Source organism: Protopterus annectens, chromosome 8.part0 (assembly GCF_019279795.1).
Source record: "Protopterus annectens isolate FY-2018-M chromosome 8.part0, PAN1.0, whole genome shotgun sequence".
Classification (NCBI taxonomy): Eukaryota; Metazoa; Chordata; order Ceratodontiformes; family Protopteridae; genus Protopterus; species Protopterus annectens.
Genome location: NC_056741.1, coordinates 1,522,753,116 through 1,522,825,204, shown reverse-complemented (window position 1 = coordinate 1,522,825,204; position 72,089 = coordinate 1,522,753,116).

Genomic DNA, 72,089 nt, shown 5'->3' with positions numbered 1-72,089 from the left:
ATGGGAATCACCAGATAATATTTAGCATACATAGGAATGGAGGGGCTCATGGCAGAACAAGGGGCTAGGCATACTGAATTAGGGATTCTGGTTCATGTTCTGCATTCACACTTAAAATGAACCATAGTTAGTCAAATACTATCTGACAGAGCAGATTTTAATCTGGAAACAAGACCCACCATGGTAAAATATCCTAAATGAATATTGCTAAATACAGGATCACAAAACCTAAAGGTATGTTAGAAAACAAATCTTGAGGACTGACCATTTATAAAAGAGGTATGGTAAATCTTGACTCAGTTTGAATCAACTTAGCTATATACAATTATACCTCGATTAGAGAGTCCTGGAGAGAAGGAATCAGGGCAGAGTGGCTGTGGTTAGTGTTTATCAATGCCTGGTAATGATAAAAGGTATGTTGAATACAACCCGTCATACAGTGTGACAGCATGTGATGGATCAGATGCCCTACTTAGAATAAAAGGTAATATTATTATGCTCTTTACGTTTTCAGTAATGGGAATACTATCTAAGATTATACCTGTTTTAACTCTACTCTGGTTTAATGTTTCACATTTCTTCTGATGCTGTGGTTAAGAGAGTAATCCCCACAAATCATCTTCTAAATCCTTGCTTAGAAAAAGCTTGTTTCCACCACAAAGAGGTGTATCACTTTAAGATGGTTCATATTAAGTGTCAAAGCTTAAGTAACAGAACACCATAGCTCACTCCACCCCTCCCTTCACATGCAAATTGAGCCTGTCAAAACAACTTAGACAAATCAGACAGGAAATGATATATCCATGATCTGTTAGAATATGAACCTATGACTGTAGTCATTTAACAATATGGGGGGGGGGGGGCTACTAGATATTCCTATGCTGTGGCTTGCAATCTGTTTGTGTTATATAGCAAACGTACATCTGTAACATGTCAACCTTTATTGTTAACATGTTCACTACCGTCCTTAGTTAAGAAGGATCCATATCTGTTGCATAATTCAAATTTTGCTTCTTTTCCTTCTTTGTTCAGCAGACTAAACAATGCGTGAGAAGGTCACTGAAAAACCAATCAGTAAAAACAAAATGAAAACTCCAGCAAAGATAGAACTTCCACTGAGTGACCTCCAAAATCTCTTGTTGTTTGTCTTTATTGGCCTGAAATTGTCCATTAAAATGACAAAACAAGTCATGGGCATTCAGAATCACCCATTAGCTGAAACACATGATGTTCATAAGGATCATTTGCATTTATCCCATGTGCCCCTGATACAAGAGGTTTGGGAGGTCACTCAGTGGAAGTTCTATCTTTGCTGAAATTTTCTTTGTTCATCAGGTAAAGAGGGATGCCACTGTTCCTACAATTTAGAAAAATACTTGGTGACATTAAAATTCATGCATCAGAAAGTGCAAGACATATACCCTAGCCACTACTGAAAGAGACTCTTCAGATTTAGATGTTACCTTTTAATGTGTTGCAGAAATATAGTTATGTAAACGCCAAGGTTCATCTAGGAGTCTGAAATCATTTATGGGTTTCATACATTTTTATAGTACCTGCAAATGGTATGAATACCTCAGAGCACAATGCATTATTTTCAGTACTACGTTAACTCTGCAATTCTCTTCTTTGTCTTCTTCAGGTTTGTATTCTTTGTAATCCTCAGTAGACCTCTTTACATCATGCCCTGAGCTTTAGAAATCAGACTTTTGACAAGACTGATCAGTCATTCCAGATCCCCAGCGGTACAGTATCTAAAGCACTCTTGATAAGCCACTTTTGTAAAACCCCAGGAATTCCTTGTTGGTAGGAAATAGCCCTCCTATGGGAATTGATGCCATTTTAGCTGTTGACCAGGGTGAATGATTATTATGATGTTTCAAACAGTGATATCTGAACCTCCACTCCAAACAACAAACATGAGTCAGAGGATTGAGTGTAAGGCAGTACACCTGTCATATTTTCTGACCGTTTTCCAGAAGAGCAAGCATATTATTGCATCACCCTTATACAACTCTACAGCTCTGATGACCAATATTGCAAGTCAACATCAGATAGGAGATGTTAGAATATTATGGCGGATCTTTGCCCTGCAAAAACATTGGCTTTGGATGTGTTTAGACTTGTTGACATTTTGTGTTCTACTACCCACAGCCCTGATATTTATGTATACAAACTCTGAGGTCAAACAACAGCAGCAAAAGGGTAGTCATTGGTATTACTTCAATTTTGTCAATATTTGTCTGTTTAGATAATTGTAAGTTTAGATATTTTTTAACTTTAGATCTTTTGTCCTATTAAGTGTTTAGTTATTAGTGTGTTTAGATTATTTTAAGTATATATATGTGTATATATATATATATATATATATATATATATATATATATATATATATATATATAATTGCATATTGTTATTAATATTGTTACTATAGGATGTTAGGATCATGCTGTAGTGCAGTAAGGGAATTTGCCCTTAATCAATCATTCACTATTGCGCCATCTCAAAGTTAATATATGCAATTAGTATGGGGTGTAGGATTACAGGTGGACTGCTCTGCTTGCAAAAAATGTTTTACTTTTTTGCAGTTTTGGTCACTTTATATTTACTCTAAATGATTGTTCGCTCTTGTGAACTTTTGATATTTGAGGTGCTCATATAATCAAGCTAATCAAGATGCTATATGTTCAAGAAACTGATGTCAATCAATTCACCTTGAGAGCAAAGTGAAGATCAATACTTGAATCTTACCATTCAGTCAACAGAATATAACTACTTGATTATTATCACAAAAACCTAATCGTAAATCTCTGCAGTATATGAGACTTTAGATGTTATATATGCTACCAACTACAAGAGGGAGAGAGGGAACGAGTAGGAGCGCAGTGTTTACAAATCTGAAAGTTGTAATAAACTCAGTGATGCTATACAGTTCAATGTCACACACTAAACAACTGCTGCTGTAAATGTACCACAAAATAAAAAGAAAAAGTGAAAAGGAAACAGTAGGAGAGCGAAGTATTTTATAGATTTCAAAGCTGCAACACACACACACACACACACACACACACACACACACACACACACACACACACACACACACACGCACACACGCACACACGCACACACACACACACACACATGCACGCATGCATGCACAAACGCACACACACGCACACACACTCATACATGCACACACAGGCACACACACACGCACATACAGGCACACACTCACATGTATGCATGCAAGCACATGCACACACGCACACACACATGCACACATAGACACACACACACACACACACACACACACACACACACACACACACACACACACACACACACACACACATACACACACACACACACACACACACACACACACACACACATACACACACACATGCACACACACACACACACACACAGACATACACACACACATGCATGCACGCAAGCACACACACATGTACGCACACACACACATACACCCACATTTGCCTCTAATACCACAGTTAGAACCACAGTTTATCTTGGTTCTTGTAACAGCCTCAAAAGCTGCACCACCCCTTGCACTTGTGGCAGTGCAGAGGGTTTGAGGAGTGGTAGCAAAACATGTATTACAGTGTTTAAAGCTGAATTACCCTGCCATCAACATTTTGTGGTAGCTGCTGTTTAAGGTATAACATGACTTATTGAGTATTAGTGGTAAAAGGTGCTTAAGAACTCTTCGATAAGCACGTCTCTTACTTCAATAAGATGCTTAACACAAGGGATTATGATCAGGTCTCTGATCAAAACTGGGTTGTTCTGTGTTTAAGACATAGATGTTGAGAAATTGCCTTCAAGAGTTAAATTTAAGAAGTGACTCAACATCCATGCTGAGAGCACATACTAACCTGGGTTATGATCAAAGAGATCTGATGAAAAATTTTTCAGAGCATGAAGCTTTACCTGTTCCTGTGTACTACAAAATCTGTAGGAAAAAAAAAATGGTTGTTTGGCTTCTTGTTTTACAGTTTTGAAACTTGTAAAATATTCACTAATCTCACAAGGTGCATTTTAAATCTCACAATGCACACACTTGAAGCACTCCTCAGTATGGAGAACGTTGACATCTGTGCAATAACTTAAACCTGGTTCAAGGCTCCACAGAGCACCCCAGCACTACTGGGCTACAACTCATACCACACATTTCAGCCACAGAACATGGACAGAAACACAAAAGGAGGGGGTGCATCCATATTCATCAAGGATACCTACACCTCCAGGTTAGTGGTGCAGCATGATACCTCTGAGATCATCCATGTGCAACTAACATCAGGCAAATCTGCAATGCAAATTGTGGCCTGCTACAGATCACCCTCCATGACCCACGACCACCACTCCGCCTTTCTGGAGACACTGGAAAATGTGAAGGTCTTACCGAACACCCTGATATTGGGCGATTTCAATTACCCTACTGTTAACTGGGAAAACTACTCAAGTACAAACTCTCAGGTCCAGCGCTTTCTGGAATTTATCAGCTCAAATGCCCTGGGTCAGCTGGTAAACTCCCCTACCAGAGGTGAAAACATACTGGACCTGGTTATCACCAACATGGGTGACAGGTGTTCTGCACCAGAGGTGAACCCATCACTCGTTAGATAAGACTATAAACTAATCACTCTGGATGTCCACACCACACCACCACCCCCAACCAAGGAAAGCACAGTGAAAAGCTTTTCTATAGCAAACTTCACCTTACTTAAGACAGAGGTGGTAAGTTTCACAGCCCCCATGCTAAAGGATAGCAGTGTCCAAGATGCAGGAACCTTTACAAATGCACTCTATGAGCACCTACTAGGATGCATGGATCGTGCCATCCCTAATAAAACCAAGACTCACTCCCCTAAGAGAAGGAAACCAGTCTGGTGGAACCCTGCCGTAAACAGGCTATACAATAGAAGGAGGAAACTAGATCAGAAAAAAAGCAAATCCCAAGAAGGAAAGACATCCCTGATCAGTATCAGTAAGAAACTAAGGTCCCTCATAAAATCATCCAAGGCTAACTTCGGAAGAAAAATAGCCAAGGATTCAAATGATAACCACAAAGCCTTCTTTAGCCATGTCAAGAATCTAAGTGGCAACTTGCAGATATGCTCTGAGCTTGTGCAAAATAGCACAAAATATACTGAACCTACTGATATTGCCAACATCCTGGCAGATAGATGCAGTGCAAACCTCACCCACCACTCAGCCCCAAAAGGGCCCACAACAATACCAAAAAAGTGTAGTGTCCCGGAAATCACAGACACACAGGTGAAAACAGCCCTTTCAAAAGCCAAAAGCATAGCGTCAATGGGGCCAGATGGTGCCCCAGGCTGTGTCTTGCATGAACTACAGAACGAGCTAACCCCCCACCTAAACATACTGCTCAACCTCAGCCTCTCCACAGGCTACATGCTCATAGAATGGCACACAGCAATGCTTATTCCGCTCCACAAAGGAGGGGCCACAACTGACCCTGGTAACTATCGCCCCATAAGCCTGACTAGCCTGGTCTGCAAGGCTATGGAGCACATCATCATGGAACTCATTAACAAAGACATTGGGAACCTCCAAACACTTGACCTGACTCAGTTCGGCTTTAAGGGCAGATCATGCCTACTAAACCTGGTTGACTTTTTCAAGACAGATCAAGGCCATAGATGAGGGGATTGTGGTTCACACAGCCTATCTTGACCTCGCCAAGGATTTTCACACCATGCCCCACTTAGGAATTATAAAAAAAACTTCCAGCCTGATTATAAACCCCTACATCATGAGATGGGTTGCCAACTGGCTTACAGACAGAACTCACACGGTAAAAATAGTGGGCTCCAGGTCCAACTCTAAACCAGTCACAAGTGATGTCCCACAAGGCTGGGTCCTGGGAACCCTAGTGTTCAGCATGTACTTCTCAGAAGTACAGGCAAACACAGGAGGACTATGGCTAACCAAGTTTGCAGATGACTGCAAACAGGGAGCCATAACTGACTCTCCGTCTGACACGGACATTCTCCAAAAGGGCCTTACTGAGACAGACACCTGGTGTCAAAGTCATGGTCTCAAGCTAAATGCCAAAAAATGCATAGTCATCCCGTTTGGAAAAAACAAAACACCCATGAATTACCACATAGGTGGTAGCCCCCTTGATACAGAAGAGGTAATAAGAGATATGGGGACCCAGGTAGATAGTAGTCTCTCCTTTGACAATCATATTGCCAAAGTAGTTAGGAAATCCTTCTATGTAGCCCATTTTATTACTAAAGGGTTTGCATCTAGAAATAAAGAGGTTATAGTGCCCCTCTACTTGTCACTCATCAGACCCATCATAGAGTACAATGCCCCATTTGGGATGTACCTCACAAGACACTTCCAACTGCTGGAAAGACCACAAAAGTACCTCACAAAGAGGATTACTGGCCTCAAACATATGTCCTATGCAGCCCGACTGGAAAAACTCCGGCTGTACTCAGTGGCATATTGCTTACTCAGAGGTGATCTCTGCCTGACTTACAAAGCCATGTCCAACTCAGAACTGATGGACATGCTCCACCTAAAGAAATCCAAGTCACTGCGAGCCACTCGCTCTAGTGAGTTAAACCTCACCACAACAATAAATAGAACATGCTGTAGGGATAGATTCCTGTCACAGAGACTCCCCATGCTTTGGAACAAAAGTCCTGACTACATTAGGCAGAGCCCCTCACTAACACTCTTCAAGAGAAACCTTGACGAGTGGATGGGTAACAGAAAATACACCCCTGGGATCACTTCATTGGCTCTTCTTGACAGAGGCTCAGTTAATTAATCAATAGGGCGGCGAAAGCTGACACACTCTGGCTAGGCTTATAAATGCCCTCGGGCAGATAGCCTTGTACCTACCTATGAACCTATGAACCTAAGGATTGCTGCCACCACAAAAACATGGCAGGAAGCTGTTGAATACTTCATTCAGACTTTTAAAAAAATGTGTTTAATAGCTTCCTTCTGCTCTTCTTTTGTGGCCAGTGAACTTGGTTAATGCGCTTACATTAGACTAGGGCTTAGCAGTGGTGAGGGTGCTTAAAAATATCTTGTTAAGCACCTTTCTGATATCAGAAAGCTGGTTAACGTACTAGCCAGTTACCCAGTTTTGGAGGGTAATCATTGCTCTCCATGCATGACAATGCTTTCTCTCTTCTGATTTTGTACTGTAATCAAAGTTCTTCATGCAGTACATATCTACATATAAAAGTCTTTATATTCGCTAATTATATTTTTACCACAGAGATGAATTGGTCTAAAGATCCTTTTCTGCAAAAATCTCACTGAGGAGGAAGTACCTTACATGAATATGCCTATTACATTTGCAGTTTATTAAATATTAAGTACATGCTAAGGAAAATGCATCTAGTAAAGAATCACTGCAGTCTAGTAAGGAAAGGGCCTACTGTATAATATATCAGAGTGATAAGTTTCATTAGATTTTAAAGGTCTAACACAAGTACATTTATTTATATTGTTTATTTGCTTGGATTGTTTGTTTATTTACTTGAAAATCCCTTTTCAGTCATGACACACATTAAATAAACATGTTAATGACAGTGTACAATAACATAAAATGACACCTAGATAAATTTCTAGTGAAAGCTTTCATTTGGAGGTACTATATTTAATTTTTTTTTCTCAAATATCTTTTATTTTAATTTCAGAAATAAAATGTACATTGTTTAGTTGAAAGCAATAACATGATTGTGTTATTAAAGAGTATCACACTAGTCACTATCTTCTTTATTATTATTATTGTTAAAACATAAAGGACAAAAAAGGGAAATAAGAAAAAAGGAATAATCTATCTATACCTATATACATATATACAAATTACAGTGCTACTGCTTCCTACCACAGAAAACGTATTTGGGTCAATAAAAGGCCTTTTCTGCTAGCATCTTATAAAAATCAGAGACACAAAGTTAGCAGAACCAACTCTTATGGGTGCATCAGAAAGACTACCCTGTATTACTGGATCTACAATAAAAAAAATAAATTTACTGTGTTCTTTATTCTTTACTTAATCTCCCAAAATGAGATCAAATAAAAGTTTCTAGTAATTCTGGTAATATCTTTGTTTGTTAATGTTACCCGTATACAATTTGTGTGAGGTTATATATTTGAGGGCTAAATTTTTAAATTCTTTCCAAGTTAACTTGATCCGATCCAACCAGTTTTTCGGTTATGTATAATTTAATTAATAAATAAATTGTAATAAGCACATGAAATTTCAGCTTAGATAGCTTGAGGTCAGTAATGTGAAGGATTGCCAGTTCCCAGGATAATGCTGATTTATGGTACCCCATTTTCTCTAGACGTACTCTTAAAGAGCACCAAAGCTTGTGTGTGTGTTACAGAACCACAAAATGTGTATTAAATCTGCTTGTGGGAAGGAGCAACATGTGCATGCTGGAGATACATTCGGGTTACATTTGTTTAGTGTAATGAGGTGAAATAAGCGTTGTTGTTGATAATTATTTGCATATAGATTTGTTTTTTGAAAGGAGTTAGCTTGATAGTAGAATGTATTGCGTTATGTTTCTAATCTACCCTTAAAATCATTCCTTGCTGGTCCCAATACCTGGAAAACAATAACAGATTTTGACATTTAAGGGCTCTAATTAATCTGTAGGAATATGAGAGCATACCATTACCATTAGTTAAACATTTAATGATGTCTGCAGTCTTTAATATGTTCTCTTCAGTATTTGGGGTATCTGTGATTATTGTGGGTAAGAGTTCCCTAATCTGACGCAGGATAATGGTATATTTGTAGCCTAGCTTTAACTCATTCCTCAGTTCCTGTATTGATTTTTCTTTATGCTTTTGTATATCTCACACTGTAAGTTCCTTAATAAGGGGATATCGTGTCAGATTAAACATTTTGCTGGTAAGTCTGATGTCAGCATTCATATGTAAGCGTTGGAAAGCATAAAGGGTTTTGTCTAGTGCGAGTGATTTTATTAGGTCTTGCAAAATCTTTATTTTTTTGTTTCAGGATGCTATTTAACTTAAGGTTTCTTACACTTAATGAAGACAAGAAAGGGAGAGCTAATGGATTAATATTAATTCTAGTTATATGGTTGTGCCATAGTTTTATCCATGAGGGGGCTCGGAGGTCCTTTTCCGGGTTGTGTTTTGAGATAGAGAGGATTCTGTTTGCACATATGATATAGTAATAAAGTTAAAAGTCCAGCAGACTTATTCCACCTTTATCTTTAGGGTAAATTAGCTTTTGATAACTAATCCTAACTGATTTGGGGAACCAAATGAATTTAGCTAAATTTCTGTCAATTTTTTTGAAAGAAACAATTTGGGATGGAGAGGTTTGAAGCATTAAATTGATATAAGAGTCTTGGGAGGATGTTCATCCTAATTATAGCTGTTTTGGATATTAGTGATAGATTCAGTTGCTGCCACCTATACAGATCTTGTAAAGTGTTTGTCCATGTCTTCATGAGATTGTTTTGATACATTGATAAATAGCAATATTCATACTGGATTCCTAGGTATCTAAAAGAGTATTCTATTTTGAAAGGAGATTCTGAGAAGAGGTATTCCTTATGATGTCTAAGATTAATGGGAAAGATAAGTGACTTCTTTATATTGATTTTATAGTTAGATAGTTCTGCATATTTTTCGATTGTTCTGGTTATTTTCTTTAGGTCTGAGCTGAGACGTTCAAAATAGATATTTAAATCATCAGCGTATGAAGATAATGCTATCTTAGTATTCATAACCTTGGGGACAGAGTGGAAGGTGGCTTGGGAAAGATATAAAAATAAAGGCTCTAAATAGAGGATGAAAGGTAAGGAGATAGGGGGCAACCTTGTCTGGTTCCTTTTGATAGCTTGATAGACTGTGAGAGTGTTTTCTTGATGTATAGATAAGTGTAAGAACTGTTATATAATGCTTTAATTAGGTTAATAAAAACTGTAGGAATGGTGAAGTGTGACATGGTCATGAATAAAAATTTCCAACAGACTCTGTTGAAAGCTTTACTAGCATCCAGAATTAAGCCATATCTCACATTCCTATCATCTTTTGTAAGGCATATCATGGTGTCTATTGTTAAGGTGTTGTCACTCGTCTGTCTGTTTGTCTTGAAGCCAGCTTGCTCCGGGGATATTATATGTGGCAAAACTGGCAATACACTTTTTAGGCTTTCAGCTAAGATCATGGATAAAATTTTTATATCCAGATTAATTAGAGATATTGGCCTCTAGTTATGTGGGTCAGATCTATCAAGGTTGCACTTCAGAATGAGTTTTCTTTTAGAAGTATTTAGGTAATAATCAGCTAGGCCATTTAATTTAATATAGTTATATACTTTTAGAAGGATGGGAGATAGCTTATGTTTAAATGTTTTATAAAATTCTGGAGTATACCCATCTGGCCCCATTGACTTGCCAGACTTTAGTCTTCCTATTGCCATTGTAATTTCTTGCTGTTTGCGAGGTACTTTGAGAAATTCTATGTGTTCTTCTTTCAATTTGGGGAACTCAATCTTCTTAAAGAAATTATCTAACTCCTCATTTGAGGGTTGTGGGGATTCTAGGCCATAGAGCTCTGAGTAGATATTTTGAAATACATCTATTATTTGCTTGCCTGATTTGTAGATCTTAGTTTGGTATTGAAGAAGCAAGATTCTAGCTGTTTCCTGTTTATTTGCGATTATCCTAGCCAGGGCTTTAGAGGGAAGTTGTGCCCATTCTGATTATTTAGTCAGACATTTTAGCTTATATAAGGAGTAATTATGTTGGTGGAGTTCAAAAAGTTGTCTTTGTAAATTACTTATTCCCTTCTCAGTATCAGTGCTAGGCATGAGTTGGTGCTTGTTTTTGAGCTCATTCAATTCCACCACAAACTTTTGTTCTTTTTCTTTTGCTGTTTTTTTAAAATATACCACCTTTTGAATAAGTACCCCTCTCAGCTTTGCCTTACATGCAGCCCATTGTACATCATATGGAATGCTTGTACTGTCCAGTCCATTATATCTCCTGAACCACTTCTGGTTTAGCTAGTAAGTTATTTAATGACCAATTCCAGCCATTTTTACCTTTCGTCTGATTACTACTTATAGGGTGGAATTTCAATGTGATTTTTGCGTGGTCTGATAAATATCTGGGTTCGGAGAAGTATTTAATATCTTCATCTATTAAAGATTCCGAAATGAGGAAAACGTCTAACCTTGACCATATGTTATGGCATTTCAAGTTATATGTGTAAATATTGTTTTTCTCCTGTCCTACACTGAATGAGATAGGGTCTAACAGGTTTAAGTCAGTCATGAGTTCCTGAAGGCCTAATGATGCTCGTATATTCTGTGAGGGGTGGTTACTGGTATGATCAATACCTGGGTCAATGACTGCATTCCAATCTCCCCCAGTACGTACTCATGTTTGGGGTATTTGACTAGTATGCTATATATTTCCAGAATAAAGTCATGTTGTCTAGTACATGATCCGTACACATTAAGAACTAATGCTGGCTTCCCTCTTGATGGGTTGGGGGTTGTAATGTAACACCATCTGCCCTTTATATCAGAGTTGCATTCTAGGATTGACTTTTGAAATGCATTTTTAATTATCATAGCAACACCCTTAGAGTTGGAGCTATCTCCGGCAGCTATTATGTCCTTTATCCATTTCTTGTTTGTAGCTCCCTTCCAGTCTTCCCTAAACATATGTGTCTCTTGTATAAAACATATATTGGCATCTGATTTGAATATAAGATGCATCAGCAGGTTTCTCTTATTTTTATTCTGAAGACCCCTCACATTCCAGGAATCTATGATCCACATAGCTAGGGTTTAAAGTTTCTAATATTTATTGTTGATGTTGTGTTAGACTGTATATTATGAAAAAATATTCTGTCCATTTCACTTCATTGTGATGTGAGAAAAAAATATAATATGGAAGCAGTAACACTTTGCTCTTTTATTGCTCCCCTTGTGCCTACCCACCTATCCCCATATACTGAAAGAGCTTTACATAACCTAATTATCAGGAAAAACTTTAGTGCAATTTGGATTATTTGAATTATTATAACAAACAGATACCTTATTATTAACAAACTACATTTAAGCACTAGCAAATTACTACAGATACAACGTATATACAATATAAGACTGACTCCTAGAATAGTTATCCCTTTGCCCTAAACTAACAATCCACTACACTCCTGAGAGTCTTCTTCTTCTTCATTTGGCTGCTCCCGTTAGGGGTCGCCACAGCAGATCAACTTTTTCCATTTCTTCCTGTCCTCTGCATCTTGCTCTGTCACACCAACCACCTGCATGTCCTCTCTCACCACATCCATAAACCTTACCTTAGGCCTTCCTCTTTTCCTGTTACCTGGCAGCTTCATCCTTAGCATCTTTTTTCCCAAGATACTCTGCATCCCTCCTCAGCACATGCCCAAACCAACATAATCTTGCCTCTCTGGCTTTGTCTCCAAACCTTCCAACCTGGGCTGACCCTCTAATATAAAGCAAAGAGAAACGGACTTGCTCGATGAAAGTAGAATGGCACAAAACCCACAAAATGAGTCTCAAACTGAATAAGTGCTCGACAAAGATTTAATATAACAATCCACAAAGCAAAAATAAGACAATATAAAATAAGTGCTTTCGTTTGGCTCCTGCCAAACTTTTTCAAAACAGCTACACATCACTTCCTGCTGTTTAAATAAATTAAGTCGGTGATGTAAGCAATTAAATTCATTCAAAAAATTAAAGAAACAATGTGCCTTAAAAACTTTGCACTTTAAAAACAGTACCTACGAAGCAATGCTTTGACAAACAGCACAAATGCCATCTGTACAAACAATACACTCAAAACTGTGCTTAAGAAATACTTGTAAGGTTGTCAAAAATTTTTGTAAAAGTATATTTGAAGAATATACTTGAATGTATGAAGGATATATAAAGCGTACATCCAAAGAAACAACGTATAATCAACGCGTATGAATACGCTCGCAAATCCAAGCCCTTATTCAAAAAAATCCAAATGTATAGAATGTGTGCAACAAATCTAATAAATGCATTTACGTGGAAATAAAACGTCACTTAATATCAACCTACGATAAAATAATAATGTAATTGCAATGTAAAGAAAATTATATAGTAATGTACAGTGTATAATGAAATTTCAATATAACTAGTATGTAATGGTTGTAATATTTAAAGTGTGTTTTATATATATGTAAAATTGTTTTGTGTATAAAAAAAAGTTGAATTAACTTCTCAACAATAATAATAATAATAACAATTTTGCGCTTGTGTTAAAAATGCTCAACCCATATTCATGATGTTTGAAACAGCATCTGAGATGGTCGTACAGTGAAAACAATACTTGTTAGTTCATTCCATGAATGGTATTCATAGTATTGATTATAAAGTATGTATATATTTGTAAATACATGAAATACCAACAGTCATGTATGTGTTTTCTTAGTTAACCTACAACTTCTCTAAAAATAGTGACCAAATTTGTTAAGAATAGTACAATAATGGATGATAAATAATTAATTAAATAATTAATTTAGTTAATATTCCTTAAAAATTTAAATATAAAACATATAAATACACATGAATATTCACATTTAATAAAATCAAGTATTAAATGTAAAGTGCTTAATGTACGGTAATAAATAGTTAAATAATTAATTAATTAATTAATTAATTAAATAAATAAATAAATATTATATTAAATAACAATAAGAAAAATGTTTTACTCACTAATGATTTTAATTTTAAAATACTACCTATAGATAAACAATTATTCAACCCTGGACAATTGTTTGCATTCAATCTTAATTGCCATTCAAGCTCACGTCTTTCTAATAATAATTGCCAAGCACCACCTCTAATATCTACCTTCAGGACATCCAATACAACAAATCTGAAATTGTGCGATGTATTTGTACTAATGTGTTTAGCTAAGGCATTTAATTAATTTCCATCTCTTATAGCCCTTATGTGTCCTCTATGGGGTCTCCGTGTGGAGGCCTTTATGCAAACATAGTAATGTACATATGGGAGAAGATGTATGTTTTTAACTCAACATTTTTTAAATTTTGTAAAATTTACCTACGTTTTTTGGACGACATATTTATTTTGTGGGATGGTAACAGTGATAAATTAGATGAATTTTTAAACTACATCAACTCAACAACCACTTTTTTTAAATTTACAGCTACCACTAATTCCACCTCCATATCTTACTTAGATGTTTTATTGGAAAAGGACATTACAAAAGGAGAGTTCAAATCTAAAATATATAGAAAAGAAACATATAGCAATAGCTTTTTGCATTTTAATAGCTGCCACCCTTACACTCAGAAGAGAGCTGTTTTAAAAGGCCAATTTGTTAGGGCCTCTAGAATGATTAGTAAAAGCGATGATTTTATGGTTGAATGTTTGAATATGTGTGATATGTTTAAAAACAGAGGTTATCCTGACAAATTAATATATAAAATTATGAATGAAGTAGTGTATAAAAGAGATAATTTACATTTTATACCCTTATTAAACCAGGTAGAAAAAACTACATTTAACACATCGAGTTTAAATGTAGTAAACTTGGACAATGACATTAACAATCATACTACAATGATTCAAACCAACACTGAAACACCAAATAACACAGGAAAGTTATCATTTACTAAGAGTTTTATTACAACGTTCAATTCTGATAGTGTTTCTATAAACAACATTTTAAGGAAGAATTGGCAGCTTATTAAGGCGGATACAACATTACATTTTCTTTTTGCTAACACTCCATCTATAGTGTACAAAAAAGGTATGAACTTGAAAAAACATTTGGAAAATTCCTATAAAACAAAACACGGAAAAACCTTTAGATGTGGTTGATGCAAATATTGTAATTACGTATTTGAAATGAATGAACTGATGATAAACAACATCAAGATTTATTTAAAGGACAAAGCTTGCTGCAACACAAAAAAAGTTGTTTATTGTGCCTTATGTAACGATTGTACCTCATTTTACATAGGTAAAACAGAAAGGAAATTTAAAGAACGTGTACGTGAACACATAAGGGCTATAAGAGATGGAAATTAATTAAATGCCTTAGGTAAACACATTAGTACAAATACATCGCACAATTTCAGATTTGTTGTATTGGATGTCCTGAAGGTAGATATTAGAGGTGGTGCTTGGCAATTATTATTAGAAAGACGTGAGCTTGAATGGCAATTAAGATTGAATGCAAATAATTGTCCAGGGTTGAATAATTGTTTATCGGTAGTATTTTAAAATTAAAATCATTAGTGAGGTAAAATATTTTTCTTATTGTTATTTAATATAATATTTAATTAATTAATTAATTAATTAATTATTTAACTATTTATTACCGTACATTAAGCACTTTACATTTAATACTTGATTTTATTAAATGTGAATATTCATATGTATTTATATGTTTTATATTTAAATTTTTAAGGAATATTAACTAAATTAATTATTTAATTAATTATTTATCATCCATTATTGTACTATTCTTAACAAATTTGGTCACTATTTTTAGAGAAGTTGTTGTAGGGTAACTAAGAAAACATGTACATGACTGTTGGTATTTCATGTATTTACAAATATATACATACTTTATAATCAATACTATGAATATCATTCATGGAATGAACTAACAATTATTGTTTTCACTGTACGACCATCTCAGATGCTGTTTCAAACATCATGAATATGGGTTGAGCATTTTTAACACAAGCGCAAAATTGTTATTATTATTATTGTTGGGAAGTTAATTCAACTTTTTTTTTATACACAAAACAATTTTACATATATATGTAAAACACTTTAAATATTACAACCATTACATACTAGTTATATTGAAATTTCATTATGCACTGTACATTACTATATAATTTTCTTTACATTGCAATTACATTATTATTTTATCGTAGGTTGATATTAAGTGACGTTTTATTTCCACGTAAATACATTTAGTAGATTTGTTGCACCCATTCTATACATTTGGATTTTTTTGAATAAGGGCTTGGATTTGCGAGCGTATTCATACGCGTTGATTATACGCTGCTTCTTTGGATGTACGCTTTATATATCCTTCATACATTCAAGTATATTCTTCAAATATACTTTTACAAAAATTTTTGACAACCTTACAAGTATTTCTTAAGCACAGTTTTGAGTGTATTGTTTGTACAGATGGCGTTTGTGCTGTTTGTCAAAGCATTGCTTCGTAGGTACTGTTTTTAAAGTGTCAAAGTTTTTAAGGCACATTGTTTCTTTAATTTTTTGAATGAATTTAATTGCTTACATCACCGACTTAATTTATTTAAACAGCAGGAAGTGAAGTTTGGCAGGAGCCAAACGAAAGCGCTTATTTTATATTGTCTTATTTTTGCTTTGTGGATTGTTATATTAAATCTTTGTCGAGCACTTATTCAGTTTGATACTCGTTTTGTGGGTTTTGTGCCATTCTACTTTCGTCGAGCAAGTCCATTTCTCTTTACTTTACGTTTGGTTTGCTTTCACTCTTATTGTCTGACCCTCTAATATACTTATTCCTAATATGGCCCATCCTTGTCACACCCAGTGCAAATCTTAACATCTTCAACTCTGCCACGTCAAGCTCTGACTCCTGCTTTTTGTCAATGCCACTGTCTCCAACCCATATAACATAGCTGGTCTCACTACCCTCTTGTAGACCTTCCCTTTCACTCTTACTGATACTTGCCAATCACAAATCACTCCTGACACTCTTCTCCACTCACTCCATCCTGCCTGTACTTTCTTCTTCACCTCTCTTCCACACTCACCATTACTCTGAACTGTTGATCCCAAGTAATTAAACTCATTCAGCTTCGCCACCTCTACTCCCTGCATCCTCACCATTCCTCTGTCCTCCCTCTCATTCACACACATATATTCTGTCTTAGTCCTGCTGACCTTCATACCTCCACCTCTCCAGGATCTCCTCCACCTGTTCCCTACTCTCACTACAGATCACAATGTCATCTGCAAACATCATAGTCCACAGGGACTCCTGTCTGATCTCGTCTGTCAACCTGTCCATCATCATTGCAAATAAGAAAGGGCTCAGAGCTGATACTTGATGTAATGCAACATCCACCTTAAACACATCCGTCACTCCCACCGCAGACCTCACCATTGTCACACTACCCTTGTACATATCCTGTACCACTTTTACATACTTCTCTGACACTCCCGACTTCCTCATATAATACTACAACTCCTCTCTAGGCACCCTGTCATATGCTTTCTCTAAATCCACAAAGACACAATGCAACTCCTTCTGACCTTCTCTGTACTTCTCCATCAACTACACTCCTGAGAGTAAGTTTTAATAACATAACAGCATTATATAATGTAAAAAGAAAAACAATAATTTTCACCTGTATTTACTAGAGAACTCTAATATGATCCTGCCTGATTTACTACTTATGCACATATTTGCTTGTACATATTTATATAAAAAGCAGAGAGTACAAATAGAACCTAAGAAGAAAAAAATGGCTAAACTGGAAGAAAACATTACAGCCAATACAGTCTAAAGGATGCGTTTGTAATGTTTAACATATGGCAAACTATGTCATTTAGCAAGAAAGAAAAAAAAAGGAAAAAACAGATCCATTTGTTTTTAGAAAGCACTGTGTACACAGTTTTATTTTGCAGTTGTTTCACTCAAACAGTCAAGAGTCATCATTCTTCAGAAATATATATATATATATATATATATATATATATATATATATATATATATACATACCTACAGAATAATTGCGTGTGTAGCTTGCTGCCACCCCAGACCAGTATTATATATCTGTTTATAAAACAAACACTTCAATGGAGGATTATGTCTAGCTTGGATTACCTTGCCCATTGGTAATAGCTCACTGACATTTTTTCCATGCAGGTTCCTGACTTAAAACTAAAACATATATCTCCATCTTCTTCGTACCTTACAGAGACTGGAACCACTGCAGTTCCAACCAAGCCTGCAACACCACAATTCACAAGAGCTGGTATTTCCCAGAAGCACACAACAGTGGTTTTACTATAGACTGAGTGGCTTATGTGAGGAGAGGAAATCCTGGTTGCTTGGGCAGAAGTTGGTGCATCCCAAAACTTGTCTACCCTTCAGCAAAAAAAACTGATTTAGATGTTCCGGGGGGACTCATTTCCTGTTTTTTGGGCACTTATGGTTGAGTATCTATGAAAATAAAGCCTTTATAAAGTTTGAAAAGATAGAATGAAAAAGAAGTACAGAGACTATCTCAGACTTTAACAACTGCTGATTCTAGTCTTGGAATAGCCTTTATGAGGAGGAGGACTTAATCATCTTGTTTGGAATTAAATCACTGCTCCAGGGCATTGCTAAAACATTTGACAAGGGCAACTTTTGCATCTTTAGGTGAGTCAACTGAGTATTTAACTTCTTTGTTATGAAAAATTAGGGTGTTAGGGTATTTCATTTGAAATTATATTTTACTCTTTATGCGTTCAGCACAATATGGTGAGAGCTTTTGGCACCTTTCCTTGATAGCAATCGGTAGGTCTTGTGGCGATCGTAATTCTTTCCACATAATCTGGTTTTGATTTCTGGCTTCCAACAGCAGCCTTTGTACATCTTGGTATTTTAAAATTTTGACATATATCTGTTTAGGGAGGTCATCATTTTGTTTTCTGTGTAGCATCCAATGGGCTTTCTCAATGGTAATTCTACCTGTATTTGTATCAGCATGGAGAATATGTTCACAGATCTGCATTATTGTTTTAATTAATTGACTGTGTTCATAGGACTTGGGTACACCGCTGACTATTACATTGTTACGTCTGCTCCTTGCTTCTAAGTCAGTGAGTTTCTGCTGGATCTCTAGTAAGGTAGAGTCTTTGGCTTTAAGTTCTTCCTTTAACAATGTTATTTGGTGTTCGTTAGCTTTAGTTTTTTTCCCTCAGCGCTGTCTATATGTTCTATCTCGTTTATTTTGCTGCCAAAGCTGGATAGTTATTCAGCAAAAACTTTCACTGCTAGTTGGAGAAGCAATAGAGCCTTTTTGAGTTCTTCCATGTGGAAACTTGGATCCAGCTTCTGTTTGGTGTTGGACTTGGCTGTATCTTGCTGCTTATTTATCCTTTGTCTTTTGGTAGTCACTTCCTTTCCTGGGGATGCTGTAGCAGATAATTTAGTCTTATTAGTTTGGATTTCCATATTTTTGTTTTCCTTTGAAATTGTTTTCAGTTTATAGGTGCCTGTAGCAGTTTGGAGCTGATGATCTTATACTTTAAGGCCCAGGTTTTACACGTGGTGGGAGTTCTCTTAAGTACCCAGTGGATTTATTTCAAATATTTTCACAGTTTCACACAGAATTTGCCATTCTCAGTTATCCAAACAGTACGGAGATCATCTGCTTTCAGGGATTCCTTTTAGAGGTTGTATTTGAAAGGCTATTTGTTCTGTTTTGCTGTAGAAAGGTAGGAACCTTGTGGAGAGGGTGTTTATAGGATGCCCACCATCTTGGAATCGGATGTACTATATTTAATGAATGAGAATGTGTATGTGTAAGGCACATAGATGCATAACAGCTGTAAAAGTGAGTTTTGGCATTTGTTTTTTTTTTTTTTAAAGCAAAGTTTATTTTCTAAACAGTCTGCACTTTCACTTCTAAAGGATGCCACTTAAATTTTGACACCCCTCTCCAAAACACATCTTGCAAACAAATGCCTACACTTTGCAGTACACAGCTAGATCATTTATAAACTGTAACTCCAAGAAAACTACTGCTTCAACAGTTATATTACCTAAGTTTCTTTTTCATCATTGCAATCTCAGCAGCACTCCAACAACATTAGTAAATTGGATGAATGTTTACTTCATAAAATCCTCAAATTTTCTTTTAATCTTCCAAACCTCCCTCACTATTATTCAGCTCTTAATATGCATCAATGGCCAGAACATTTAAATAAACTCAGATATGATTATTTTACGGATGCACACATGCAACTGCCCCTCACTACAAACAATGCTATCCCAGAGGACTCCTTACTGTACTCTCCTCTGCTCTGCTCTGCCTCAGCAAAAGTAAAGCTTTTAAAAATCAATCATTCTAGTGATAGCACATATGTCATCCATGTAGGGAAGCTGTACAATGAACCCTCTACTCCCCACAAAACTGCTGTGATATAAAAAGCATCAGATTCATGTTGATTTGTATCCCTTCCTGCACTTCTGCAAATATAGCATCATTCAGTGTTTGACTATCACTTTCAGTGAGCCACCCCATAGTGCATCCTTATATTCCTATTAAAATATAACCTGAATAGAATTGTGGCCTACTACATTCTTATTAAATTCTATCACGTCTGTCTCTCCTACTGTATTCTCGCCACCTTCTTATAGTTGTGTTCATATCATTTACTTCTCTCACTCACTTATGCCATCATTAACTGACCCTTCTCTTTATTTCTGTCCCACAATTTATGAAGTGTTACAATCTTCCCATGTCATATCACTTTTACTCTGTGCTAACCAGATTAATTCCACTAGGCCAGTGGCCTCATTACAGAGAAGGCCCAAGGTGGTATTCTCATACTAACTAGGGGAAATGTGGCAAGGAGACTAGGAAACTTCACTTACTCTTTTCAGTAAGTGCTGCAAGATCTTTTATATCCACCTGAGCTACCATAAACTCAAGCAGATTGGACTGCTAATGTCGCACCCATTTCCTGTTTCCTTTACATATATATCCCTTCCTGAAGTCTTACCTTCTTCTCCATTCCCCTTCCATATTTTGTTTACACTACTTTTCTACTTGCCTCCATAGTATTTAATGCCTCTATCTGAGTCACCAAAGACACCATCTTTTGTCTGCAAACCCTAGTAGCCCACCCATTTGCTTCTATCTCCTTCACAAACTTTGTAAACAGAAGTTTCACCACTACAGTGTAGCCTCTATGTACTTAAACACGTACATAACTGAACACCACTGTAATATTATTTATTTATTTTTAATTACAGAATGGCAAGGGGTCAAATTCCTGAATGCAGCAATCTGGCTGGTTGAATCATATTTCTTAAAGCTATAAAATATTATAACACGTATTTATAAGTTCCATTCAGAAAGCTGGATTTCACAAACAAGGATTCCTTTGAATGCTTTGAGGGAAAGAAACCCATCACTAGTACAACAAAACATATTTAGGAACACTTTAGGGCATTTCTGTGACACAAAATGCTATCATGGAACGTCAATATACAAGTGGTTCCATTGAATATGAATGAACTATGTTCATTTCTTTATGAAAACATGACCACTCACAGAATTAAAGATGGAAGTGAAGTGCACACAGTCTGTAATTTTCTGCCAGTGGTGTGGCACCGAGGGATAAATCCTTAATTTATAGCCCATGTGACTTTGGTTGAATTAGCAGTGCAAGAGTCTGAGGTGATGGTTGAAGAGAATGGGTCAGTCACTCTGTAAGGGGAGAAAGGAGGGGTGCATATACAGACCAGACAAGGCATTACAATTTTCCTTAGTGAAGAATGGATAAACCACTCTGTAAAGTGCTTTGTGAGTATGAGTGAGGTAGCATGCTGACATCAGCTCCTTCCTGAAGTGAGGGACAAATTTGCATATTCTACATATTTCACACCCACCCACTGGGTGTTACTAAGCTGCACATGGGGTGGGAACAAGATAGTGAAAAACTCTCCCAGTAGCTGTATGACTCAGACCTGGGATGCCTTGATCTCCTCAACAGTGCGTGCCCTACTTCAGGGTCAGTCTGGTGGTGGCCAGTAGGGAGATATTGGCTTTGTGATTAAGGAAATGAATCAGCATCCACAGATGGTCAGCAGAGGGAAACAAAAAAGAGGAAGACAGAAAACTACAATCTGTAATTTTCTGATGGCTTATATATGTTTAAACTCAGAAGAGAATATCATCTCACTGTAACTGTATGCCTCAAATGAAATGAGCTCTAGTGATACAATGCATTTGTTTAAAAATAGGCTATTTATTGTTTTAAATAAATGGTTATATAATTTAAATACATATTTTCTGAGTTTGGGGAAAGCAGGTTTAATTCATGGCAACATGATTTATTCTACCTGAGCATCCCACTTAATTAGCAACAAATCCTGCCTTCCTCATACTTAAAGGACAAGTATTACAGTGTATAAAATACATTTGTTTGATGACAAAGGGAAATGTTAAGCCCCTTTACTCTGTCTTTTTTATGCATTTAGTATTCCACCACTTTTCCTTTCCTTTCCTTTCCCTTCCTTTCCTTTCATTTCATTTCCCTTCCTTTCCCTTCCTTTCCTTTCCTTTCCTTTCATTTCCATTCCCTTCCTTTCCTTTCCTTTCCCTTCCTTTCCTTTACTTTCCTGTCCTTTTCTTTCCTTTCCTTTGCTTTCCCTTCCTTTCCTTTCCTTTCATTTCATTTCCCTTCCTTTCCCTTCCTTTCCTTTCCTTTCCTTTCCTTTCATTTCATTTCCCTTCCTTTCCCTTCCTTTCCTTTCCTTTCATTTCCTTTCCTTTCCTTTCCCTTCCTTTCCTTTACTTTCCTGTCCTTTTCTTTCCTTTCCTTTCCCTTCCTTTCCTGTCCTTTTCTTTCCTTTCCCTTCCTTTCCTGTACTTTTCTTTCCTTTCCTTTCCTTTCCATACTGGCAGTCTATTCGATGGCTCCACAACCATCTCTTGAAAAAGTACTTCCAAGGATTCAAGGACTAGCTGATATCTACAATCTCCAGCCTATAATCCTTCCTTTAGTTCCGTCTCTGTCCTTTCTGTTTAGGATTGGACCTTTATATCTTACTGATATGATCCAAGGCATCCATATCATGTTCTCTCATTGTTGTCTGGCCTCTGTGCGAAGAACTTCAGCTTCTCTCTTGTCTGGTCATATACATTGCACTTAATGACATGCTCCCTTCTGTTGATTTTCTTTTAGACTCTTTCTAGCAGCTGGATATTACTCTTACATGGTTTCCAGCACTCTAGAAAGTACTCAAAGCTGAACCTGGCCATGGCACTCTTTGCAGAAGCATTACTTCTTTCTTTCTGAAATCTGTACACTCAGGACTCCCACCTCTGTGTACTTTTGATGGCACAGTCCAAGTGTGATCAACAGTCCAAGATTACTTTGCTGTTTGCCACCATTTCTATTCTACCAGCTGATGCTTCATACCAGGATACATGTATCACAGTTTCAAATGCTTTGCTTTACCTACACTGAACCTCAAATGCCCATTTTCAACTCACTTGGATAGCATTTCACATTCTTCCTTGTACTGTTCCCCAGCACTACTTCCCCCCCGTGTTATCACTGAAGACGTTGCCCTGTTTTTTTTTTTTTTTCCTAAGATATATCTGAAACTAATACAGTGAAAAGTACAGGATGCAGGACTGAGAAATACAGTAATTCACAACTCACCTCACTATAACTGTCTGTATCCTACCATTTAACTATACTGTAACCCAATTGTCTAGCTGCACTCTATGATCAGAGGTGTGACTAGCTATTCTGATGACTGGGGACATTCCCTGATTGACCCACTCCCCACTAAAATCTTGTTGCGGCTTAAAGAGCAAAAACAAGGCGATTGTTACAGTTTATGCCTGTCACAAACAGAACACTAAAGTGCTTCAGCTCAGATTGCAAATGCAATACCTTCATTTAAATGATGTTATTGCACTGAATACCAAGCAGCTTCTGCCAGTTGCTCCCCCATTGCTTTGCCTGAGGTAACTGCACCCTAGCTGTGCTTCTGCTTTTGACCTTACCCCCAAACTGTCCAGGCTTCCTAACAACTTCCTATGCAGAAATTAATGAAAGGCTTTAATGAAATCTAGGTATACTGCAACTACTTTTAATCTCTTGTCAAATTCTCCTCTAACTCAGTCATGAGACTGGATTGAGTTAGTCAGATAGCTTCTTAACAGTATGAATCTATGTTGGCGGATGCTCAGCAGATTGTAATTACTGACTAATAAACTTTTTATTTTTTTTTACTTTTAGAAGTCTGGAAATATTTTAAACCTGTAGAAGATATGCTGTTATGACTTTCGTATCAAAATGCTAGCTAACATACCTTTCAACTTCTCAGTGCAAGAAATCTGAGCAAAGCCTGACATAATGGGGTGACAAAGGTCCAAAAATAGGGATAAATTTTAAATATCGCTCATATAAATTTAGATAGTTGCTAGAATAACAGGATTTGTGTTGGCATGCATTTTCTGAAGGATATAAAGTCTTAAACTCAAACATACATCATTATTTAGTAACTTCAATCCTCAGACCATACCAGTGATTTGCCAGAAAACCACACATTTTACGAGGAGCAGTCCAAAAATATGAGACAAACTCTGAACATTCTGCAAAACTTTGGACAGTTGAGAGGTATGCTTAAATAACTGTAGGAATTTGATTACTGCAAGCGTTTTCCCTGTGCCTCTGCTGCATACAGGTGTCCAGATGACATCCCTCACTAACAAAACACATTAACCTACTGGTGGATGAAGTTTCAGATCATGAGGATCAGTTATCTGAAGCTCATTTCCCAGAGGTTCCAGTTGGCTCAACAGGAAATCATTGTTAGGATTATATGCTGATGGTGATGTCTCAATGGGGTAAATTCTCTCTTCTTCAAGCTGGTGCAACAGTGGAGTTGGAATATCTAAGTTGTGGGGGAAAAAAAAAACACTTAAAATCTGTTTATTTTGGTAGGCATTTTCCTGGGAATAGTGTTTGAGGATTTCAATACTAGGAAGGTTCAACTTCAATAACTTCTTGTGGAAACAAAAAAACAGTAAATAAAAATATATAAACATATCTGGCAAAAGGGTTTATATTAGAACACCGACGTTTAAAAACTTTGAGTGTTTTAATATCGAACCCTATTAATCAAAAATTTAAAACATCGAACATACAGAACAGCAAATTTTTTCCCCAATTTTTTTCCTAGGGAAAAAATCTGCTGTTCCAAAACACATACACACAACACAAGCACACCAAACAAACAACAATCCACACACATACACCTAAACTCTTACACCTAACTCTACACTAAACTATACATACACCACTAACTATCCACTTACCTTAACCCAAACCATAACCCTAAGGTCCGTCACTGTCTCACAATCACCTCACCCGCACCCTAACCCTAACTCACCTACCCCATCCTAACCCTCACATCCACACAATCACACACTTACCTGAACCCGACCTGTAACTTTCCACCACAGGCTGAAAATACCGAAGCAACAGAAACAGACAACCAAATTATTTCCTTAGGAAAAAATTTGGTTTTCTGTTTCTTTGATATTTTCAGCGTTCGCTGAAAACAGGTCGATATTAGAACACTCAAAGTTTTAAAACTTCTGTGTTCTAATATGGACCCTGGCAAAATATGCTTTAGGGATGTACAGGAAAAATATACTTTGATACCAGATATCAATGCCAACATAAGAAATGTAAAAACAAAACAAAATGTATACCATGGAAATTGATGATGTAATTTAGTCAAGGATATAAAATTCCCAAGGTGTTGCTAAAAATGGGTCTACTTTGGATCAATCCACTGCCAAGGTAAATAAAATAGATATGTAAAATAAATAAAATAAAATAATATGCAGAAAAACATTCTGTAGTTATGGGTTTGATTCCCTCAGTGTTCACCTGCATACATGATAAGGTGAAGGAAGTCATTCATGTCATGCTGGACCCCAACCCAAAACATAAGGCATGCAAAGGGCAAAAAAAAAAAAAACAACATATTTTTATATCTGTATTATAGTGTAAAGTGATTTGCTCAAGTGCTTAAATTGTGAAAACATATGCATACCCAAGCTATCCTTTATGAGGTGTTTTCACCATTGTCATATGATGCAAGATCAGCAAAGCTGATGATGCATAGTGGACCCAGTTACAAGCACAATGTCATAAAAATGAATTAAGCAAGGATGTTACTAGTGATATATCATTACTGGCTCAGGAATGTGCACTCATTATTTTCTAAAGCTTAGTAAACATTGGGCGTGGTTTCACGTTTTGGTGGTTAAGTCACTTTAGCCATGGTACTCACTGCTCACACTAAATTCATGTATGCGCCTCTTGAAAGGAATACACAAGTACAAGTCTGTCAACTCTCTTTCTTAGATGAGCCCTGTTCTGCTGCCAAAAGACTAGGGACAAAAAAATTATTTTAATGAGGGTTCCACCTCTGTGTGTGTAGAAGAAAGTCTTTTATCACGGAATGGTATAAACACTGCGCAGCCTGTTTATATTTATTAACCAGTTAAATGAAGGGATTTATTTATTAACTAATATATGAGATGTTCCTTCTCATCTTGTACCATTATCCTGCCATAACCTGGGCCACAGGTGTGACAGTAAGTGTAATATGTATATCTGTCTCTCTTTGTATATCTGTCTATCTATCTATCTATCTATCTATCTATCTATCTATCTATCTATCTATCTATCTATCTATCTATCTATCTATCTATCTATCTATCCATCTATCTATCTATCTATCTATCTATCTATCTATCTATCTATCTATCTATTTGTCTGTCTATCCACTTATCTATCTATCTATCTATCTATCTATCTATCTATCTATCTATCTATCTATCTATCTATCTATCTATCTATCTATATATTTATCTATCTATCTATCTATGTGTCTGTCTATCCACTTATCTATCTATCTATCTATCTATCTATCTATCTATCTATCTATCTATCTATCTATCTATCTATCTATCTATCTGTGTGTGGTTGGAGAGAGAGAGACAGAGACAGAGAGACAGTGAGAGGGGGGGGGGGGTAGAGAGAGAGAGAGAGAGAGAGAGAGAGAGAAACAGACAGGCTGAATGTTTTCTGTGACCAGTTATATATTTTATTTTGGGAAAGAAACCAGAGAACCAAGATAAAAAACAGGCATTGAACAAACAACATATGAAGTCTACACAGTTAGTGACCAGACATATAGGTTGAACCACAGTTCTGGACCTTTAAAGCATAAGCCTTAATCATTAAGCATATTTTGTGAATGGCCAAGACAGAAACCTTAAGATGAACAGCAATTTGCCAATAATAAATGTCATGAAAAGCAGATTACAAGCAAGCATTAGCGAAATTAAACTATAAATGAATAAAGTATTAGAATAATTAACAAATGACAGCAGCCTGACCTGTTTCCACCATAAGTCAAATAATTAGTGTGTAGAAGGGCACAACCCAAGGTCAGACAGCAGCTGACTTTGCCTAGTAAATGTAAGAAGTTTATTACAAACTACGTTATAGTTAAAGTATCTTTGAAAATGCATGCTATTGCAAAGCTGTGGTATACAGAGCAGTGAATCAGCTTGATATATCAAGCAAGGTACTTAAGGCAAGTGAAAAAAAATCATGAGCGTGACTCTTCTAGATAAATCGGTACTAAAGGGCGTTAAAACTATATCATTGATGAAATCCATGGAGCCCTGTGTAGGTGTAACACTCATCTGCCTTAGGTGGTAGAAGAATCAAACATCAGTTAATAAACATGTTTGGTTAACCTTCATGTGGGAGAGTGGGAATCTACCCCATAATGGAAACCCTTCAGTAATGGAGCACGGGACCATAGACCCTCACAAATGGGGAGGGGGAGAGGGCATACAGTCATATTATGTGTATCCTTCAATGAAATCCTGGTGAAAAAAAAACATAGAAACAGATGAAGAATACGCTTCAGAAGTACAGTAAAAAAGAAGTACTGGTACGTCACTCTGAGTAAGGAAAACTGTCACATGAATTTGTACATTTTCCTAATATGGTAGTCAGAAGGCGATTAAATGCTCATAAATGAAATGAGCCATTCCTATGATGCTGGCTTGTAATGATTATAGCAAGTCTGCCCACACAAAAAATTCAGAGTAAAGATATAATATGATATTGTTGTTAGGCCAGTGTTATGAAATAAGCTGTTAGTCCAGCACTAATGTTATTGTATTCCATGTGTCTATTCAGCTGTTTATCATTCCTTTTGGAAGGATCTAGTCTGTTCGATCCTAGATTACATATTAATGCAGAATGGATATAAGTTATAAAAACATTCAGTAAATCTGGCTACAAAGCTAATCTATTTTAAGAAAAAGGGTAAAATGCCAAATGACATGATAGCACCAATTAAATGCAAAAGAGATTAAATGCATCTGATTTATGAAGGTGCTGGTGGGTATATAAAGTTCGATTTCACTACAAATGTCACATGGAAGAATACATCTATAGATAATTCAGAGCCAAAGATACAAAATAAGTACTTTTATTTTGAGAAAAAACATTAAAGGGGTAGCATCCAGAAATAAAGTTCAGATTTTGAAAATAAATAGTGAAAGTGCTGGCAATTTGTCCTGTTGTAAAGCACATGTAAAAAGACTAACTGTAGTATCCTATACATGTACTGCTAACCTTACCAAGATGAACTTGTATCATGTATGTTACACATTCAGTATTTTACTATTTATGGCAGTGCTGAAGTGTCTGTAGATTGCTGAATAAATACACTTACAGAAAACTCCAACAGAAAGCAAACTAAAACGTTTCAGTGAATATTTTAGGGACTAAATGAATCATTGCATAGTTTAAGAGTCCTACTTTTTCCTGTAAAGGAGTTCCCTTTTGTTTCTTACTTGGAAGGCTTGGGAAAGCACTCATCTATTTTCTTTGTTTTTATCTTTCTTTCAGATTCTAAGTCTTTACCTGAAAAGTAACATTTACATTTGCCCGTTCTGTAATACTTTTAAAGTATGCATTTGCTGATGTGCATATAAATGTATATTTCAGTTAATTAAAATTCTGTTAATTAAAAGTCACTGGGCCAGATTTGTACATTTAATAAATATTGCATACTGCTGACTTCAAATATATGCCATGTATAAATGTGGCCAGCTGATTTATGTGTTGAAGAAGATTTGTGACTGTATCCCAAGGCACAGAATAACAAAAAAATCACATCTGAAGCTTCACAGGCCATACATAACTCAGTGACACAAGATTACACACAAGATTACACAATATTACTCTGTGGTATGTGGAAATAGTGGTGTAGTGGATAAGCAACTGTATGATATGCACTGTGATGTAAAGCAAACTGTTTATATACTGGGTCACACACTGTGTGCATAACAACAGCAGCCTATTGAGACAGACAAAAGCATGTTATGCAATGGAGTATTATCCATAGAGTGATCACACTAACGTCTTAAGTGGGGCAGTATAGCATTTTGCAAAAGGGCAAATAGGGCAGGCCACTGGCTACATAGAATATCCACCACAGAAGGGCAGATATACCTACATACTGCCCGAAAGCTAATGTGCCATTGCCTCACATATAAACAGTTACTGGCCATTTGGGCATCTGGTATGGCAGCACTGCTTATACAAATTTCAATGCATCCAAAAGGTAAAACAGATAACCATACTCATTTCACTAAGTTGACAGACACCAGTGCAGAAAGTTACACCCAGCAGTAGAACATATGCAAATGAGTAAGTAAAATTTAAGTTGTGTCTGACTTTTTAGAGGCTTCTCACAATAAAACAATAAACACTCAAAAATAGGGCATTTTCAAATAAATTAGGAGGGCAAAGTCAGCAGGATTCTACATATACTGCAATAGCTTCTCAAACACACATTAATAATAGTAGCTATGTGTAATAACTGTGCATCTAAAATCTGAGAACTTACTACAACAAAATATAGTATTACAGTGTGAGCTTCAGGGATCTATAAAGGGCTATTCTACATGTGAAGAATACAGATGTACAAGTTGTAAGACTGTGGTAATCAATATAACACAGAAACCTGTATGGCTCAGATGCAGGCAGCATAGTATTTATGGCCAATAACATGCACTTGGATATTTAACATGTAAGAGAACATATGAACATCCAGTAGTGGTTGACATGTGGTGCAGAATGGTACCATGACAGAAATGCTCATTAAACTCATCCATGAAGCAGTATGCAATGAGCCAACCACATGTCTAGTACACGAGGATCATCTGTGGACGATATTACGGGGCTGGACAGAGCAGAACATTCATGTATTGTGAAAATGAAACAGGACATGGTGATAGTTACAATAGAAAGAAAGTAAAATCAGTTTCACAGCTTAACACAAAAACCGACAGGAGAGCGGTGACTTATACATTGAGGTTACAGTTTTTACACATCAGGAAGACATATGTATTAGACCTGGATAAGGGCTCTTCAGTCACCTCAATGAACCAAGATACCTATGCTGCTTATTTGGACCTACTTGAGTCAATCAAATTACAACCACTCTAGTCATGGTGATTTTAACTATCCTTCTATTGGCTGGGAAACATATACAAGTACCAACATGCTTGCACCAAGGTTCCTACACTTTGTTTACACTAATGCCCTGGAACAAATAGTATGCAACCCTACAAGGGGTTCAAATATTCTCGACCTGGTCCTCACCAACAAGGGTGACCATTGCACCACCACAGGTATAGAACCCATACTGGTTACATCTTATCACAAATCAGTCACATTTGAAGTTGCTATAACATTTGAACCCCTCTTAGGTGAAATCAGGCAAAATAATTTTACCAAAGGAAATTATGCCCTCCTAAGGGATGGCATAAATAATTTCCAAGTTCCTGTTCCCACAGATGGCAATGGCAACTATACTAAGGTATAAGCAAGTGACCTGCACACTTACACAAATGTATTGACACAGCTGTACCTGATAGGATCAAAACAAGATCCTGAAGAAAAAACAAGAAAAACAAGCCTCCCTGGTGGACATCTACCATTAATAAGCTATACATAGAAGCTGCTGTCTAAGAATAAAAAGAGAGGTTCCCAGCACTGAAAGAACACCCCCCCCTCTGCTTGAACAACAAATAAGACAACTTGTAAAATCCTCGAAGAGCAACTTCGAAAAAAATTAGCAACCATAGCTAAGGATAATCATAAGGCATTCTTCAGCTATATCTGTAACCTAAAAAGTATGACCCAGATGTGTTCTGAACTTGCTGTAGATGGCATCACAGACACTGATCCTGTGAAAAGAGCTAATGTATTAGCCAACAGGTTTGGCAAAAGTTTCACCCCCTGTCCCTCCAAACATTCCACAAAGCATTCCCTTTAAATTTCTCTCACCTTGCATCTCCAAACAGCTAGTCATTAATGCTCTCTCCAAGGCAAAAAACACAGCTTCCACAGGGCCGGATGGCATCTCAAATTTCATTTTAAATGGTTTAAAACATAATTTAGCAACTCCATTGGGTACTCTCTTCAACCACAGCCTGAGTACTGCTTTTGTCCCTGCTGAATCAATGGAAAACATCAACTGTCATCCCCCTTTAGAAAGATGCTACAGCAACCGACCCTTGGTACTACAGACCTGTAAGCTTAACAAGCCTTATCTGTGAGGCCATGGAACAAATCATCACGGACCTTATAAATAAGGATATAGGTGATCTCTAAACCCTTGATCGAACACAAGTTGGTTTTGTCAAAGGCAGGTTGTGCCTATTAAACTTGGTGGACTTCTTTGAAAATGTACCAGAGCCACAGACAAAGGCAAACCTGTGCATACAGCCTATGTTCATTTAGCCAAGGCCTTCAACACAATCCCACATTCAGAAATCATTGATAAGCTCTCCCAGTTGAATAGCAACCATTATGTCATCAGATGGGTTGCTAACTGGCTCACTGACAGAACACACTCAGTCAAAGTTGAGGACTTTACCTCAACCAGCAGACCTGTCACCAATGGGGTTTCGCAGGGGTCAGTGCTAGGCCCCCTATTGTTTGGAATGTACTTCTCAGAAGTTCAGGCCAAAACAGAGGAGCTGTGGCTGACTAAGATTGCTGACAAATGCAAATTAGATACAATAATTGAACCCCCAAATGATGTCAATATACAGCAAAAGGAACTTACACAAACCAGTGATTGGTGCCAAAGCCATAGACTCAAACTCACTGCTAAAAGTGCATTATCATCAATTCAGTAAAATTCAGTAAAAACAGTATTCCTGCAGACTATCATATAAATAATACCCTAAGTAACAACTTAGTAGTGAGAGACATGGGAATGCAAGTTGACTGTAGCCTAAAATTTCACCACCATGTGTCTACTGTGGTAAGGAAGGCATTCTATATCACTCACCTAATTAGCAAAGGTATTGCCTCAATAGCAAAAGTGGTCATAACACCCCTATACTCAACCCTCATCAGGCCAATAATTGAGTACAATGCTCCCTTTTGGTATGTACCTTACCAAGCACCTGCAGCAACTTGAGAGGTCTCAGAGATTTTTAAATAAGAAAATTCAGGGTCTCCAACACATCATATATTGACAGACTGAAGTCAATGTCACTGTACTCAGTAGTGTACAGACTACTTAGAGGAGACTTGTGTGTGCCTGGCCTACAGATCATGTTGATTCCAAATCTAATGGACATGGAGGACATCCACAAGTCATTTGGTCACTCACTCCAGGAACCATAATCTGGGCTGCAACATAAATAGGACCTGCTGTTGAGACAGATCTGTCTGTCTCTTAGAGGTTGCCACTCCTCTGTAATAGGCTACAAACTCATCAAACAAAACCCCCCTTTGACTCTTTTTAAGCATAGCTTGGATGACTGGATGGGAAACCATAAATTCCTGCTGGGAATTTCAACTATTGCCCTCATAGATATGGGCAGTCATTGTAAACTAAAATTGAGTTTAGGCAAGATAGTTTTTATTGGGTTTCCCTAGTTTTAGAGTATTGGGCGGCACAGTGGTGCAGCGATTAACATTCTCACCTCACAGCAAGAGGTTCTCCGGTTCGATCCTCGGCTGGGGTGCCTTCTGTGTGGAGTTTCCATGTTCTCCCTGTGTTTGCGTGGGTTTCCTCTGGGTACTCCGGTTTCCTCCCACATTCCAAAGGCATGCATCTGGAGCATTTCTTCCCCGGGCCTCCGCTGAAAACAGGCTCTGTGGAACCTAGTCGGACTTTCCCGGTCAACAAATGATAAATAAATAAATAAATAAAATTATATTGGGTACACACAGCTAGGCCTATGAAGACCATCAGGTCAATTGCCCAGTAACCACCTATTAACCTATTTTCTACTCGAATAGGTTGTGATTCAGCATTTCACATGACCAGTAGTCATGGAGGTCATGAATAGCCCCTCAGACTAGTGGTAACACAAAAATGTGATTGTTTTTCCTGGAAATATTATGAAAGTATGCCATATGTTCATAATTATATTAATATCTTGAACCAGAGTATATTTATTTTGTACTCCTTATCAAATGAAAATATACACAATACTAAAAAAAATTGTGATGACAGTTGGTGTCTAACTATCACTGTTTTGCAGATATTGGCAATTATGTCTCTATTAAATTTGCAGATATGCATGCCATTCATAAGTATGCAAATATTTCCAACATTGAGTGGCATCTGCAAAACTGCATTGCAGCTAAATGGAAATAACATCTGCATGAACAAAAGTCTCTCTGATAAATGGGGTCTGTTAAGGTTGCAAGGGATTCACATTACGTTATCGAAACTTTAAAAGTTTGAATGCTATATGGTCAGACTCTGCTACACTTTGCTGTGAAGGAAAGGTTAGTTTGCTTTTATTTTTTGTATTACTGTATTGCCTTTCTATATTTTGAATACTGCAGTTTGTTTTCTTTACCTTGTGTTTTGCTTGCATTCTGTTTTAACAGCATATTAAAACTTCAAAAGAGACCACAGCTCTCTCTGTTCTGAGTCAGGCAGAATTACCACTGTCTTTCTAGTTGCCCGCCTCTTATGTTAATCTGACCATATATCTCATTTCTCTCTACTTTCACTGGCTTATGTGAGTAATCACAAAATCATCATTTTTGAAATCCCACCCCTTCAATTATTTAAATTTATTGGCCATCCTACAGTATTTCATAGTACCAAAATACAAAAGTGACCACCCCTTTCAATCCATCTTGCTGTTTTAAAAATAGTAACTCTCCACTAAACCTTAACTTTTTAAACAGGTAAAACTCAAGTTACCTACTTTCACATCTAACTTCTCTAGTGCACACTGCAGAGTGCATTCTTTTCAATCTTACCTTTAAGCATACCTGTGACTAGCACTTTCTCTAATACCTGCTGGAAAGCACTAGGAAGCCTTAAACTTATACAAACACTGAACTCTCAATTGTTAACAAGGAGAAATTAATAGTAGGCACTAAACAGCCTATAATTGCAAAGTACCTTGCTAAGGAAACAGCTCCTATCATTTACAAAGAAAAAAAAAAAGCCCCAAACCAGGCATGTCCAAGGGTCAGCTTCCAGTGATTTCTCCTGTCCACCTGGTGAATCTGGGCATACTGGGGCAATGCAGCAATTGCGTCATGTACACAGACAACCCTCTCCTCCTACCACCCAACACTACAACCTGTGAGAGATGCACTTACACAGCCAAAATAGAAGCAAAGCTCTATCCACCCAAGATTGTGCTAAAGAGTCAAGAGGAGAAGGTTAACACCCACACTACACCTCAAGCAACACATAGCCCCTAAAAACCCGCACCACCAACACTCACATATAGCAACACTAAATCCACATATGCAGAAGCCTTAACTGTAACCTGCCCAAGCAACAAAGACCTCTGAAGCTGAAATGCAAACAGACACCAATCACAACCAATGTGTCACATAGTTCACAACACCAGTGTGCCACCCAGCAACAGCCCCTAAGGCAAGACAATGTACCTAACACTTTAGTCATAGGTGACTCTATAGTCCAGCACACTGATGTCCCTCTCACCAGGTTGAATAAGGAGAAAATTACAGTCAGCTGCCTGTCGGGTGCCAGGATCCACCACATAATGCATGCACTCAAGTCACTCCACAACAAGTACAAATATGACTCTGTCATTGTCCATGTTGGAGTGAATGACTTGAGACATACCTCCGTGGACTACATGAAAAGAGACATGGAAGAGCTCTCGGATCATGTGGCCCAGGCAGGTATGACCCTAGCCCTGAGTAGCATCCTGCCTTCACCCAGAATGATACCACAATATAAGGATAAAATGATTGACTTCAACAATTGGCTAAGCTTATGGTGTCATTCAAAGGGGATCCAGTATCTGTCTGCCTGGGATGACATGATTGACAGACCACGATGCTTTGCCAGAGATGGTCTGCACCTGTTGCCTCTGGGATTCAGGTTACTGGCTAAGGCTCTTGCCACCCCTATAGTGCCTTTTTTAGGCAAACTTCAAAGGACAAAACCACCACCGTAACAGGTACAAGCATGCAAAATCTGAAGATAATGCTACTCAATGCTAGAAGTCTAAACCTCAAAATGCATTCTCTCGAGGTACTCCTAAAAATGGAGAACATCAATATCTGTGCAGTAACTGAGACCTGGTTCAAGGCTCCAGAGAGCACCACTGCAATACCAGGCTACAACTCTTACCACACTTTTCGGCCACCAAACCAGGACCGAAACACTAAAGGTGGAGGAGTGTCAATATTCACAAAGGATATTCACACCACCAGGCTAGTTGGCCAACACAATGTGTCTGAAATTTTCCAAGTGCAACTAACACTAGGTAAGACTGCAATCCAAATTGTAGCTTGCTACAGATCCCCCACCATACCCCAAGATTCTCACTACACCTTTCTAAACATACTGGAAAATATTAAGATAGAACCAAACACCCTAATACTGGGTGATTTTAACTACCCTGCCATTAACTGGGAAAACTACTCATGTCCCAACACCTTTGCATAGCGGTTTTGGAATTCATAAATTCCAACGCCCTGGATCAACTAATCCATAGTCCCACCAGGGGCTCCAATAACCTAGACCTGGTCATTACCAACATGGGAAATCAATGCTCCATACTTATGGTCACCCCCTCGTTAGTCAGGTCTGACCATAAGCTAATCACCCTTAACATCCACATCCCACCCCCACCCCCCAGTAAAGAAACCACCATAAAAAACTTCTCCAAAGCCAACTTCATGCTACTCAAGTCAGAAGTGACAAACTTCATGACACCCATGCAGACGGGAACTGAAAGTTCAACTGCTGAATCCTACACTAAGGCACTGTACGAGCACATCCACTCATGCATGAATCGTGCAATCCCAAATAGAACCAAAATGCTCTCATCCAAAAAAAGGACGCCAATCTGGTGGTCCCCTGCCATAAACAAACTTTACAACAAAAGGAAGAAGCTTTTGCAGAAAAGAGGAAAATCCCAGGATGCAAAAAAACTCCCTTACTAGCCTCAGTAAGAAACTGAGATGCCTCATAAAATCCTCCAAAGCTAGTTACGAAAATAAAATTGCCAAAGATTCCAAAGACAACCACAAAGCATTCTATAACTATGTCAAGAATCTAAATGGCAATGCTCAGATCTGCTCTGAGCTAAAACAGAATGGCATTAAATATACTGATCCGAAGGATATTGCCAATATCCTGGCAGATCGATTCAGTGCCAACTTCACCCCCCTCTCACCCCCTAAATGGCCCATCTCAATACCGGAAGATTGCCAAATTCCAGTAATAACGGCCACACAGGTACAAAACGCACTCTCTAAAGCCAAGAATACAGCATCCATGGGACCAGATGACATCCCGGGCTGTGTACTACATGAACTACAATATGAACTGGCACCTCACCTAAGTGTCATGTTTAATCATAGCCTCACCTCAGGTTTCATGCCCACTGAGTGGCGCAGAGCTACAGTTATCCCAATACACAAGGAGGGATCCACCTTGGATCCCGGAAACTACCGTCCCATCAGTCTGACAAGCCTTATCTGCAAGGCCATGGAGCATATTATCATGGAACTTATAAACAAAGACATTGGCAACCTTCAAACACTGGACCCCACCCTGTTTGGGTTTTTGAAGGGCCGATCTTGTCTTCTGAACCTGATTGACTTCTTTAAATCAGTCTCCAGGGCCATGGACAAGGGTAAGGTGGCCCACACAGCCTATCTAGACCTTGCCAAGGCCTTTGACACCATCCCCCACTCTGGAATCATAGATAAACTTACTAAGTTGGGCATTAATCCCTATGTCATGGGACAGACTATGTCATAAAAACAAACTGTTTCACTAAGGAAAAGGCTCCAAATAACATCCACAGGAATTGAGGAACACAGGTTTAATTGTAAAGTGCTTTTCATCGCTCAACAGTAGAGCAACTTCTTCAGACAACTTTCAATCAAGTAATTAGTATATTTATAATACAATCAATTTTAAAAACCACCCACATTTAAAGAGGTATTAAATGCAAGTAAAAAACACAAATAAACTACTAATTCAACCTTCTTATAAATGAGTAACCTAAATTAAATTAAGTTAAAAACCGTACAGTTTACAAATAAAATGATTGTTACTATTGTTGGTATTAAGTACTTAATGTAAGCCAGTGCAGCAAATATAAAATGCATTAATTCATTTTGGCAAGGTAATCAACCATGAGAGTAATTAATTTAGTAGGATTATAACCTCTTTAAATATATAAATGTATAAATATATAAATAAATAAATGTTCTATACATGAGTATGTAAATAAACATCTCATCTAAATATACACATACATACCTAGTTAGTTCATTTATAAAGACATTAGTAAAATTATAACTTATTTAAGTATAGTAATGTAAATATGTCAATATAAGAGTATGTAAATAAACATTCTAATGTGAACACGTAAATAAATATTCTATATAGATGTATACATATATATATAATTAGTTAATATGTAAAAACAGTATATTGTAACATAAAAGTATAACTATATTTAAAAACTGTAGAGCGATAGTGTAATCCTTATAATAAATTTGCCCTAATACCATATTTATTTATTTATTTTATTTGTTTCCTGTCCAAGCTTTTGAGTTTCAACAAATAACTAATATTACAATGTTTGTTTAGACCTGGTTTAACAAAAGCGTTTGTTCTCCACTGCCAAGATAATTCACGATCTTCTTGTAACAGGTTGTATGGGCCCCCTCTAGTGTCAGTTTGAATTTGATCAAAAGCAGTAAGCTTAAAATTATGCCGTGGGTTTGCTGCAATGTGTTTAAATAAAGCATTTTCTGTCTTGCCATTAGATATTGCGTATGTATGCTCGTACACTCTCTCTTTCAGTCGACGTTCAGTCTTTTCTATATAGAAAGCTGAACATAGAGTGCATATAGCTACATACACTATAAGTTTTGAATTACAGTTGAGTCTGTATTTGATTTTGTATTTTGTGTTATTAATAGTAACATGTTCGCTGCAAGACATAAATTTACACGTATTGCAGCTCCCACAGTTAACCATCCCTTTTCTATTAGTAAAGCTGTTTAATATGTTTGTATGTATTAATCCCTATGTCACCCAATGGGTTGCTAAATGGCTTACTGATAGAACCCACACTGTAAAAGTAGCCGACTCCAAATCCAGCTCCAGACAAGTGACAAGTGGAGTACCTCAGGGTTCAGTCCTGGGGCCGCTCTTGTTTGGCATCTACTTCTCTGAAGTACAGGTCAACACTAAGGGACTCTGGCTAACAAAGTTTGCAGATGACTGCAAACTGGGAGCCATTATTGAATCCTCAAATGATGTGGATACTCTTAAAAGGGCCTTACAGAAACAGATGCTTGGTGCCAGAGCCATGGGCTCAAGCTCAATGCCAAGAAATGTATTGTTATCCCCTTTGGGAAAAAACATGTATCCATGAATTACCATATAGGTGGCAGTAAACTAAACACAGAAAGTGTGATAAGAGACTTAGGGACACAGGTGGACAGTGGTCTCACCTTCGATAACCACATCGCCACAACAGTCGGGAAATCCTTCTATGTGGCACACCTCATCACGAAGGGCTTTTCATCCAGAAAACAGGAGGTCATTGTCCCACTGTACTCATCCCTCATTAGACCCATTATAGAATACAATGCCCTATTTGGTATGTACCTCTCAAGACATCTGCAACAACTGGAAAGGCCTCAGAAATACCTCACTAAAAGAATCACAGGCCTAAAGCAGATGCCCTACGCTGACCACCTTAAAAAACCCCAGCTATACTCTGTCGCATATCGTCTACTCAGAGGCGATCTCTGCTTAACATACAAGGCCATGTCAAACCCAGAGCTGTTGGACATGCTACACTTAAAGAAATCCCAATCCCTCAGAGCTACACGCTCCAGGGATCTAAACCTTGTCATCACAATAAACAAAACATGCTGGAGGGATAGGTTCCTGACCCAGAGACTCCCCAGACTCTGGAATAGATTGCCCATACATGTCAAGCAGAGTGCCTCTTTGGACCTCTTCAAGAGGAACCTTGATGATTGGATGGGAGAAAGGAAATTCACCCCAGGGATCATGTCAGTCGCCCTGCTAGACAGGGGTCCAGGAAAGTAAATAATGTGGGAAGAAATAGCCAGGGAAGTGTTATGGCTAGGCTTGTATAGGCTCTAGGGCTGATAGCCTAGTACCAACCTATGAAACTATGAACCTATGTTCGGACTTTTAAAATTTTGAAAACGACAGAAAAAAACCCAATAAACAGAAAAACCTACCTAACAGTTGCGACCCCCACAACCTCGCTCTTTAAATATACAACTCTGAGACAGCACCTCAGTGCAGTAAAGGAAAATCTTCTCTTTCCGCACTGAATGGAGATCTCCGTTAGCACGTTCAAACTTTTAAAAGTTCGAGCATATGGGTTCGGCCATATAGCATTCGAACTTTCAAACATTCAGCAACATAATAGGGAACTGGTTGCAAAGATATTAACACTTGTTTGCATAAGTATAATGAGTAAGTTTATATATTACCAAATTATCCAAAAAAAGGAGAACCACAGACTCACCACGATAATCTTGAATAAAATTTTGATAAAAACAGCTTTATTGGAGGTAAGCGCTTTCGCGTATCAAAAGGATACGCTTCTTCAGACCATGACTTAAAATGAAGCTGTTGCTTCCTTTTTATACAGAATAAAAGCATCATCATAATCATTTCAAGTACTAATTAACAATCAATCGACCAATTAGTGGATTAATATAATTAATAATATAAAAACCTTTCAGGCAGCATATAACAAAGAACGTTCCCTGCTAGTATATAAAACAAAAAGTATTTCATTTAGCAAATACCAAGCAAGTGGATAGTTTTTTAAAAAAATGTAAATATAAAATGAGGTATATATATTAAATTTTCAGCCTTATAATATAAACTATATTTATCCAACTAAAAAAAATATGAATAAATAAATGAATATATGAATAAATGCATCTTAAATAAAATCAGTAGGAATCTAAATATATATAAATAGTTTATAAACACATGACAAAATGTCATAATTCATAATTCTGTAAAATCTGGATAATATAGCATTGCATTTTAAATAAATATATATTTATATATGGCAAAGTTGCATGTGAATAAATAAATAAATAAATAAAATACAAAGCTAAACACTACTCATTATATGGTGTCCTGTATTTAATTATATTCAAACATGAATAAAAATGAATAAAAATGGAATTTAAGACTGAGTATATTGAATTTACTTACGGGATTTAAGATGGGATCTAAGTGTTATGTAGTTATTGAGACCAGGTGAAAGATGTCCCCTTAGTTTGAAAATCCACTGTAATTATTTCTGTTCAAGCAATAACATATAGTCGCCACCTCTAAAATTCTGCTTAATAATCTGCAACACTCTAAATACAAAAGAATGATCAGGATATAATTTAATATGCCTAGCTAAGGCATTCAACTCATTTCCATGTTCAATATCGTACAAATGATTATATATCCTATTTTTTAGCTTTCTCTTTGTCATCCCAATGTAAAAAGCAAAACATGAGGTACAGGTAGCTAAATAAACCAAACCCGAAGTGTCACAAGTAGCTAGAAACTTCGGAATGAAAGAAACATTCATAAATGGATGTTCAAAAACTTGGTTTCTTGAAATATATTTACAATAATTGCAATGGTAACATGGAAAAGTACCTGTTTTCCTAGTAGTAAAAGTTCTATTGGCATTAATTACCCCTGAGTTGACACATAGGAGCCTTTTCAAATTCTTATTGTTTCTAAAAGTAAACGAAGGAAAAGTACTTACTATTCTCTGAGTTCGTTCATCAATTGTTAATACATGCCAGTTATCAATAATGATTTTCTTGATATTAGATATATCATTGGTATATGTAGTTGTAAACCTAACTTTTTCTCCTATATTATTAGAATGGTAAGGAATAAATACACCACTGATCGGTTGATAAACACCAAAATGATCAGTTGTATTTGTATCATTCAGAACTTGTGTTCTAATTTCTCTCACAATACTTTCATTGTAGCCTCTCTTTGAGAATATAGCCTCCATTTTATTAGCTTCTGCTGTTAAATCAACATTATTTTTACAAATTTTAGATAGTCTGTGAAACTGACTTTTCACTATACCCTTGCAAATGTAATGGATGCATGCTGTCAAACCGCAATATAGTGTTTTTCCAGCATGCTTTCCTGTGTAACTTTGATATAAGTTTGCCTTCTTGAATAAACAAAGTAACATCTAAAAAGTCCACTGATTCATATGATGTTTCTATAGTAAATTTCAAGAAACTTGAAGTACTGCTCAACTCATGCATAAATTCACTAAATTCATCTGCTGTTCCATCCCAGACCACTAGGATGCCATCTACAAAACGTTTGTATACAATGACTTTAGTGAACCACTGATGTCTAAATAGAAATTCCTTCTCCCACTGATGTACAACCAAATTGGCGTACGTGTTTGCGCAAGGGGTACCCATAGCTACCCCTGTTTTTTGTATAAATATGTGCTCACCATAGGAGAATACATTGTTAGAGAGAACAATATCTAGTAGTTGGCATATCAAAATCTGGATTGCCAAATTCAGTAATAATGGCCACACATCTCTAAAGCCAAGAATACATCCATGGGACCAGATGACATCCGGGCTGTGTACTACATGAACTACTAATATGAACTGGCACCTCACTAAGTGTCATGTTTAATCATAGCCTCACCTCAGGTTTCATGCCCACTGAGTGGCGCGGGCTACAGTTATCCCAATCCACAAGGGGATCCACCTTGGATCGGAAACTACCGTCCCATCAGTCTGACAAGCCTTATCTGCAAGGCCATGGAGCGTATTATCATGGAACTTATAAACAAAGACATTGGCAACCTTCAAACACTGGACCCCACCCAGTTTGGGTTTGTGAAGGGCCAATCTTGTCTCCTGAACCTGATTGACTTCTTTAAATCAGTCTCCAGGGCCATGGACAAGGGTAAGGTGCCCCACACAGCCTATCTAGACCTTGCCAAGGCCTTTGACACCATCCCCCACTCTGGAATCATAGATAAACTTACTAAGTTGGGCATTAATCCCTATGTCACCCAATGGGTTGCTAAATGGCTTACTGATAGAACCCACACTGTAAAAGTAGCCGACTCCAAATCCAGCTCCAGACAAGTGACAAGTGGAGTACCTCAGGGTTCAGTCCTGGGGCCGCTCTTGTTTGGCATCTACTTCTCTGAAGTACAGGTCAACACTAAGGACACTGGCTAACAAAGTTTGCAGATGACTGCAAACTGGGAGCCATTATTGAATCCCCAAATGATGTGGATACTCTACAAAAGGGCCTTACAGAAACAGATGCTTGGTGCCAGAGCCATGGGCTCCAAGCTCAATGCCAAGAAATGTATTGTTATCCCTTTGGGAAAAACATGTATCTATGAATTACCATATAGGTGGCGATAAACTAAACACAGAAAGTGTGATAAGAGACTTAGGGACACAGGTGGTCGGTGGTCTGACCTTCAATAAGCACATCGCCACAACAGTCGGGAAATCCTTCTATGTGGCACACCTCATCACGAAGGGCTTTTCATCCAGAAAAAGGAGGTCATTGTCCCACTGTACTCATCCCTCATTAGACCCATTATAGAATACAACGCCCTATTTGGTATGTACCTCTCAAGACATCTGCAACAACTGGAAAGGCCTCAGAAATACCTCACTAAAGAATCACAGGCCTAAAGCAGATGCCCCGCTGACCCCCTTAAAAACCCCAGCTATACCCTGTCATATCGTCTACTCAGAGGCAATCTCTGCTTAACATACAAGGCCATGTCAAACCCAGAGCTGTTGGACATGCTACACTTAAAGAAATCCCAATCCCTCAGAGCTACACGCTCCAGGGATCTAAACCTTGTCATCACAATAAACAGAACATGCTGGAGGGATAGGTTCCTGACCCAGAGACTCCCCAGACTCTGGAATAGATTGCCCATACATGTCAAGCAGAGTGCCTCTTTGGACCTCTTCAAGAGGAACCTTGATGATTGGATGGGAGAAAGGAAATTCACCCCAGGGATCACGTCAGTCACCCTGCTAGACAGGGGTCCAGGAAAGTAAATAATGTGTGAAGAAATAGCCAGGGAAGTGTTATGGCTAGGCTTGTATAGGCCCTAGGGCTGATAGCCTAGTACCAACCTATGAAACTATGAACCTATGTTCGGACTTTTAAAATTTTGAAAACGACAGAAAAAACCCAATAAACAGAAAAACCTACCTAACAGTTGCGACCCCCACAACCCCGCTCTTTAAATATACAACTCTGAGACAGCACCTCAGTGCAGTAAAGGGAAATCTTCTCTTTCCGCACTGAATGGAGATCTCCGTTAGCACGTTCAAACTTTTAAAAGTTCGAGCATATGGGTTCGGCCATATAGCATTCGAACTTTTAAACGTTCAGCAACGGAATAGGGAACTGGTTGCAAAGATATTAACACTTGTTTGCATAAGTATAATGAGTATGTTTATATATTACCAAATTACTTGTGCAGTATAAAATTACTGCTATGTCTAGCTGACATTTTAATATGACCATTGTGAAGAGGAGTGAGGGAAGAAGAACTTTAGTATCTTAATTTTTTTTTTTTTTGCAACTTTTATAGTTTTTGAGATATAAACATTTGTTTGTAGGTAGGTTGCAAGACTGCATTCTCAGAATTTTAGCTCAGGCAAAATCTGTCCAGGTAGGAATTCTGCAGGTGACAGGAGGTATGAAATTCCACTTGGGCTTTGTGGGAAATAGTTAATATTCCTTTCTAGGTTTAATGGGACCTCATCATTGCCAGTCTTTGAGGAGATGCACCTGAGCTTCCCTGTTGACCTTCATAACTACACAGCAGCAGTATACCCCACTCTTCCTGACTCCAAGGATGGCACATCCCAGATCTCTCAATGAGTGTCACCCAAACAGGGAGAAAGCCTCCTCCATTTCCACAGGATGAGTGAGCGTTTTGTCACTTATACCCATCCTGCTACCCTGGTCTCTCCAGGACCCATGTCTGCTAATCAAACACAGATCCACTAGGTCACATGTAGGGCTTTATCCCTCAATGCCACAGAAGTGGGATATTGAGTCCTTATCCTTGAATGCAAACTTACTTATTGTTTTTGTGACAATTATAATATCTCCCTTATTTTAATTTCAGGACATGCTATGGGAACATTAATGTCTTTGACAAGCATCCTTCCTAGAGATATTCATTTTTTCCCAAGGCTTCATATTATTTATGTGATAAAACTGTTCAGATTTCCTTTTATCAATTGTCACACTACATAATTAATTTCAGCTATTTTTGATGCAATTTCAAAGTGGTTGCTTTCAGCTATTGATACTAACAGAAGTATCTCCTGGTTCATTCTTTCAGTTGAGTATTTCTGTTATAAGCTCTCCTGTGCCCTCTCTCTGTCTCTCTCTCTGTCTCTCTCCATATAGTTTCATAGGTACATTATAGGATATTGATCTCTATGGATCTTAAGAAGCCCAGTTTTATACTTTGTGATAGTTTTTAGTCCTTATATGTTGCATATAAATAAATCAGAGATGGTACAGACAAGTATATTTTAGTTAATTTACATGTTTCTGCTATCCATGTGGGACATGGGTGTGAAAATGGGGGTAAAGTTGTGGTTCCTCATCCATTCAGCCACATTGCCAAATTATATTTGAAAAGAGGAAAATAATCTTTCTCTGGAGTGAAGATGGTTCCACAGAAGTGGAATTCTCTGTGATACATAGCTATCCCTCCAAACCGTTCTATTTAATTAGCAAAAGAGATTGATATCCCTTGAGTGGGTGTCTATGATTCTACTGGACATGTGTATAGTTTTGTTGAATCACTACATGCTAGGTACAGGTCACCTCTCAATGGACTGTATGACACTGAAAAAAGGACAAGGCTATGAGATAGTGTGCATAGGTTTTACAATGTATACCCTTGATTTCTTTAAGTGAAAAATCATTGTGGTCATTCCAGTGTGACAGGTGTTTGGACAGTTACATAATGAAATTGCATTATACTTAATGATTGCTCTAATAAGTGAAGAGTACAGTAGAGTGATTCATCACTGGATCTGGGATCAAAACCTGATTATTCTAATTTATATTACAATAGGGTAATTACATCCCTGGGTCTGGGAGCAAATCCTGATTATTCTAATGTATACTAGTTAAAAGAATGGTAGCGGCATTCCCAGAATTAATAGACATAGATGATATGTCATTGTCAAGGGAAAGCAAACAGTTGGCAACATTAATGGAACAATGATGATCCAGTGGGAAGCAGAATGTAAGAAAACACTGCTGCTGTTAGTGGATCTTGATGCAGAGAAGCCATTCCACAGAATTAGTTGGGATTTTATAAGAAGGGTAATGGTAGCCTTTGAATTTCCTAATAGAACAATAGGGGTATTAGAAGAACATATGAATGTCTGGAGACTAGAATTAAGGTGGGATGTTCCCTCTCCAACAAGCTATGTCTGAATAGAGGTACCACGGACAGCACAGTAGTGCAGTGGTAGTGTTGTTGCTTCACAGCAAGAGGTTCTTTGTTACGATTCTCAGATGGAGTGCCTTTGGTGCAGAGTCTGCATTTCCTCCCTGCATTCATGTGGGCTTTCTCTGGATACTCCAGTTTCCTCCCATGTTACAAATACACGCATCTGGAGGGTTTTTCCCTGGGCCTCCACTGAAAATTGGCTTTTGTTCCAAGTCGGGCTTTCCAAGTAAACAAATGTTAAATAAATATGTTATTTGCTTTATAATTAGAGGTATTTGCAAAGAAAATAAGGGACTCGCCAATTCAAGGACACAGCTGGTATGGCAATTGTGAAAAGTTAGCTGTATTTGTAAATATTATTTTATACTTGATAAATTCAAACAAAAAGATAAAAAATGGCAGTGTTGTGGAGCATACTGAGAGAGTTTAAAGTTTTTTTCAGGATATAAAATAAATGAAGACAAACAAACGCTCAACCAGTAAACTATGCGCCCACAATATGAATTGATTCATCAATACTCATATTTATGAGGAAATGATAAGATAAAGTATTTAGGGATATGGATTAAAAAGGATTCTGTTGTTCTGAAGGAAGAGATAAAACAAATGTCTAAAACATTGAGAATGAGAAGCCCTTGATTATGGGTATAGTTAGTAAGATACAAGCAGTGAGATGTTTTTTATTCCCTTTAGTTTTATATATAAGTCAGTCATATTCTTATCTGCTAGATAAGAAGGGGTCTATGTCATATTATCAAATGGTCAGTTCTGTGAACCACCATTTGTTGAACTGACAACATTGAATGTTCACTTCAGCAAAAGGGAACATCAGCAGGGATCTGAAACAGGGAATGCCATTACATGGCTAATATCATGACTGTCACACCCACTGCAATATGTAAAATACCCCCCCACACCCCCACCACCTATATATACCAGCTCCGAGATCACACTACAGTGGGGAAAAGGGAAAATTTTCTGATGTAGGGAATGTTGGCCAAATAATGGCATTCCCTCTTTTAGATTCTTGCTGATGTTCACTTTTGCTGAAGTGAAAGTTCGATGTTGGTTGGATGAAGAGTTGTTCATGGAACTGACCATTTGCTAATATGATATAGACCTGATAAGAAGTTATGGACCATACCCAAAGAGTTTAAAAAGCTTATATCAGAGGTAAAGAGGGCAACAATTAAGTGGGATAAGTTGATTCTCTCCATGGAAGAAGGCAGTTTAGGATTACCTGATGAAGAAATACTTTAGAGCTACACAGTTAAGGCTCATATACATAAATCAAGTAGACAGAAAGGATGACAATAAAATAGGGGAGGGGGCTCGAAAAGAAAGAAAAGTAAGAAAAAGGTAGGAGTTTAGATATCGTTCCTTAAGGAGAATAATCATCCATAAGGATTTTATGTTCGAGAAGTAGCCAAAAGTATTCCAAGAACTAAGCAATACAGAGATGTTGAAAGGAGATTTTACCAATAGTAGTGACTGCAAGTTGGGAATAGAAAAAAAAAAAAAAAACAAGAGGGAGCTAGAACGTACTCGTGAAAATTAGAAAAGGAACCCAAGGTATTATAAACAAATGTTTTGTCACTCTTTGAAAAGGAATGTTTTCCTGCTCCTACAGCTACTATGAATCCTTAAGGATACCTGTCATTGAACTTTTCAAACAGTGAGAATAAACTGAGGCTTAGGATACAACAAATAGAGCGTATGAGAACAGTTGGCCCCAGTCTCTCACATTCCCACCTATAGCATTTTGTAACCGATTTAATTTTGAAGTTTAATTAAAACTTCTCAATAAATTAGTATCTGAGATGGTGGTACACAGATATACTCAGTTGCTTCACTTTAGTTCGCTCATTACTCTAGACATGAATATGGTGCTTAAATCAGTAAAAGCTTCTTAGAGGATCCCTACTCTAAAAAAGTTAACACTGGTTGTTTTGCTGTACCTTTTACCTTGACTCTTGATAGAAGTTCTGATTTTTGGAATTTTTTATTTTTTTTGCAAAATCAGTAACTACTGCAATATATCTGATGGCTCTTAACTGAATTTACACATGGACCTACAATTTCCATTGTTATGGGTTCAGATAATGCATTCACAATGGACAATGACACAGGAGTCTTAAAACTTGGGTTTGCTGCAGTCCATGTCACAATGGGTGAGATGCAGAAAAGTTTAGTTTTCTATGTCCTTTATAATACTATTGTGAAATCTGGCAAAAATGTTGCCTCTTTTCTTATCTATAACTAAATAGTCATCCAAAATGTGTCTGTGCACAGTCCTCATTACAGATATTGTAAAACACCTTGGAACAAACAAGTGGCTTTGGTTATCCTGTACAGAAGATGATTTTTTAGAACAAACTATGACCATTCAGTGGCTCTGGCATGTCCCTTTGGCTGCCCAGTCATTGTTTCTATATCATCTCTTGCCCTATTTTTAGAAATTGACATAGCTTATCTGTGCATTGGTCATAGCTGCTTTCCTTTTATCAGTATTCTAATATAACCAAATAATATGAATATTGAGCTGGTGACTGTATCTGATACGATAAAGACAGCCTCATATATAAAATGATAACATTGGTGTAACATTGTACAAGTCAAAACCAATACTTAGTAAAAACAATCCAAAAATGTATTTAAATTTCACTAACACAAGCTACAGTTTAATGCTTTCATCCCAATACTTGGGACTTCCTCATAACTACAAAATAATGATGTAATTTCCTTTAATACTTATAATTCAAACCCCTTGTTAAATAAATTGGATAATGAAACAAACAGTAAAATAATTAGGTAAAACATCTTATGACATTAATATCAGGATCTCAGTGCTAAAAATCATCAATTGAAACACTAAAAGCAAAGTATAAAACGCGTCACTGAAGAAATAAAACATGTCACTATGAAAGTGAAAAATGATAAATGATCATAAAATCCTGTAACCATCTTTTTTATAAAATCATAGTTTGCTGGCTTTAAGTTTTAATACAGGTTTAACGGATATAAATTCAATGAGCACCAGTGAAAAACTAACATTTGTTCTTAGTTGCTATAATAACTCATGATGCTCCAATCTTAATTCCCATTCTTCCCCTCTGGGGTCAGTCAGGTAAAGCCCTTTCAATTGTGGCAAACTTCCAGCGATCAAATGCTGGACATACAAATGAATGTTTATTAAAGGGCACTGTTAGTGTTTTGGGTAGATATATATATGTTCATGTACCCTCTTCCTGAGGGGTCTTTCTGTCTTCCCGATATAAAATGAAGGGCATTGGGTACACTTTGCTATATAAACCACACCTTTGGTTAAGCAATTACCTCTTATAATGGTGGTCCAATATTGTCTAAAGTTAAAGCACCCCCATCAAAACTATAGGGACATTGCTTACAGGTTCCATACTTGGTACCATATTTCAGCTTTACCATCCCAGGTTTACTGCCTCTCTCAAAAACGTCTTTGAGGTTTCTTGAAGTTTTATAACCAAAATGTGGCTTGTTTCCCACCATACCCAGTATGCATGGTTTGGTTTTAAAAATTGCCCAGTACCTAGTAGTAATATCCTCAAAAAGGTCAAGGATATTATTACTCGGAACTGGACAGGTGTGGTTTATATAGCTGTGCAGTACTTAGTTTTATGCCCTTTTCTATAGCATTTAAGACAAATAGCTCAGATGGTAATAGTTTTTCATTGTTTTCAGGAATGTAATATATTTAGCTGAAGGTTTATTATTAGCCTTTGGTTTAAGCAGGTTAATGTTTGGTTAAGCAATGACAGTTAACAATATGTAGGCTGTTCTTGCTTTCCCCTTGTTTTCACTATTTGTCAGTCCTAAGCAATCCTGATGGTCTGTCTGGGGTGGAAACATAAGGTATGCACATTATAAGTTTGAGGTTTATAGGTGTGTACTAGGCTAATGGCCTTGGAGCCTTAACAAGCCTAGCCCATAGAAGTGCCCGGGCATTGTGCCACCCAATGTTAGTTCCCAGTGCCTTTATCAAGTAGTGCCACTGAAGTGATCCCCGGGGTGAACTTTCAATTTCCCATCCACAAAACTATATCTCAATGAGTTCTTAACAGAGGTGAGAATCAAGCCTTGCCCCTTATGCCTGAAAGGCAAACACCTTAACCACGGTGATAACTGGCTTTTTTCTTTCTAGAGATCCCTTCACATGTACCAGTGGTGTAGCACAAAGATTTGCAAGCTCACTGCCCAAGATTTGTGTCCTGTTAGTGGTGCTGAGTATGCCACTGGTACAAGATCAGTACATCTTGTGTTTTCTTCTGTGGTATGCTACAAGGGTTCATATAGGCACACAGGTCTATCTCTGCAACACATGCTTGTTAATACTGCAGAGTGAATGACCTTTGTGCTGTTCCTAGTATGGATTGTGGAGACCAACTATTAACTTGTCTGCTCTAATGTTCATAGGTGCATAGGTGTGTACTAGGCTAATGGCCCTGGGGCATTTACAAGCCTAGCCATAGGATTACCTTGGCATAGTGCCACCCAACCTTAGTTCCCAGTGCTTCTGTTGAGTAGAGCCACTGGTGTTATCCCCGGGGTGAATTTTCTGTTTTCCATCCACTTATCAAGATTTCTGTTGAAGATGGTCAGCGAGGTGCTCTGCTTGACATGTATGGGAAGTCTGTTCCATAGCATGAGCAGTCTTTGGGTTATAATCATGTCCCTCCAGCATGTTATGTTAATTGTGGTAATGAGGTTGAGGTCTCTGGAGCATGTGGTGCAGAGGGATTGTGATTGCTTCAGCATTACTAACAGAGCTGGGTCAGACATGGCTTTGTAAGTCAAGCAGAGATCACCTCTAAGTAGGCGATATGAGACAGAGAGTAGTTGGAGTTTTTTGAGTCTGTCCATATAGGACACATGTTTAAGGCCTAGGATCCTCTTTGTGAGGTATTTTTGCAGCCTCTCCAGTTGTTGCAGGTGTCTAGTGAGGTACATTCAAATGGAGCATTGTACTCAATGATTGGCCTAATGAGGGAAGAGTAGAGGGAGACAATGACCTCTTTCTTCCTGGATGCAAAACCCTTAGTAATGAGATATGCCACATAGAAGGACTTTCTGACCACAGTGGCAATGTGGTGATCAAAAGAGAGGATGCTGTCAACCTGTGTTCCCAGATCTCTTATAACATCTTCCGTGTTCAGTGGACTACCATCAATGTGGTAATTCATGGCAAAAGGGTTTTTCCCAAAGGGGATGATGACACATTTTTTGCCATTGAGCTTAAAGCCATGGTTCTGATACCAGTCAGTTGCAGTGAGGCCATTCTGTAGGATGTCAACATCACTTGGAGAGTTAATAATAGCTCCCAACTTGCAATTGCCTGTGAACTTTGTTAGCCAGAGTCCCTTTGTGTTGGCATGGACTTAGAGAAGCAGATACCAAACAGTAGAGGACCCAGGACCGAACCTTGTGGTACTCCACTCGTGACTAATCGGCAGTCTGACTTGGAGTCAGCTACTTTCACACTGTGAGTTCTATCTGTGAGCCAGTTTGCAACCCACCTAGTGGTATAGGGGTTGATGCCAAACTTAGTGAGTTTTTCTATGATTCCTGAGTGGGGAATGGTATCAAAAGCCTTGGCCAAATCAAGGTAGGCTGTATGAACCGCCTTGTCTTCATCCACAGCTCTGGTGACTGACTCAAAGAAGTTGACCAAGTTGAGCAGGCATGATCTACCCTTCACAAAAAACAAACTGTGTGGGATCCAGAGTCTGGAGATTCCCTATATCCTTGTTTATTTTGTCCATGATGATGCAATCTGTAGCTTTGCATATAAGACTCATCAGGCTAATGGGGCAATAGTTCCCAGGGTCTGTAATCTCTCCTCCTTTGTGGAGAGGGATAACTGTAGCAGTGTGCCATTCAGCAGGTACAAAGCCTAAGGTGAGGCTGTGATTGAGCAGAGCACACAGATGAGGTGCCAGTTAACTCTGTAGATCATGTAGAACACAACCAGGGATACTGCCAGGTCCCATAGAAGCTGTATTCTTGGCCTTGGACAGTGATGTTTTAACCTGTGCAGCATTAATACTGGGTGCCTGGCAATCTTCTGGTACTGTGATTGGTCCTTTGGTAGGGGAGAGGGGGGTAAAGTTGGCACTGAATCTGTCGGCCAGTATACTGGCAATATCTGTTGGATCGGTATAGGAGGTACCATTGTGCAGCAGCTCAGAGCAAATCTGGGTATTGCCATGGATATTCTTTACATAACTATAGAAGGCCTTCTTGTTGTCTTTACTATCTGCTGCAATTCTGTTTTCACACCTAGCTGTAGAGGACTTGATGAGGGATCTCAACTTTTTGTTGAGGCAGATAAGGGAGTTTTTCCAGTCTTGGGACTTCACCTTATTCTGCATCAGTTTCCTCCTTCTGTTGTAAAGTTTGTTTATGGCAGGGGACCACCAGATTGGCTTCCTTTTTTTTTTTTGAGTAGAGTCTTTGGTTCTATTATGTATGGTGAGATCCATGCATTTTTATACGTGTTCGTACAGTGCATTGGTGTATGATTCTGCAGTCATGCAACTATTCTCCATTTGCATGGGTGCCGTGAAGTTAGTCATCTCTGTTTTTAGGATCCCAAAGTTAGCTTTGGAGAAGTCTTTCATAGTGGTTACCTTTGCTGGGGAGGTGGGAGGGATGTGGATTTCCAATGTGATTAGTTTGTTGTCGGACCTAACCAGGGAGGAGCTGACTACTGGTGTAGAGCAATGGTCACCCATGTTAGTAATGACCAGGTCAAGGATGTTGCTACCTCTAATGGGGGCAAAAATGAGCTGGACCAGGGCATTGGAATAATTGAACTCCAGGAAACGTTGGGCAAGCATATTGGTACATGAGTAGTTTACCCAGTTAATTGAGGGGTAGTTGAAGTTGCCTAGCAAGAGAGTGTTAGGTTGGACCCTAATATTCTCCAGGGTACTTAGGAATGTGGAGTGCGAGTCTTGGGACATGGTTGGGCACCTATAGGAGGCTATGACCTGAATCGCTTTGTTACTCAATGTAAAAAAAAAACTTTTTCTTCAGACTAGAAAATGCATAGTTGTCTTATTATACATCATCACTTTAATATATTTTATTTTAACTTTAATTTTTGGATGAAGTAATAAAGCAGTTTGACACTAAGCTAAACATACAAACCCTATTAAGAATATTCATTATGTACAGATTAAGCTACATTAGGAAACATTCACGAATGACTGTTACATATTATACGTGGTAAAAGTAATGTCTTTCAGCTTTTCCTGGTTTGGGGTCGCCACAGCGGAACTCCGGTCTGCTAAAGATTGGCTGTGAATTTTTATGGTGCCGAGTTGCCAGCCCGACACCCAACCTTCAAAGAAGGCACACTGCTACCTGCATATTTTTATACATCACTCGACCACAGGGAGAACATGCAGACTCTATACAGAAGGTGTTCCAGCTGAGAATTGAATGGGAGAACCTCTTGCTGTGAGACAACAATGCTAACAGCTGCACCACCACGGCCTACTAAATATTATACATGGTACTATGTACATATATATCTGCTACCATTTTGTTTTTTTGTCTTCCTTTTGACCATGTGCAACTGTGCTAAAATCTACTTTTTATATCATCTCTATTTTTTATATACTGTGGAGTTTATTTTGAACATGTGGTGTGCCTGCAACTGGTTAGTTTTGATCTGTCCAGTGCCCTGCTGAACAAATTTAATTTAGTATTAATAAATAAATACATTAGTACAATTCAGTAAGCAAGTCATAGGTGTTAAGATTATGCAGTTAACCTGTAATATAAATAACTGAAACTATTATTACTAAAGTAAAATGTAAAAAAAAATGAATGAATGATGCAGTTATACTTAGCAAAACAAGCACAGATACAAAATAATAAGCATACCTATTTTGTCATGTTAGATTAAGTAAGTAATAAGGTATGGGGAATTGTCCATGTGCCAAAAGGAAATGTAATGTGTAAAGCCTAAAGACAGCAGCCATATAATCCTATGTATACATGCATTAATATTTGAGTTATACCCCACAAAATGTTAGTATGCTATTAAAATGGATACCATTAGTCTTCATTACTTTTATGCTTTAATAATTTAAGAACTAAAATGCATGTATACTTGTATTTTTTAACCTATTATTAGATTCAGTTAAAGTGGAAACTGACTTTCAATGTACTAAATAACATTTTCATCTGAATTCTGTTCACAACAGTTTCTTGTTTTTATAACATTTTTCAGAAAAACTGACATTTTATTTGTTCTGTGTCCAGTTATAAGAAAGGAAAGCTAAAATTGTGTATTGTGTTTGTGCAATTTCTGATGGCTTAATATTTTGACTAAAACGTTTAGCATAATACGATGACTAAAGCAGTGACACTCTACCATTCCATCATATCAAGTGAATTTGCACTTGATGCGCAAAAACTGTTTTAGTAAAAGCCAATACCAAGGATAGCCTGCAAGGTATTGCGTAAAGGCCTTGGTAATTTTTTATTCAGAATGGGGAGATCAGAATATTAACATTAACTTGATTTTAAGGAATTATGTGCCACCCATTCATGATGTTGACAACTGATGCACTTGAACCACACTTTTCAAAACACTCATCTAAGAGACCCCCATTATGAAAAAAGGCTCTTCTTTGTATACAATTAGGTCTCAGAAAGTGATTTGCATTGACAAAACAAGGTGATCTTTTGTAAAATAGCTCATAAAATAAGAGCACTGTAGTGTCAAACTTCAAACTTTTTTGTGAGAATGTCATAGCTACTGGGCCCAAGTGTGACTTACATTGGTTAACTATATTGCAATCTCTCTTCAAATAGGTTTCTGAGGATCACATATTTGGCAAACAGAGACTGATAACATCAATGTCAGGACTATAGAACAAACCTTGTTAGCATTGCATAGCTTTAACTGATGACATCAGAGTCAGGACTATGGAACAGACTGGAACAAACCTTATTAGCAGTGCATAGCTTTAACTGACAACAACATCAAACTCAGGATAAAAGAACAAAGCTTGTTAGCAGTGGATAGCTTTAACTAACAACATCAAATTCAGGACTATGGAACAAACCTTGTTAGCAGTGCAGAGTGTTAACTGACTACATCAACGTCAGGACTATAGAATACATCTTGTTAGTAGTGCATAGCTTTAACTGATGACATCAAAGTCTGAACTATAGAACAAACCTTGTTAGCAGTGCATAGCTTTAACTGAAAACATCAAAGTCAGGACAATGGAGCAAAACCTGTTAGCAGTGCATAGCTTTAACTGACGAAATCAAAGTCAACACTATGGAACAAACCTTGTTAGCAGTGCATAGCTTTAACTGATGACATCAAATTTCAAACTAGAGAACAAACCTGTCTAGCAGCACATAGCTTTAACTGACGACATCAAAATCAGAACTATGGAACAAACCTTGTTAGCAGTTCATAGCTTTAACTAACGACATCAAAGTCAGGACTATGGAACAAAACCTGTTAGCAGTACATAGCTTTAACTGACGATATCAAATTCAGGACTGTGGAACAAAGCTTGTTAGCAGTGCATAGCTTTAACTGACAAACATCAAAGTCAGGACTATGGAACAAACCTTGTTAGCAGTGCATTGCTTTAACTGACAACATCAAAGACATGAATATGGAACAAAGCTTGTTAGCAGTGCATAGCTTTATCTGACGACATCAAAGTCAGGACTATGGAACAAACCTGCAGTGCATTGCTTTAACTGACGACATCAAAGTCAGGACTATGGATCAAAGCGGGTTAGTAGTGCATTGCTTTAACTAACAACATCAAAGTCAGGACTATGGAACAAAGCTTGTTAGCAGTGCATAGCTTTAACTAACAACATCAAGGTCAGGACTATGGAACAAATGTTGTTAGCAGGGTATAGCTTTAACTGATGACATCAAAGTCAGGACTATGGAACAAATCTTGTTAGCAGTGCATAGCTTTATCCGACGACATAAAGTCAGGACTATAGCACAAACCTTTTTAGCAATGCATAGCTTTAACTGATGACATCAAAGTCAAAACCAGAGAACAAACCTGTTTAGCAGCGCATAGCTTTAGCTGACAACATCAAAGTTAGGACTACTGAAGAAATCTTGCTAGCTGTGCATAGCTTTAACTGACGACATCAAAATCTGGACTATGGAAAAAAAGCTTGTTAGCATTGCATAGCTTTAACTAATGACATTAAAGTCAGGACTATGGAAAAAAGCTTGTTAGCAGTTCATAGCTTTAACTAATGACATCAAAGTGAGGACAATGTAACAAAGCTTGTTAAGAGTGCATAGCTTTAACTGACGACATTAAGGTCACGACTATGGAACAAAGCTTGTTAGCAGTTCATAGCTTTAACTAACGACATCAAAGTCAGGACAATGTAACAAACCTTGTTAGCAGTGCATAGCTTTAACTGATGACATAATACTTAGGACTATGGAACAAAGCTTGTTAGCAGTGCATAGCTTTAACTGATGACATCAAAGTCAGGACTATAGAACAAAGCTTGTTTACAGTGCATAGCTTTAACTGGTGACATCAAAGTCAGGACTATGGAACAAAGATTGTTAGCAGGGTATAGCTTTAACTGACGACATCAAAATCAGGACTGAGGAACAAACCTTGTTAGCAGTGCATAGCTTTAACTGATGACATCAAAGTCAGGACTACGGAGCAATTCTTGTTAGCAGTTCATAGCTTTAACTGATGACATCAAAGTCAGGACTATAGAACAAAGCTTGTTTACAGTGCATAGCTTTAACTGGTGACGTCAAAGTCAGGACTATGGAACAAAGATTGTTAGCAGGGTATAGCTTTAACTGACGACATCAAAATCAGGACTGAGGAACAAACCTTGTTAGCAGTGCATAGCTTTAACTGATGACATCAAAGTCAGGACTACGGAGCAATTCTTGTTAGCAGTTCATAGCTTTAACTGACAACATCAAAGTCAGGACTATCGAACAAAGCTTGTTAGCAGTTCATAGCTTTAACTGAAGACATTCAAAGTCAGGACTATGAAACAAATTTTGTTAGCAGTGCATTGCTTAAACTGACGACAACAAACTCAGGACTGTGGAACAAAGCTTATTAGCAATGCATAGCTTTAACAGACGAGATCAAAGTCAAGACCATGGAAAAAAGCTAGGTTGCAGTGCATAGCTTTAAATGATGACATCAAACTCAGTACTACGGAACAAAGCTTGTTAGCAGTGCAAAGCTTTAACTGATGACACCAAAGTCAAGACAACAGAAAAATCCTTGTTAGCAGTGCATAGCTTTAACTGACAAAATCAAAGTCAGGACTGAGGAACAAACCTTGTTAGCAGTGCATAGCTTTAACTGATTTCATCAAATTAAGGACTATAGAACAATCTTTGTTAGCAGTGCATAGCTTTAACTGATGACACCAAAGTCAGGACAATGGAAAAAAAGCAGTGGATAGCGTTAACTGACAAAATCAAAGTCAGGACTATGGCACAAACATTGTTAGCAGTGCATAGCATTAACTGATGACATCAAAGTCAAAACTAGAGAACAAACCTGTCTAGCAGCGCATAGCTTTAACTGACGACATCAAAGTCAGGACAATGGAACAAACCTTGTTAGCAGTTCATAGCTTTAACTGACGACATCAAAGTCAGGACTATGGAACAAAACCTGTTAGCAGTGCATAGCTTTAACTGACGACATCAAATTCAGGACTATTGAACAAAGCTTGTTAGCAGTGCATAGCTTTAACTGACAAACATCAAATTCAGGACTATGGAACAAAGCTTGTTTGCAGGGCATAGCTTTAACTGACAACATCAAAGTCAGGTCTATGGAAAACACCTTGTTGGCAGGGCATAGCTTTAACTAACAACATCAAAGTCAAGACTATGGAACAAAGCTTGTTAGCAGGGTATAGCTTTAACTGGTGACATCAAAGTCAAGACTATGAAATAAAGCTTGTTAGCAGGGCATAGCTTTAACTGATGAGCATAGCTTTAACTGACAACATCCAAGATAGGACTATAGAACAAACCTTGCTAGCAGTGCATAGCCTTAACTGACGGCATTAAAGTCAGGACTATGGAACAAATTTTGTTAGCAGCGCATAGCTTTAACTGACGACATCAAAGTCAGGATTATGGAACAAAGCTTGTTAGCAGGGCATAACTTTAACTGACAACATCAATGTCAGGACTATGGAAAAAAAACTTTTTAGCAGTGCATAGCTTTAACTAACAACATTAAAGTCAGTACTGTGGAACAAAGCTTGTAATCTGTGCATAGCTTTAACTAACAAAATCAAAGTTAGGACTGTGGAACAAACCTTATTAGCAGTGGATAGCTTTAACTGATGACAACAAAGTCAGGACTATGGAACAAGCTTGTTAGTAGGACATAGCTTTAAATAATGACATCAAAGTCAGGCTATGGAAAAAAGCTTTTTAGCAGAGCATAGCTTTAACTGACGAAATTAAAGTCATGACTATGGAACAAAGCTTGTTGTTCTGTTCCCCTTCAATAACACACATCACAACAGATGACATTAGATGACCTTTATTACATTTCCATAACATAGCTTTGATCACCAACTTTATTAATTACAACTATTCATGATATAATTGATTCTAAATGCAGCATAACATCCTTGTAATGTTAATCAGGGCAGCGTACCTACTCACTCAGCCCCAGTAAGCAGCCTCCATACCTCTACTCACTTACTTTACTTAAGAAGCAGTGTCCCATCTCACGTCATTGTAATGTTAATCAGGGCAGCATACCTACTCACCCTGCCAAACAAGCAGGGTCCATACCTCTGCTCGCTTACTTTACTTATGAAGCAGCGTCCCAACTCACTTCATACACCATCCATTGAATTACTTTCCACCAAATAAGCGCCATCCTTACCTCAACTTGCTTATCTGTTAAGCAAGCTTCCGCCAACTACTCATTTCCTTTCCCCAGATCCTTGAAATGAACATCCAGACATCAGAGGGAGAACAGAAGAGGGCAAGCCAATCCCTCTTCTCCGCCAACCAGCCTGACAAGGCTGTTCCCCCTCCTTTCTACCCAAACCTGTTCAATCCACTTCCCATAAAGGGAAGGGTCAAGCCAAACATCATTTGGTGTACCCATCATCTGTAAAGCACCTTAGAATTCCAGGGTTGGGAGGGTGGCCTAATAGTTAAGGTGCTTGCTTTACAAACACAAGGTGTAGGGTTTGAGTCTCACAAAGGATAATTGGCTAGGCTTAAAATGACTCACAAGGGCAGTTAGCTTAGTGCTAATCTATGAACCTATAATCTATGAACCTATAAACCCCTTTGCTAGGCCATCACTGAAACACCCTAATGAAACTAAATAAAGCAGGATTACCATGTCCCATTATAACTCCGGAACATCCACACCAAATGAACACATACCATTTTAGCCTGCTCCCTTCAAAGCTGCAATCATGGCTCAACCTGAATGTATTGCCAGCCTATAACCACAACAAAGCCACACACTATAACGCCTTGAACTCCAGACAGAACCCAGTCAAACTAGTAGCAAGTCTCACACCCAAGACCCTGTTAACCGTAGCATATCACCTTAGCCCACCCACCCAGTTCTATATGTGCAACAGCTTCATTACCATAGAGAATAGTCTATCTGCAAAACTTTAATGTCCTAACCTTAAATGGCAGAATCCAACACCCCTTGGCCTAGTTCCTGAAAACTCACCTATGCTCAACAGTGAAATACTCTATGTGCCAAGCCATAAACACCCCCAATTCACTCATTACCTAACTATTTTTAACCCCTGTTTGTCCCTAACCATTCCCCCTCAAAACTCTTTCCTTATGTTACCTATACCAATAGTATCCTACAACTGCCTTATCCTGCAACCAGGCTTCCTTAAACCTTCTAACTCCCCCATAACAACACACCCCGTTTCTAACTACCCCAACACAGCCACCTACCTACCATGCTTCCTAAAACCCTATCTACAAAATTCACCCAAACCCCAAGTGAAATGATCCTTGTGCTATCCTGTAAAACCTGAACCTGGTATGTATCAATACTATCTACTCAAGAGACAAACATGTCAACCCCAAATTGCCACCCATTATGAACAAACTCCAGCATCATGTCAAACCCGCCTTGCACTTTCCCCCACCTATGGTTCAAACAACTGGATGAGGGAATACAACCCCCCAAGGTGCCAAACAAGCAAGGATTGACTTCACTGGATTTCAGAGGCTGTAGGGCTATAGCCCCATACATTTCTGTGCTCTTATGAACATAGTGACCCTACTCATGCCATGGGATCCCCACACTCCCCATAAACCATCTGACAGTTTTCCCTTTGGCCCCCTTTACCTAACCTTTCCTTACTTGCCCCCTATACCAATGCAATAATCAGCTCCCACTAATTAAACACAGAGCTCAAACATGCCTTACTAAGATGATTACTCAGACCCTCCTTGTGTTCCATTCAAGTGGCAAAAATGTCCATCCTATCAAATCACCTTTCAAATCCCCTTTCCAGGCCAGAGCATGATGCCTTCTGCATTCCAGTAATCTGAAAAGAAAGAAACAACGATAAATTCTATGTGCACACATACCATGATTACTTAACATGGAGGCACTGACCCAAGACCCCTGCCACCCCATCAAACCCTTACCTATGGCCAATGGTTGTGCTCCCTTACTATTGAATGGAAATGCCCAAAAGCAGGAACAAATTTCAACATTAATTTAACATACTAACAGTTAATAGAACAAATTGTACATCCCATTAACCCTGATATCATTACTCAAATGCCTGTCCTTCTCTGACTAGCAGAGTAAAACCCTCTACCAAAACTCCAACTTTGATATCCACTTACTTCCATCAGTAACTGTTGCTCACTTGTGTTCACCTTGTGTAACCTTCTTACTCGGCATTGCTTCCATCATCTGCAAATTCACTGTATCGCCACAACTGGTACTCTGCACACCACCATCTACAAAGAAAAAGGACAACATTAAACTCTAATAGTAATGAGCAGGCTCCACCTTATACCCACCTATTCTAAATTACAGCCGCAGCATTCCACAACCCCATCTGCAAGAAAGAAAAAGACATGTAAAACATCCAAAATACATAACACGCATTCCAAGGCATCTTCAAGGGCAACCTATCCTGCCAACCGTGGAAGAAATGTACCACTGCCCCACCCATCTAACTGAAACTATGTATCCCATGACCCTATTAAATACCCAAGATAAATTTAACTACCAGTCGAGTATGCTACAAGTAAACCCCATACATGAAGGGACCTAGGGGATGGAGTTGTATATGTGTCTTGTATAAAATGGCCAACTTAAGACACAACCTTGCTCATAATATTGTGAATTCTGTGCTGTAGTCATTTGGTTGTTGTTTATAAAAGTTACATTTTGATCTTTTCTGACTTAATATAATGCAGAATAGGGAGTAGATAACATAGGATCATAAGATCATAGGATCACAGGAGGTCACTAGACCAATGGCCCCAGGGCCCTACGTCTATTTACTTCCTAACAAAACAGCAGACTGCATTCAAAACAAAGAAAGTGTTTCAACCTGGCAATCTGATGACACTCATTTCTAGCCCTTTCAAATTCAAACTACTTCCGTAGCCGTGCAACCTGTCTCACATCCTGTCGACACTCCCCATAGTAGTACAACTCAATACACGACCCATCCAAACAATTACCAGTTCAACCCCAAGCCTCTAACCAGCCCCAACCCTACTCCAAACACTAAACTTATCAATCATGCCTCCCTGAAATGTAGAGCATTGATAACATGACAGGCTTAGCACTAAACTGAATTCCTGAATGCAAGAAATTTAACTTTAATATAGCTGACCTGAACCAAAGCTATAATTGAGTTGTAGCAGATAGGCAGTCATTCTGAAGAGACTATAAAAAAATCCATGGTACCACATAAAAATAAGGTGTTATGTAACGATTGAAAGGGTAAAACAAAATGGGCAATAATTGTACAAAAAGGTCCCAAAATCCGTCGTTAACCGATGATGCGAAATACATGCAGTCACAGCGTGCTGATTATATTAAATACTACTCAAAATGGGTTAATAAGTATGAATTTGATGGTAAACTAGAAAAATCCTCGCTTATCAAACTTGTCAAACAGCTTAAAGCTGATTCTAAAGGTCGGGTAAAAAAGCAACGTCAATTAGGAATTCCTCAGGCACACAGGTGGATTGAGGAAGTAAACCGAAGGGAACAAAAGAATAATAATTCAAAAGCAATGTTTTTAGATAAGGAGGACAATAACTTAGTAATAGCATCAGCCCCTCTGCCTCCCTTACTGGAATGTGAGGCAAGTGAGCAAGTTAGTCCACCCCATGATATCCTGCTGTTACCGTAAGTAGAGACACTACAAAAGCAAAACCGTTTATTAGAGATCCCGTTGAGACCAGGTCTCGAACACGGGCAGAAAACTCAAAAGGGGACATTGAGTTATATCAAATGGGTAGAAATTCACAATCTATGAGTGAGGAAGAAATATGCCCACTTATAGAAGTGCCTAATCCTCAGGCAGAGCAAGAAGGTCAGGACCCAACTATTCTAGTGTATAGACCCTGGACTCCAGAAGACATCCGGAAAGCCACCGAGGGAATTCCCCATCCAAAAGTTAATTTTAGAAAGTTCCTAGAAGATTTGCAGGGAATGAGGCTAAGTTATAATTTAAACGGAGAAGAGGTAGAAAAGGTAGTCAGACAAATTGTGGGGCCAGATTGAAACATGATTAGTGACGACTGGAATCCCCGTGATGCGGCATTCAAGCCCTTCCCACATAGCAGCGTAGAGTTAGACAACAGAGTGAAAGGTCTTACAGACCGAATCTCTGAGAAATGGAAGCCTAGGGCAGACTGGACTTGCATTAATCAATGCATCCAACAAGAAGGTGAAACTGTTGACAAATATTATGCCAGACTGTTAGAATGTTTTAATAACCACTGTGGAATACAGGTTCCTGAAGATCAGACACATGATTCCCTATATGAACAGCAGTTAAAGAATGCGTTTTTGAAAGGCAGTATTGCACCCATAAGTAGTTTTATTACAAAACACATGGTAGATCATCGTACACGCAGGTTACAGTCATTACTTGAATATGCTAGGCATGCAGAAAGGCATTTTAATAGCAAAAAGAAAAAGAAAGCCCAAGTATTTTCTGTAGAAGATGGAGCAGAAGTTTATGTAGTACAGTCTGGGAAAAAGGGCAAGAGAAATGCCCAAGGAAACAAACAATCTGATCAATGATCAGAGGACTTTGAAAGGTGAAAGAAAAGGGGTAAGTGCTTTAAATGCGGTAAAAGGTGACACTTGGCAAGGGATTGCAAGAAAAACAAGAAGGCAACCACGGAAGATAAGGAGGGTTAGGACTGACTATATGGTAGTCAGGAATCACTAGAACGGGATAGCAGAGAAATGACAAATGAGAATGTGATAGAGGGAGTAGAGAATGTGACAGAAGAAATAGAGGAGGTGCAGGAAGTCACGGATAATAAATAAAATGAAATATTGGATTTGGCTTTATTGAGCTTAGAGCTCTATTTAGCAGACACAACACCAGAAGTTACACTCCTGGTAGAAGGGAGGGAAGTTAGATTCTTGTGTGACTCAGGGGCATCATGGACCCTGATACATCCCTCTTAACTGCCAAGGAATTCAGAGTCACCTGATTACATATTAGTGAAAGCAGCTAATGGACAGCTGTATCGGGAGCCCCTCTCCCATAATATTGTGATAACTGATCCTGTTTCAGGATTGACCCAGAAAAGCAAAATTGTTGTCTCTGCAAAATGCCCAGTCAGCCTCTTGGGCAGAGACCTTATGCAGCTATTTGGTATAGCAGTAGTTCCGACTATGCAGAGTATGGAGGCACAGCGACAAATGGATACCTTTGTAGTGCACTCGGAGGGTGAAATGTTTTATTGGTACAGCCAGGACTTGGTTACGACTGGTCCAGGGGCAGTGACCGAAGAGTTGATGAATGTAGCCATCAGCAAGTTCCCCTCCCTTGACATTGATAGACAACATTTGTTGCACTGTACTCTGTATTATTGTAACACACCAGGACTTGATAAGGAATATGAGCAAGAATTGTTTAGAAATCATGCAAACAGACTGATATTACATAATCTGTACTGGGACACAGAAGGGAACAGTGTAGTCAGCTGTTCATTGCCCCAGAAGTTCTTTGCACTTTATAAATCTAATCGATTACCACATGTTAGCTTAACTAAGGACAAAAATGTGAAATGGGTAGACTTGGGAGAAAAAGTCACGAGATGGGAGAAGCAGACAAAGTTAGAACTATCAGAACAGGGAATACAATTGCATAAGTTGAATTGGATAACTCAGACCCGCCAAGCTGTACACTTGCAGTCTAGCAAGGACAGCTGATTAACACTCCTATTGAAAAAGGAAGAGAATGCCTTACAAAACATACCAGAAACCCTCTGGCCAACAGGGAAATCAGATATAAGACTTATTCGTACAGCAGGACCAGTTACTATTATTCCAAAGTCAACATTTAGATCACAAAAAAGACAGTATCCCTTAAGAAAAGATGCAGAGGTAGGAATCAAACCTATTATAGCATCTTTACTTAAGGAAGGGGTGCTGGTGGAATCTCCTGATTCACCATGTATCACACCCTTATTTCCTGTTAAGAAAGCTAATGGGGAGTGGTGTATGGTCCAAGATTTACAAGCTGTAAATGACGCAGTAATACCAAGGGCACTTACGGTGCCAGACCCACACACCCTGTTGAATGATTTAAGACCTCAACAGAAATATTTTTCTGTGGTAGATATTAGCAATGCGTTCTTTTCAATACCAATACACCCTGATAGACTATATTGGTTTGCATTCACATTTCAGGGGAAAAGGTATACATATACACGACTACAACAGGGGTATTGTGAAAGTCCAACAATATTCTCACAAGAAATGGCGAGTAACTTGGCGGGATTTACCCCACCAAGAGGTACTCAGATTTTGCTTTATGTTGATGATATCCTGCTGGCGGCCCCCACTCGGCAAGATTGTAAAGAAGATACCATAGCACTATTACAATTTTTAGCCACTGAAGGACATACAGTAAACAAAAATAAACTGCAGCTTTGGAGAAAACAAGTTAAATACCTAGGATATGTAATATCCAAGGAGGGTAGGACATTAGATGAGGACAGAAAAATAGCGATTTTGCAAGCATCAAAACCTACTACCAAGAAGGAAATGATGTCCTTCCTGGGTACGACAAATTTTTGTCGGAGTTGGATTCCAAACTATGCCCTGGAATCTGCACCGCTGACTAACCTGATTTATAAAAAGCCTATGGCAGCACAGGATTTGTTACAATGGACACCAGAAGCAGAATCTGCCTTCTGCAAACTGAAACAGTTAATAGCGTCCTCACTAGTTATGGGATTACCAAACTATCATAAACGTTTTTTCCAAACTGTAGATTGTAAGCAAGGTTATATGACATCAGTGTTAACACAGCAGTATGGGGACAAGCAACATCCTATTGCTTATTATTCATCACAACTGGACCCAGTGGCACGGTCTTTACCTCATTGTGTACAAGCAGTAGTTGCAGCTGCAATGGCAGTACAGGCATCGGCCTCAGTAGTCTTGTTCCACCCTCTCACATTGAGAGTGCCTCATGCAGTCACAATTATTTTACTGCAAGAGAAGGTAGCATATCTTTCCCCTGCTAGGCATCTTTCCTGTATGACTATATTGTTGAGCCAACCTCATATGACAATTGAACGTTGTATGACTTTGAACACTTCTACCTTGCTCCCAACCCCAGCAGATGGCACGCCACACAGCTGCCTGCAGGTGATTGAGCAAAAGACATTGCCTAGAAAAGATCTTACAGATGTTCCCTTGGATGATGCCGTGGTGACATACTACATGGATGGCTCATGCAAAAAGGGTCCTGCAGGACAGAACCTAGTGGGATATGCAGTAGTTTCTGACACAGACATTATAGAAGCAAAATCTTTACCACACAGTTTATCTGCACAGGCACCAGAATTGATTGCCTTGACACGGGCATGTACCTTAGCAAAGGGTAAATGTGTGAACATATTTACTGACAGCCAGTACACTTTTTGTACTGTACATGTTTTTGTGCAACAGTGGAAAAAATGTGGAATGATAACATCTACTGGCAAACCTATCAATCATGCGCAGTTTATTTTAGATCTTTTAAAATCTATTCAGTTACCTCAGAAAGTAGCTATTTGTAAATGCATAGCTCATACCAAGCAACAGGATAGGATTTCAAAAGGTAATGCAAGAGCTGATACAGCTGCAAAACAGGCAGCTTCAGAAGCATTTCTTTTGAATGAGGAATTACAACCCTCTGAGATTTTAGACTTAGAAATGTTAAAAGCAATGCAGACACTTACTACGAAAGCTGAAAAACAAAGATGGGTAAAACAAGGAACAATTCTTGAAAAGGGGCTGTACATCTCAAAAGAAAGGAAACTGATATTGCCATCCAATTTGTTTAGCTATGCAGCTTTGTTGAGCCATGGGCAGAGCCACGTCTCAACAGGGGGGATGGTACAGCTGGTGAACCAAGTGTTCACGACATATGGCCTCACAAATTACTCTAAAAAATTATGCGCGGTATGCCACGTTTGTAATAAACAACAAGGGGTGCTAAAGCCCAAGCAAGGGAGTTTCCCTACACCACCATATCCATTTCATACTATCTGTATGGATTTCATAGAGTTTAATAAATGTGAGAATAAGAAGTATTGTCTTGTCATTGTAGATATGTTTTCCAGATGGGTGGAAGCCTTTCCGACTAAAAATACAGATGCTAATAAAATAGAAGAAGTAGATCAACACCACGAAGGATATAACGAACTTTATTTCACATAAAATCCACAGAAATAAGCGCTTTCGCGTGCTTCCAATGCACACTTCTTCAGATAAGTTTAAAATCTTGGTAGAAGCATACACTTTATATATCAAAAAACATAATTACTTAATGAGTTAATTGGTTCAATTATTTAGATATATTATCTGCTTCATTTAAAGCTACAATCCACAATATCGCAGTAACTTACAGAATATTTTAAAAAGTGAAAAAGAAGAAAAATCATCATATTTATTCTATCAGCACTATGCACAATAGTATTTAATAAAACTTTTACACTGTGCAGCTGTCAATTCATAAGAGAACTGTGGATATAGTGAAAATACATCTAATAGTTCATATTTCGTTAGCCATGAACAGAGAACTAACCGGAGTCATCACTAGCTTGCCAATAATCAAATGAACGTGGGACATCTATGAATAGCCATAAAAAACATTGTGTAAAAAACCTTTAAAAGGCTATGAACGAATAGTTAAAACAAACAGTTATAAATATATGTATATATAAATAAATAAATATATCAGTAATAAATAAATAAATAAATAATGAATGTGCATATATATATACATATGAATATATGAGGCATATAATAAATAAATAAAGTGAAATGAACAACATACATAGCCTGTAATATAGCCCAACTTCACTATCACTTATATGTATGTATTATATATAAAATGGCATAGAATAAGTGGACATGTATAACTAGCCAATCTATGAAATAATCATTTGTAATATCACAACTCTGTATCATCATAGATAGACCTGAACAGTAGCTAATCTAAAAAATATATATATAGTTATACTTATTAATATATAGCATCATTTATAATATTCCACTATTATAGGCCTTATCTATATGTCAGATTAACTGAAATATGAATGAAATCAATGATATTTTCGTTTCTTTAAATGTGACCTAATACTAACATAGCTATTGAGGCCTGGATACTGTTGTGCTCGAACCCTAAAGATCCAATCTAATTCTAGGCTCTCCAAATCATTAAAGTTTTCACCTCTTCGTGGATTTATAATTCTTTTTTGTAACACTCTAAATAGGCGGTATTCCACGTTTGTAATAAACAACAAGGGGGTGCTAAAGCCCAAGCAAGGGAGTTTCCCTACACCACCGTATCCATTTCATACTATCTGTATGGATTTCATAGAGTTGAATAAATGTGAGAATAAGAAGTATTGTCTTGTCATTGTAGATATGTTTTCCAGATGGGTGGAAGCCTTTCCGACTAAAAATACAGATGCTACAACGGTGGCCAAAGTTCTTGTTAAAGAAATCATCCCTAGATTCGGCATTCCGGAAAAGATCTACAGTGACAACGGCACACACTTTGTGAACCAGACCATACAACAGTTAAGTAGACATTTTGGAATTTCTTTATAAAACCATTGTGTGTATCACCCACAATCTGCAGGGCTAGTAGAGAGGCATAATGGGATTTTGTAAGTTAAGAAAGTTAATAACAGAAACACAGAGACATTGGATGTACTGTCTGCCCCTGGCACTGTTGAGCATGAGAACTGTTCCGAATGCAAAAGGATTGACTCCTTTCGAAAAACTCTTTGGAAGGGCATATTATATACCTCAGTGGAAATCTCTCATGCCCGCAGACCAGGAAGCTAACAGTACATTAGCAGAGTATATGCATAATTTGTTAAATTCTAAACATTTGTTGCAGTTAAATTCTGTTTCAGATAAAGAAGGAACCAGACCGTCAGAAGTGGCAGTGTCCCCTGGAACTTGGATCTGGCTGAAGGTAGTTAAGAAAAAGAATTGGGCATCTCCAAAGTGGGAAGGTCCATATCAAGTGCCTTTGTCAACACCCACTGCAGTCAAAATCGCAGAGCATGCCTCCTGGATCCACCTGACGCACTGTAAATTAGTTAAAAACTTTGAACTGGACAAAAATCTTGTTACATGCCAAGAGCAAAAATGATAGAGTCCAAAAGAAACAGGAATGCATTACAACCCTTTCCTCAGAAGTATTGTATAATCATCCTGTTAACTGTACTAGTGACAATAATCTTTTTTTGTGGCCTTTCTTTTTCCAGCCACACAGACTGAACTGAATAAATGGGAAGCGTTACTCATAAACTGGCATCCAAACTTTAACACTTACCAGGCAATTAAATATGTGTATGCTGAGACTTTCAGTGTTTCAAATTGCTGGATTTGCACAGCTTTGCCAACCGCATATGGGGGGTTATTAATGACTACGGTCCCCCTAGGGGTCAATGAGACCTGGGAAAACTTGATTTATGATACCTCAACCATTACAGCACAAGATAAAATAGCATTGCACTTGTCTGTTCCACAAAAGGAAACTGTGTGTTTTTATAAAAATGATACTGTTCAGGTGGGTTGGAGCAATTTTAATGTGACTGTTCCTTATAGATGTTACACGAAAGGTAACAAAGTAGATCTTTATTGTAATACAAACTATGATTCATTTCTTGGATTGATGCATAAAACACTTGATGAAGTAAAACATAATTCTGTTCTTTATAAACAGCTGTCTATAATTGATAGAATAATGTTTCATGCAGGGTGAGTGTATATTCATGGCAAGGTTACTACTAAAGTAGAGGACTGTTATTTTGTGTGTGGCAGAAAGGCATACAAGTGGTTACCTGAGAATTGGTCCGGCAGTTGTTTTTGGGTTACCTGGTTCCGGCCATATGACACACTGCAGTTTTGCCTAGAGGAAAATTTTGAAATGTCTGAGAGGTCATCAAGAAACCTGTGAATCCAGTGGGACAAATCGATGCACGTTGGAAAGACCATCATTCCCTAGGCAAAGGACTGCAACATATGGACTTGAGTGATAGTGTTATATCGTGGGCAGGCATATTACCAGCATATGGAGTAGTGAAATCGATTTGGGAGCTGAGAAAACTGTCAAAACTTCTTGAAGTAATGAGCAATGCAACTTTTTCTGCTCTCGAATTGGTGACTGATGAACTGAATGCAATGAGAACTGTGGTGCTCCAAAACCGCATGGTTCTCGACTTCACCCTAGCAGTGAGAGGTGGTACTTGCGCTTTAATCCAAGAAAAATGCTGTTCTTATATTCCTGACCATAAACAAGAGATAGACAATCATCTTGAGGTGATTCAGCAAGTGTCAGCCATGACCAAACCAGACCCAAACCCACTGATGGACTTTTTCCAGAAATGGTTTGGGGGGGGGGTACCATCCTAATGAACATCCTGATTGCCATTTGTGTAGGAATGCTCCTATTAGGAGTATGTGTTTGTTGTGGTATCCCTTGCATGAAAAGACTGATTAAAGATTTTATAGACATGTCAGTTTCTGAAACCTTATATCAAAGTACTGAGTTTGAAGAACTGTTAAAAGACTGAAAATGCTTTCATAAGTTTAAACTGAATGACTCTCTTAACTGCAAATCCTGAGTGGAAAAGGTTAGGAGAAGAAAATAAACTGTTTAAGATTATTTTGAAAGTAGAATAAAAGTATTAATAGGGGGGAAATGTCAGAAAAATATGTATTAATGTGTGTATTAGTAATATGCTTAGTGCATTTAGAGCTTAAAAGGTTTAACACATTTATTCTATTTCATACTGCATAAATCTGTACAAACTGCAGTTGCTTTCTGACCTTGTATTATTAGCTAAAATATTGCTTGTGCCTTGGACATTTACTGAGAAGCAAATGATTTCTGCTTGCATTAAGAAAATAATGAATAGAACAATACTACTTGTATAAACCTAGATAAGGAGTTCCGCTCGTGCTATGAGAAAATACACAGCTGTAGAAGTTACAGATAATTAGGACAAAGCTTACTTGAAAACATAAACTGCAATCAGCATTTGCTTGTATCTGTATTAGAAGAGTACCTTGAAATGTAACACTGTACAATGGAAGCTTGTAAACGGATTACTGATCACCAAGACCAGGTTGTTTTTCTGAAAAGTTTCTCACAAATTTAGTCATGTCAGCAGAAAATCTGAAGTAGCATCTGCTGTAGAACAATGCTAAAAGTTGTGTTTGATTACATCAGCTTAGAAGGCCATGTCTTGTAAAACAGTATAAGAATTAATGTACTACCTGTTAATAGTTAGACAAATCCTTGTATTTGCATGTTTTTGTCTCCTTGCGGCAAGGAAATTAAAGTGCCTTAATTGAACCTTACATGTATTGGTCTTTGAAGTTTTTTCCTTTGACAGGTACACTTCCCACATGCCCCCTGCACATGTGCAGACTACCCCATTACCTCAGCAAACTATGGAGTTTCACACAAAGCCTGCAAGGAAAATTCACTGCTCTCTCTCAACCTCCCTAACTGGTGAAAACTACTGACATCATAACCCTCTCAATGAACCGAAATTCCTCAGATGACAAAACCAAATGCTCAACCCGAAGTTGTGACAGTCTAAATTTTTATAAATATATATATATATATATATATATATATATATATATATATATATATATATATATATATATATATATCTATATATATATCATAGACCTAGGATTAAATTAGTTCCAATCATATTCTTTTAATTATCATTTTGACCAGAGACCAATCACTGTCCCTGATGTTGACTCTAATTTTTTAACTCTAGCCCTCTTAATCCCTCCTAAAACTAATGACTTTGGAGGAAAGGTGGTGAATTACACTTGAGTAATTACAATAATTAAGAGTTGTAATCTTCTTTCACTGCAGAAAATGTGTATTAATTCACATGCTCTGATTTTGTCGTTTCAAGTTAATAGCACTAATATTTTAAAAGTGTCCCTGATTGTCCATGAGTTTTTCTTGACTTGTCCCTGCTTGTCAATTTGCAGCCTGGATTTTGGTAGCACAGGTCCGACACAATTTCTTGACGGTGCCAAGACAAAGCCCCATTTTTATGAAAATTGGACTGAAATAGTGCCTCTACCAGACAGCAACCCCAACCAGTTTAAAAGCACCAAACCATAAAACAACATGCCAGATTACCATGTACTCTCCAATGCCCAAGCTATTTCCATTTCCTTCTCACATCATCATTTCACCCAAACATCCCCAATCTACACAAGCCACCATACCTGCCATGCCTC